Source organism: Gymnodraco acuticeps, unplaced genomic scaffold, assembly GCF_902827175.1.
Source record: "Gymnodraco acuticeps unplaced genomic scaffold, fGymAcu1.1, whole genome shotgun sequence".
NCBI classification, from domain to species: domain Eukaryota; kingdom Metazoa; phylum Chordata; class Actinopteri; order Perciformes; family Bathydraconidae; genus Gymnodraco; species Gymnodraco acuticeps.
In genome coordinates this window covers 309267-381355 of record NW_022991255.1, presented here as the reverse complement: position 1 = coordinate 381355, position 72089 = coordinate 309267, and the positions used below count along the sequence as shown (strand labels likewise).

Sequence of the window (72089 nt, the reverse complement as noted above, 5' to 3'; positions counted from 1 at the left end):
AACATCACTCGTAATCTCTTTCCTTCTCATAATTACAAAAATAGTCTGCTAAATGTTCTATTCTGTGGATGCTTTATGTGTAAATGCAAATGCTACTCTCGATTTTGTTTTTACATTAAACATTAAACCTCTCCCTTCTGTGGTGACAGATATGGCTCAATGTAGCTGGATTTCAAAATACCCTTGTGCTGAAGATGCATCACCTGGTGGTCTGGCCCTCTGAGCTTCCTCATTGTTGTGGTTGATACCAGGGTGTCAGTGGCATTTGGGTCATGTTTGGCAATGCTGTTCGTCTTTGACATCTCTGGGACCCCCTGCCTCCGTTGTCATCATGGAAACCTACCCGGGGTAACTGCATGGAGGGCCGTTGTTTGGTGCAATGTTCTGCGGACACTCTCTGGACCAATGTGTCAGCTGACCACATTTGTTCTTCGTCTTGATCGTGGCTCTCCTCTCCATTGTCCCTTTTGTTGATGCTGTATGGGAGTGTATGCCTTTGCTTGCGGCTGTACTTGGGTAGGAGGATATGCAGGTGTTTGCTGTTGCCGAAATGGAGTGGGAAGATATTCTGGTGCTTGCAGCATCCTGTGTTGCGGACAATAGCTGGCCCAATGTGAGAACTGACCACATATGGAGCATCCTTCACCTTGGAAACCTTGTCCTGTTGATCGATTACCTCCTTGGAAACGCCCTCCTTCTCTGCCACTTTGTCTTTCTCGGAAACCTCCTCCCCCTCTTTGTTGATTCTGCACCTGAATCTCTGGCACTTCCTGAGCTTGAATTGTTGGAGGTGTCTGACCTGCCTTCTCTGGTTCTATGGCCATCCCTGATGTAGCTGCCATTTGCCTTGCCGCTTTCTTGTTTTTATTAGCTTCGGTATCTTTCTCAGCTATTTGCATCTTCAAGAGTCTCAGTTGTAGTGCTTCCATTTCTGTCTTTTGTGTTTGTCTTTCTTCTGTGATTTCTTCTAATCGTATGTTCTCTTCCATCAGGTGTTTTGATTTACTGGTTAGCACTTTTACTTCATACTCCAATTCTTTGAGATGTTTGTCCGTGGAGACTCCATCCAACTGCAAGACTTCTCCTATAGAACCAACATTCGGGGAGGGAGGAGGGACTTCGGCCAGGCTTAGATACAGCTTCGGAGTTTGGATAACTGGAGCTATGTCTTCCCTCACTGCCAGATCTGCTACTTGGACCATATGTATGCTGTCTGCCAATAGGCTGGCATATTCCAGATGGAGTATCAGACTTGTAACTCTTATAAATCTTTCTTCAGCTTCTCTCCATATAGTTAGCTGTTGTAGGCATTGTTCGTGCTCATAGTCGAGTACTGCTCTTCTATGGGCTTTTGTTGGTCCAGGTTGATCATCTGCTGGAAACAGTCCTCTTGTTTGCCACTGTTCCCACAGTTTCTCAGCTTGGTTCCATGTCTTCTGTCTAAGTTTTGGAACTGTTGTAGCATCTGATCTGATTTGTACCCTTTCCTTGATATCTGCAGTTGTGCCTGGCTCTGCGTCTAACCTCAATTTAGTTTATTTTGGTGACATGTTCTCTAACTATTCGAATGAATATTATTAAGTTATCAAAGATTGAAATACTAACCCTCCGACTAGCACCTTCGTTCCTGATAAATAATATCCTATGTCATCCGAACTTAACTTTAAATCTGGGTAGGGTTTTTTTTATTTTTTTTTTAAGTTTGTTTTTGTTTAGAATATATATATTTTTTTATATTAATAAATTAAAAGATAACAAATTATGCAAATTTTAAAATCTGAAATGTTAAAATAAAAAATTGTACAGTGTATTGTTTTGACTTTGAGATATGAAAATCGAAGTCTTGTGAAAATCTAAATCTACTGTGTACAGTGCATACTGAAATGTATGGAACTATGTAAATGTCATAATTTGTGTTAGCTTTAATCAATTGGTGTTTGAATATTCTACAGTCTAGTTTGAAAGTCTATGATGTAAAGTTTCTCATATTTTAATTAGAAACCACTTTGTAATTCTGTCCTGGCGAATGTGTTCATTAATAACACTCAAAATTTAGCTTCAAAATGTTATAGTATCTTTGTAATAATTCTGTATTACCAGCAGAGTGCGCTGTTGTAATTTCCAGCTTAATCCACTAGGGATAGCTGTTGCAAAACTGACCTCTTTTTAACAAGAAGAAGCTTATTTCCTTAAAAATGGGAAGAAAATTTGAATATGGTTAAACAACACAGCACATAACCGCCAAAACACACTTGCAAACAAGAATATCTCAAATAAACCGCCAATACACACTTGCAAACAAGAATATCTCAAATAAACCGCCAATACGCACTTGCAAACAAGAATATCTGAAATAAACCGCCAATACGCATTGCAAACAAGAATATTTTCAAAACCAGACTCCTACAAATACCAAACTTCCCACGGTAAGCATTTCACGAAATGGCGACTGCCGTGTGGCTTCAGCATGAGGACAAGACAAGATGGCAACTGATTTTCCAACCTTTGACCTGAAGAACAAAGGGATTTGAAAACACCTCGTGTCTCTCACAGGGGAGTTTAAATAATGGCGGGGTGCAATCTTGTCAAGAAAATTGAACACAAAACAACACTGCAGTTTAAAATAACATTTCTATCTAGTTTACTATGAAAAAATGGGCTTTATCTTATTGATATCATCACTTAAAGTTAGGAACCCTTACGCATAAGCTATAAACCTATCTACGTATTATTTGACTTTATAGTCCACTATTGGTCAACTGCTGGCATTTCGACACGCTAGGTGGGAGTATTATGGAAACTTATCAGCGACCATTAAATGACCGTCGTCAATTTAACGTAATGCTGTTGTAACTCCAAATCTTGTATTCCACCCGTAATATCTTGGTTGAAAATAGAACAGTTATGACCACTGATAAAAGCTTACACCTTAATCAAGCCTTTCCTCAAAAAGGACTTTTTTAAAACAGTTTTCAACTGTTTTCGACTAGCACTGTCTTCAGTTACTCAACCCTAAGTTGATTCGCTATGCCTTGTTGGTTTTCAATTACTTGATCCTTAATCAATTCGCTATGTCCCACAGATCTTAACAATAATCGTTAAATGGACTTATATATCCTTACGTCATAGGCTAACTAACTACTAATGCAGTGGTTCTCAAAGTGGGGGGCGCAGAGGCATGACAGGGGGGGCGCGAGAGACCAGGAGGAAAAATGGTTATTAAAAAAATAAAAAAAAAACATATTTAAAAAAATTATTGATTCGAAAATAATATGATACAGTACTATTACGTCTGGGTCTCTGTGTTTCATTAAAGCTCGGCTCTGTGTGTGTGTGTGTGTGTGTGTGTGTGTGTGTGTGTGTGTGTGTGTGTGTGTGTGTGTGTGTGTGTGTGTGTGTGTGTGTGTGTGTGTGTGTGTGTGTGTGTGTGTGTGTGTGTGTGTGTGTGTGTGTGTGTGTGTGTGTGTGTGTGTGTGTGTGTGTGTGTGTGTGGAATGAGCCATTTTGTGTGCGTGCGTGAGCGAGAGAGAGAGATAGCGCACCGGTACCGGAGATCGTTGATGTTAGCTTCTGGTGCTAGCGAGCTATGCTAACGGATATAAGGAGTTTTTTTAACAACAAAGTGGAGGAGAGTCCTCTCCTGTCAGACTGAGAGTCTCAGTGAGCTAAAGGACTCTCAGTGTTATCTCAGTGGGTCTCAAACGTTTTGGTCACCATTAATGTAAACAATTATTTCCGAGGCACACGTTTATATGATCATTATAGTTATAAAAAAATAAGAGAATACATGAAAAACAGCTATGAAATACTATATGACAGTAAAACAAGAATAAAGTTTAAAAGAGTGATTTATAAAATATCCATAAAGAAATAGTAAATCTGTTTACAATTCTGTTTCATCTGGGTGTTGAGAGATGTATCCATAGATCTCTTCATTTTGCTCTCAAAGTGCACCAGATTGATGCTTTCAACTTCAATATTTAAAAATCTTCCCGGGGGAGCATGCCCCCGGACCCCCCTATGTGAGGTCCACACACCACCTATAAAAATAGCACTTTACCCCTGCTTACACCTATATGCCGAGACTTGATATCGAGCCTTCATTGTAACAGTCGCGGGTACATAGTGTATGTGCGTGGGGAGTGTTGCAGTAGAAAATTCCACTGTAGCGACCGGTACATTAATGGGAAACCCTAAATGTTTGAGCACGCTCTATGAAAGGTCAAGCTACCCCACAGCACCCCCAAAAGAAATCTCTGGCGCCGCCACTGAGCCTGACTATTTGTGTTGGGGGGGCCCGACTTTTTTTTTTCTCCAAAGGGGGGGCCTGACCGAAAAAGTTTGAGAACCACTGTACTAATGTAACAAGAGACACCTACATGAAAACACAACAAGACACCTATACAAAGTACAATGGCCACACACATTTATATTTTAAAATACTACACACACACAAATTAATAGCATGCAGGGTTAGATATAAGAAAAAATAAATTTGAACTCACCCTGCTTGTGAAAATGCAACGCCACCTGTTATGGAATTCTTATTGTTATAAATGTGGTTGTTTTAACATTAAATACACAGCTATTTTCAGGATCCGCTGGCCTCCGTCCAACACAAACCTATTTTGTACTGCATAAACTATGAAGAATTTGATTTAACAGGTTTCCTCTTACCAAGTATTCGAGCTCGTTGTGTCGAACGGAAGCCGCGTCTCCGGAAAACAGCTGGTTGTGTAGTCTCTCCCGGCCAACGAGAATCACGTCGAGGTCACCAATTGTTAACTGTGATGGTTATTCTCGCGTCCAGGAAAGAGAAGCTTAAAAAGGAGACTAAATGGAGTCTCTGAGATGTTTTCAAATTGGTACTTTAATTAATAAAAAGCGTGGTAAAGTCACAAACAGAATATTGTCCGACAGAAAAGCAGCTGCCTCTGGCCCTCGCTAGCAGAGAAAAGAGGCCGAACCGCTCAGGTGCTGCTGTTATATAGCTTCTGCAGGCTCCTCCCTGCGGGCCGGCCCTCCACATCTTAATGTCCGTTGTTACGTTTAAACAGAGGATTCAGGCATTGTACATTCAATATATACTTAAACACGCCTCTTCTCCTCATATTGTCTTTCATCACTTTTCCTTTAACACATTCTAAACGTTGTAGTTAATATTCTAAAAAATACAGAAAATACTTCACGGCTGGTTTGGTTTCTGGTCATTCCGGATGTTGTCACATCTTACCCACGTCTGTAAACAATAACTTTATTCAAATAAACTATACCTTCATTTAATATTCAGCAATAATAATACGTCTATAGTTACAGTGTTAAAATCAGTAGGTTTCGGTGTGCATCACTCCATGTCATTTCGCTACTAAATTAACCTCTATAAGAAATGGTAAACTAGCCACATGCTAACCGGAGATGAAGGATTTTCACAATAAAAGCTTAACTGGTTGTGCACAATAATTTTCTGGTTTTTCAGTATAAAACAGCATTTAAACTGAAGGTACATTTAAGGTACATTATGCCATCAAAACATTGATTTTAATTTCTAACACAACCGCTGTCACTACCCGATCTGCAGCTCTTCCCGATCTGCAGTGCGTTGCGAGATACATGCATACCAAGTTACTGCTAACCCTATATGTTCCCCTATATAAACGTTACATTCATAATCAAATGAGACAATCTGCAAGAGAATTAGCTATATTTTGTTATTCTTATTGCTTGTCATTCACACGTTGAGAAAAGACGGCCACCACCGCCCGGACCTAACGGAGCCGCAGTGGGCTAGCTCCGGGACGCGGGCTGGAGCTAGCCCCCTGCGGCTCGGTTAGCTCCGGCGGCCACCACTGGGATAATTGGGTCCCCTATTAACATTTGCTCCCGTTTAGCATTATGGGCGTCATAGCCTAGGGTCCTTCTCACTTCGGTTAAATGGATTCCTTGCGTCCCTCACTTGCGTAGTTTCCCTGCGTTTAGTCTCTCCCACCAGGGAAGCATGGAAAGACGCAAGGAAACCACGAGAAGCCGGGTTGCGTTCCGATAATCCAAATTCAGCTCCTAAATTCTAACCCTATCTCCTATTCCTTGACCTCTGAGTGAAACGTCACGGGGTTAAGGGATAGTGGATAGGAGAATTCAAAAGGACTTAGGAGAAGAGACTGCGGTGCTTTAGAGAATCGACTGCACTTTCACTATCCGAAGTGTTTATGATGCGCCAGCGGACGTCCTGAATGTGCGTCTGCTGCTGTGGGGAAACTATGGAAACTACAGTTCTCTATACAGCGGACTACAACATGGATGTTCAATAAGAACGAGGGACTACTGTAAACTCATCTAGAGACTCTGCATCGTGCTCTGATGCTGTTGTTTTATGCTTTATGAACGGGGACAACAGAGAAACATATTCTTCATGACCAAAGTTGGAATTGAAATAAAAAAGGAAAGTGAAACTTATGCTCGTCACCCTCTCCCTCCGGTCCACATTAATACAAATGATCCCAATACGTATGATTGTATGAAAAGATCTTAAAATCAATACAAATGTATTTATTATAAATGTTAGTCCTTAACATCTATCACTGTGTACATCACCATTCAAACATCTTTTAAAAGTTGAACAAACTCCACACAGCTCAGTAAAGACTGTGAAATGTTAACTTTATTTGATCATTTCAGTAAAAACTAACGTTCATATTTCTCTTTTTGATTATAATACTGATGAACGTTCAAAACAAAGCACTTTGGCAACTTACCACATAGGCTACGCTACGTTTTAAAATGCTTAATAAGCACCGTAACGTTCATGATATAATTTCTCGGTCATAATCGGTTGTTTCCGTGACTGTTGAGTGACGGCAAATGCTGCGGCTGCAATGCATTGTGGGGCAGCATTTTCTCCTCTCCTTTCGTCAAGGGAGGTCCAGTGGTTCCTAAGCTAAAGGAGGTTATAAAGGAAGTTTGAAACCTCCTTTCCTTTCATTTGGAGAATTGGAACGGCACTTAACCTCTTAAGCCCCAAGCCTGTTTTTCAGGTTTCAGGCTCGAAAATGACATGCCCAAAACAAACAAAGGACTATAACTTAACTTCTAAAAGGGTTTTATGAATAATTTATTTTATAAAAGCAAGGTCACATCTGTGAGTTGGATCTAGAAGTGTCAGAATCAATAAAGATGTTTCAGTGTCAGAGTAAATCCAGATGGAACATAGTCAAAAAGTGTACATTTCTGTCTCCGCCCAAATAAAACCCATTACTTATAGTGAAAACCACCCTTGAATGATAGGTTAGTAGCCTAAAAGCTTTAGGAATCCAAAGTATAACATATAATAAGTACCCTGTATCAAGATTGAGGTGAGTGAGAATTTACCTTTTTAGACAGATTTAGCAAAAAAAAGTCCAAGCGGACTAAGCTTTGGGCACATTTGGGTACATTTGGTTCCATTTAACCTTTTTCAGGTACCAGACTGTAAAAATCATTGTATAACATTTAATTATCACTATAGATTATTTTATTATATAAAATTGTAAAAAAAATAAAATAATTAAGTGGGTGTGTGTGTGTGGGAAGTTCCCTCTTTGCATGAGATGCATGTTACTTGCACAATAAAAATTAGGAAACTTAGGAAACATTTGACTCCAACTGGAGCAGATTTATTTAAAAAAATTAGCAACACACTATACAACAAGCATTTTTTGGGTAAAAAAAAAAAAACTTTATACAAACCCTGAATGTTACAGTATTACTCCAGTAAGTCATGCCATGCCCTGTAACAGTTATTTTTGGTAGTGAAGCACAGAGGGACCTGACACTTCCTTCAGTACACAGGTGTCTTCACCCTTCTGTTGCCAGCATCAGAGCACCTCCTGCAGTACCTCCTGACCTTGGTGGCATCTTCCCCATAATACTCGGGCATCCAGAAGCCATATCATCATCGCCTTCCTCACTGTGAAAACAAATGTGGAAAAAACAAATAGATTAATTCTCTGGCTTGTACTTTCAAAAATGTAACTCAAATCAGAAATAATTTCTCTACAACAACAGCAGAACATCAATTTTGAGTGTGTGAAATAACATTATATCACTCAAAATGTATACCGTGTAAATTATGTGAGACGGGGTTCATATAATCTTTTCAATATTTAATAATATTCCGTCTGTCATATATTTATATATGTATATACATATTATGTATGCATGTGTGTATATATATATATATATATATATATATATATATATATATATATATATATAATATAAGTAATAATTGTAAGTCGCTTTGGATAAAAGCGTCAGCTAAATGAAATGTAATACCGTGTTAAATTCAACATGTATATGTCTTGTTTATTTCAACAACAAGAATAAGAAACGGCATCCATCTTCTTTGTTTGTTGTGGAGTGTGTGAAAGAACATTATATCACAAGATGGATGCCGTCGTGTTATTGTCACATGTGTGAAATTACTAAAGATGAATACACTCTTACACCAAATAAATAACAAAAAGATAAAAACAGATGAATACTCTTACACCAAATAAATAAGTAATAGATACAAACAGAGAGATTACATACCTTTCGGGTGACGGAGGTTCATAATCAGAGTCATTACTGTCCCCTTTGTGCGTGACGAGATCATTATCTTCCGACGGAGAGTCCTGAAATACGATTGCCATGACTCCTCGACGGACAAAAAAGTCGTCTTTCTGGCTGCCATTGAAACAATGAAGACAAAGAAAACAAATCCTGCTGATCGATCTGCCGTTCTCTGCTCTCCTGTCGCCGCGGAACATGCTATGCTATGCTATGCTATGCCGCGTAAAAAGAGTGGGCTGTGCGTAAACCAGCTATACTGCCTTTACTTATACTTACGCAAGATCCTATCTCTTGAACCCATTGGTCGATTTGGGTGATCGACACCTTTTTTGAATCGTTAGAGCCAATCGAATCGAGTGGTAGTTTCAAAATACGTAAATACGTTACGACTGCGGAGGGGGAGCTATGCGTAAACTGCATCTCCCGCAGCTGAAGCCACGGACTGTTAATCGTTGGACCTACTCTTCTGCCGTGAATGAAAGGATTGATTCTCAGTAATCATTTTAAAGTGACAAGAGACATTGGATTAACCTTGAGCAGCGTTTTTATTCCTTTGAACACAACTTTTGATCACAAAACAGCCAAGGTAAGACCTAATTATTGTCATGGATTTGAAAACTGATATTGTTTACTGACTATGTTCTGGCTGCTAGCTCGGTTAATGTTGTGCCTGTAGTGATGGGGTGTATACCCATGGAATCTGTGGAATCTCAGCTTTCAGAAAATGTGTTGTTTGTGCAGAAAGTATGAATTATAAATGATCGTTTTTGTGAGTTATGAGCAGAAATAGCAATTGCCCGTTTTTGCTATGGGCTTCTTGTGAGACGTATTTTTCGAAAAACTTTTTTTTTTTCCTATCGTCAGTTAGCCAAGTTTCCTCCGGTCAGATGGGTATGGAATATTAATAGTTTCATGAATGACACTTCAGATATAGCACTGTTGCTACATATATAGCATTTTCGGACCCGAGCTCGGGTCCGTGGGGCTTAAGAGGTTTTAACATGGATGCCACTGACGTACTTCCGGGTCATTTCACTTGGTTAGGAAGGTTCCTAAGCTAAATGGACTATTGGAACGCAACCCGGTACTTAAGAGAATCCGAATGCACTTTCACTATCCGACGTGTTTATGATGCGCCAGCGGACGTCCTGAATGTGCGTCTGCTGCTGTGGGGAAACTATGGAAACTACAGTTTTCTATACAGCGGACTACAACATGGATGTTTAATAAGAACGAGGGACTACTGTAAACTCATCTAGAGACTCTGCACCGTGCTCTGATGCTGTTGCTTTATGCTTTATGAACGGGGACAACAGAGAAACATATTCTTCATGACCAAAGTTGGATTTGAAATAAAAAAGGAAAGTGAAACTTATGCTCGTCACCCTCTCCCTCCGGTCCACATTAATACAAATGATCCCAATACGTATGATTGTATGAACTAAATATCTTAAAATCAATACAAATGTATTTATTATAAACGTTAGTCCTTAACATCTATCACTGTGTATATCACCATTCAAACATCTTTTAAAAGTTGAACAAAACCCACACAGCTCAGTAAAGACTGTGAGATGTTGACTTTATTTGATCATTTCAGTAAAAACTAACGTTCATATTTCTCTTTTTGATTATAATACTGATGAACGTTCAGAACAAAGCACTTTGCCAACTTACCACATACGTTTTAAAATGCTTAATATGCACCGTAACTTTCATGATATCATTTCTCGGTCATAATCGGTTGTTTCCGTGAACGGCCGACTGTTGTGATGGCAAATGCTGCGGCTGCAATGCATTGTGGGGCAGCATTTTCTCCTCTCCTTTCGGTTAGGGAGGTCCAGTGGTTCCTAAGCTAAAGGAGGTTATAAAGGAAGTTTGAAACCTCCTTTCCTTTCATTTGGAGAATTGGAACGGCACTTATCATGGCTGCCAGTTAGGGACTTCCGGGTCATTTCACTCCGTTAGGAAGGTTCCTAAGCTAAATGGACTATTCGACTGCAACCCAGGAAATGAGTTTTAAGAGCAATGGGACGTCCTTTCCTCCGGAGCGTCACGTGAAGCGACGTCCGTTTGTGATGACGCTGCACAGCTGATCGTCTGACAGCAGCTCTGTCCCCGTTATTTCCACACACACCCGCCTCTGTTAGTACACATTTACTGACACAAACATTTGTATCATCTGTTATAGACCCAAATAAATAAAATCAAATAAGAACTCATTCTCAAAAAAAGATAAACGCCCTTCTTAAAATGTATAAACGAACATTAGTTTGATTAATATTGATTAGAGTGCACAATAGAAATAAAATAATTGAGAGAAGAAAAAGAGAGATGTTATCTATCAAAACCCAGTTAGATTAACATTCATTAGATTGCACACTTTGTGTGTTTGTGTGGATATGTAGCATATTAACATTTTAATAGCACTTAATGACTGACTGAATGGAAATGACAATAAATGAAAATGTAAAACGAAAAAAGCGATCATGAAAATGTTTCCAAAAAATGAATTAAATGATTTTTGACCACTTTGTTGTTCAGATATATCACATATTTGTAACTAAATGATACATGAATTGAAACAAAACACGGTATAAACTGAGGAGTGAGTCCCGTGAGGTTCATGTCTTTTCTTCACTCCGCTGGGAAACTGCTCTCATGTCAAGAAGCATCAGATCAGTGCATGCACTGCATCGTCCAATCAGTGAGCGATACACAGTAAGGGGGCGGGGCGAGAGAGGATTTCATCGAAGGATGGTCTGGTGGTTCCTCGGTTATAGCTCCTCCATTATCGCTCCTCGCTCCTCCTGCAGAAATAAGGCCATTGGGACGCTACTCAAGATGGCGCAGACAAATCAACTTCCGGTGAGACCGAGACGCGAGGAAATTAAAAATAAGAGAAGTGAGAAGGGCCCATAGACTATAAAAGTCTTACCCAAGGCTGAATCATAAACTAAAATGTATATGTATGCATAAAAGGTTACGTCCTTAGCTGGCTAATAAGTAGCAAGCTAAGCTACCAAGCACACAAACACCTGCGAACGGGGTTAACATGTATAATATTATAAGTTTAGACTTCTTGGAAGTTCTGTTACATTCAAGTGCACAGCACAACATTTTAATTGTCTGGTATTTGTAACAATATTCCCTAAAAGTCACAATCACCACGAACACGGCTAAAGGGTCAAGTACAGAACTATGGTTGTAGCCTAGCAGAGTGGACAAGTTGCTGTTAGCTGACAGTGAGGCATGTACGTGTCCATCAACGTGACCACGCCCTAATTTATGCAAAAGCTTTAAGGCTTAATATTAATTAAACAGATGAGTTGAGAAAAAATTCACCCCCCACACAGTAGTCATGAAGGGGGAATCTAACTATACAGAGAATATGGTTTTTTGAACAACGATGTAAACATGTTTATTTAGTGCGTACAGCACTTCCTACGCCGGTTTCCCTTTAGAAATCACAATCGACTCGAAATGTGGTGCAGCTTTTGCGGGCTTCACGTAACGCCCATATTTGCCTATAAATAGTTAAAGAAACGCCCATTCATTCATTAATTTTGACTGACTTTTTGAAGAAGATCGCAGGAAATGACGACAGAACAGTTAAAAAAGACATCTCACACCGTGTCAGATTTTGGTTCTTTTGGGGAGGTCGAGATAAATCATATTGTTTGGTGGATGCAGTTTGAACCAGAGTAGCAGCATGGAGGTCGGATCGTCACCAAAATAAATAAATAAGTGGTCCGAAAAAGGTTAATGACAAAATAAATACACATAGCCTTCCTCAGGCAGTGTGTTTGTACCGGGGACAGGAGACACCCCCTTGATGAGAAACTCTAATAAATGATCGGGGAATCCCCCCGGTGTGGAGTCATGACGACTGGATCTGAATTATGTTTTTGTATTTGGTGGTTTGTGTTCCAGCTATCGATCAGCTGTGCGCAGCGTCTCCACTGCAGCCTGAGCATCTCAACCAGGCCCGGACTGGCCATCGGGAGGACCGGGAGGTTTCCCGATGGCCTGGCCTGCTAAGTGGCCTGCTGGCCTGAGGATTCTTTTTTGTATGTATCTATTGTGAACGCAACGCTGCGCAAATGTGGGTCTAACTCTGCCTCACAGAGGGTGACTGGCTGTCTACATAATGTGGCCTGCCCACATGGCCACTTTCATACAGATCATACACTAATGCCCTCGATTGGTCTCTGTGTCATTCAAGCTCGGGAGGGTGTGTGTATGTGTGGCGCGAGTGAGCGAGAGAGAGAGAGAGCGCGCGCAACGGTTACGTGTATTGTTGCTGTTAGCATCTGGTGCTAGCTAGCTGCGCTAACGGATATGAGGAGCTGTTTCAACAACAAGGTGGAGGAGATTCCTCTGCTGTCAGACTGAGAGACTGATAACTACAGCTCAGGTGAGGTAAATTACTCTCTGAGTGTTTAGATAGTTAATTTAGTCTAAGTTATCTCAGTGGGTCTCAAACGGTTTGGTCACCATTTATGTAAACACATATTTCCATTTGAGGGGGGAGTGAGATTAGTAAAATATGCATGAATAATAAAAATGTTAACTAGGTGAAAAAAGGTAAGATAAACTTTATAAACTTGTTGAGAGCTAAAACTAGTCTTTGCTTTGCTTCTAAAACTAGTCTTTGCTTCTGCCTCAAAGAGGAGCAGGGGGAGAGGGGGGAGACAGGAGAGGCTGGTTCAGGAGCACAGACACACTCACAACTATAAATGAACCAAAAATAAATAAACAAGTTTCAATGTTTTTTCATATTGGATATGGTATTTTATTGGTTATGGCCATGTACTTATGATTTTATGATTATTTAAATGTATACAGTTCTGTTTCATATGGGTGTAGTCTCTTTATTTCCCCCTCAAAGTGCACCAGATTGATGCATTTAAGTCCAACATTTAACAAACAAATCTTACCGGGGTTGCATGCCTCCGGACCCCCCTTGAGGATTTGAGGTCCAGCCCCACTTAAAATATGTTCACATGAATAGGTTCCTAAATAGATTTTCACATTTTTTTAAATAGTGACCCATCTCCATATGTTTATTTTTGGGTAGTAGATTTCAACTTTAGGGCTATCACTACGGGCAGCAACGCTGTAAATATTGACAAATAAATCCAGCAAAATGGCACAAAAAAAAACTGGTAGTGGCCTGGCTGGGTGTATAATTCCCGGCCTGACTTATGGCGCATTTCCACTGCAGCGGGTAGCCCCGTTTAAGCGTCCTTAACCGTCCTCAAGCGGCCAGGCCAGTTTTTGGTGGCCTTTCCATATAGCCTAGTACCGGCTAGCGGGTACTTTTTCCCTCTTTTCCGGCCCCATAAAATCGTGGTTCTATCAGACCAGGGCCAGGGCTGAACTAGTGACGTCAACACTCTCGACTGCTGATTGGCCAGAGAGAATCGTCACAAGATTGCGCGCGAGATCATCCCTAGCGTCGCATATATATCTAGAAGCAAGCTTGCAGCATTTTTATACACAGCATTTTTGTAAACGGAGGAGCTACAAAAATGGCAACGTCAAAGAAAAGCACACCGTGGTCGACCGAGGAGGTGACGACGTTCCTACATCTCATTGGGGATGATAAAATCCAGCGGGAGCTCGACGGAACAATGCGAAATGTGAAGCCGATCGCCCCGCCTACACTGCGTTGCTACCCCAGGTCCTAAACTGTAATGGAAATGCGCCACGGCCTCGGACGGCCAGCGAGGCAGCCCGAGGCCTGAGCGAGGACGCTTAGTGACGCTTAAACGGGGCTACCCCGTTCCAGTGGAAATGCGCCATTATTGTCCCAGTCCGGCCCTGATCTCAACCCCCCCCCTGCAGCAACTCTATATCCACCAGTTAAAGGAAATACAACTAATGTGTTGTGTTATATCAGCTGTACAATTGACCATATATGGTGTTCTTAGCTTCCATACCTCCTGTGTTTTACGAGCGACTTATCAAGTCTTGGCAAACGGCATAAAACACGATTAAACGTGATAGTATATAAAACCATGCTCGTATCTACAACCTATAGAAATGCAACACGGCGTCAGTTTAGGCGTAATTCTGTCCTCCTGCTTACCGCATCATTTATGAGAAAACATTTCATAACATTAACACAACATATTCGAGGTGGTTTCAAATAACATATCCGTATTTATTTATTTCTCCAAGTTATGTTCTTGTGTGCACTGAGGAGTCTCAAACAGGCGTTTGTTTAATCATTTTAAGATTGGCTTTAATCAATGTTTGAAAATGAATTCTTCATATATGATGAATGAGAGGTAACATTTTATTTATGGTATTATTTCCACATATTTCTCTCCACTCTTCCTTCTGCCAACGGTGTCGCAGTTTCTCGTCTCTCCCGTGTTTGTGCTTAGTGCGTACGCATGGGTTAGAGTTTGCGTGGAGGACCGCACGTTTTCCCATCAAGTTAGTATTTTATAAATCGCAAACATTGCGTAGAAACTGGCGTACGCCATCTTTTGAGCGTATATCCCTTTATAAATGAGGCCCCAGAGCCGGACTGGGACAATAAGTCAGGCTGGGAATTATACACCCAGACACTACCAGTTTTTGGCGTTTTGCTGGATGTATCTTTAATATTTACAGCGTTGCTGCGTATAGTGATGGCACTATAGTTTAAATCTACTACCCAAATAGATACATATGAACATACAGTAGGTTACTATTTTATAAAGTGTGCACATTTATTTGGGAAACTATCCATGTGAACATGTTTTAAGTGGGGGTGGGCCTCATATCCTCTCGGGCGGTCCGGGGGCAACGATTGTTGTTGAAACAGCTCCTCCCCACAGAGATCAATCGAGAGCATGGATGTATGATCGGTACAATACATCAATAAAAATCCTCTCCACTTAACAGGCCAGGCCTGTCTTTAATATGTGTACTTGTGCCACTTTCTGCAATATGTAAAATATTGTCTTGGATGGGAAGGATAAATCCAAAGAGAATGTTCATCAAATCTGCAGACACCTCTCTGCTGTGTGTCTGCGATTGTTAACTGCTAATGTTAGCATTAGCATCAGCCTGCCAGTGACCTGCTTAGCATTAGCATTGAGCTCAAGTACAGCACCAGTACTGTACTTTCATGCTGGTTTATTTGTGTATCTCAAGACAAAATAATAGAGCACCTTTTTAAGGCTTGAATGTTAGAATGCACATATTCAAAGTGCTGATATAAATGAACCTGTGTAGTGACTGAGGTGGGTGAACATTGCCTGTAAAAACAGTGTGATGGGTTTAAACAGAGGGTGAGTCATGTTGAGTTTTTAATAGGTTTGATGTGTACATTTGTAACAGCAATGTGTGAAAACAAAACTGCAGTTAGCCCCAAGTTAGCCAACTCAAAGGATAGTTTTCTTGGTATACATACATGACATAATTCACAATCTAGACTTAAAGTACATGGAAATTACAGTACAGTTTTCTAATCTGAGACGCAGTCTCAGATTAAGCCACTAAATGATGTGTTTCTGCCCAGTGACATTGTAATAGACGCTAGTGTTCACAAGGACATGAACTGCATCTCCAAAGTTTCTTTACCAAATGTTCATGTTCTCCACACAACAGAAGAGCTCCACACAGAGAGAACAACAGTGCAGCCACAATATGGGCTCAGAGCTAACCTCACAAGGCAAGAGGTGGGGCGGGGGGCCAGCAGTCCTCCCCTCCCCTTCTGTCACTGCAGACCGCTCACAATCATCATAGTTCCCTCATCAGAAAGGGACCATCTTAACCTCACTGTCAAAGTAAGTCGCAACATTTAAAAGAAAAAAATTGACAAACTTTCAAGCGTTAAAAATATCATTTATAACTTCCCTCTGTCCAGGCATGTTAGCTTTCCTTCCTTGTTTTGTGATTGGGGCAGATGTCTTGGAGACATATCTCTAGAGGAAGTGAGAAGATGTATCATTTGGATGAACAGACCCTTAGAATGCCATCACATGTAAAGTAGACTTCTTTTATTTTGTATCATTTCCTTTAGGACCATGCTGTGTGATTCCAGCCATCTACTACAAATAATTAGCCAGTGTGTGAGTCTAAATCATGCCACAGCTGTTTCTGTAAAGCATCACTGCATATCAACATCCTGCGCACCAAGTGATGTCATGTAGAGTATGTAGTGTGCTCCAGATGCTTTAGCATGTGGCTATGTTTTTGTGACAAATGCCTGAATGTGTATACCAATATCAGAACATGAGAAGAGAGCTTCCACAACATAATCAACTGCCCCACAATGCATTGCGGCTCTTCAGACTGCAGGCAGATGGTTTAATTATTGCACTGTTGGATAAAATAATCAGGCATGATGGTTGATGGTACAATTAAGAGCTACAGTATTAAACAATAATTGTTTCAATTTTCATTCCATGGTGGCACGGACCAGTGTCATTACAATCGATGGTCATGTAAGCTAAAGCGATGTCAGGGGTTTTAAACAGTCATGTTAGCCATGCAGTCTGTTATGCAGAGAAAACATATTGCTTGATACTTCAGTGTAAACTATCAATGTAGCAGACAGCTGGTGATAGCATACTGGTTAACTCAGTATATACAGAGCAGTATGTAGTGTGCAGTACGGTGCTGACTTCCAACATAGTTACTGTTTCGAGAAACTCCAAAAGCAATTCATCTTATCAGACTCTGCTGAAGTGAGAGGAGAGGGAGTTTTCAGACTGAAAATGTCAATGTATGAAATAATGTACGATTGTTTAACTACTATTTCTCTTATTTTGAAAAATATGTTTGGCGATATTAAAATATGTTTCCAGGAGCAGAACGTTCTGCAGTGAAATGATGTCCGTGTATTAAATAGGCTGCGTGAAGCACTAGTATGATCATAAAGGAACAGATGCACATCATGTTTTAGCCATGAATAAAACAAAAGCATGAACACCAGGCACGTCAGGGCCGCAGCGGTCTGACAAGCTGGAAACCTTTTTAACAAATCACTTTTTTCAACAGCTGACTCTAACCCAGCCTTTCTTTTTTTGGTGATTCAAAAATGGACCAGACTGAAAGGAAAGGGTCTGAGCAGCCAACTTAGCCACAGCTAGGAAGGAGCGGATGTGAATATAAAAAGTGTCTATGGATTTATAGCTCCTGCCCATGTGGCAATGGAGAGGAGCCAATTGATAACCCAAAACATGCAACATTACATTTGGTTTCTTTCGTAGGTTATGGTCATTAAACTTGAGATGTGAGGACTGTTATGAGTCCATCATTGTATTCCGATATCCTATTTAATTGTGCAGGTTTCCAAAATAATATCTCTTGGTAGATTTTATTTCAGAAACTACATTAATATACAATGTGAACCAAAAATACCAACCATCTGAGTTCCTGTTAAGTCATGCCACATTTTTGCAAACATATAGGCCTCTTATAAAAGCTTTTACATTAAAAAGCTATACAGTCATTTTAATGTAACCTTCAATAAATAGTCTAAGCTGCGAAGGCCACCTGCCTATTAGTGGGGGGGTAAAGCGAAGAGCGATACTCCCAACTCCTCTCACAGACAGAACAGGTCATGTGTTGTGGGGGGGGGGGGGGGTGACGCGAGGGATTGGGGAGAGGTGTGATCAGTCAGTGTTATTTCTTGCTGCGCAGCCGTTTGGACTGTCGGGGGCGCTCTGAGCTCTTTCTGCTGCGTTTGAGTGATGCCCCCCCCTCGCCCTCATGCCCTGTGGATAGAGAGGACCCACTGCTACTTGCCGACCCCCCAGCAGACGTGGCGGCCGCAGCAGAGGACACGCCGGCGCTGCTGGAGGTGGAGGGGGCCGCCCCCCCCATGGCAGCAGCACTGCTGTCCATCAGCTCGCGGAGCTTGTGCTCCAGCTCGGCCAGCCGGGCGCTCTGCTCCCCGATCACCTGCGTCTGCTCCTGCAGCTTCTGCTCCTGGTCCTGCAGCTGCTTCTGCTGCTCCAGCTGCTTCACCCGGATCTCCGTCATCTCCCGCCGCAGCACCGTCATGGATGTCCCGTTCACTTTCACCTGCTGCTGCACCTTGGTCATCTCAGAGCGCGACGGCGTGTTCTTGGCCAGCAGGGACATGGTGGTCAGAGAGGTGGAGGGTCCGGCCACTGGGGGAACAGGACAGAGGGTCAGGGGTCTTCACTACAAACTGCTACACACGCAATAAGAGACGCTGCAGGGCAGAAGGAAAATGCAGAACATTTTGTCTTGAAGAATGTGCCAAAACTAAAAAACTGTTTTTGTATAGATTAATCACTCAGGTATTTAAAAATAAATACAATCTATGTGTGAATTATCAAATGTCTACTTTTGTATAGCCAGAAAGCATCACACTGGGGAAGCAGAAAACACAACCCATTCTTGAACAAAATAATCCAATAATTGTGATTGAATATACGTCTGATAAATTAACAGTTGGAGCTAATGCAAAAAAAGCCACCTCAAGCAACAGTCGGACACAAGGTTGAACAAACAGAACTCTGATGTTTCAATGAGTCACATGACAGCAGACATTAATAGTCTTTTAGATGGGAAATTAAAGTGGAAACCCTTCCACAAACAGAGACTCACTGTTTTTTGCCCGTAACTTTTTTGCCACAAAAGACTATTTATTTTTTATGTGAAAATAAGCCTCCGTGCTGAAAGGACAGATATTATGTGAATATTTAGCACCTCACAGTGAAGCTTGGGCCCCCATGAGAGCTGCTTTTGGTGACTTTTCTTTTGAACTCTCGTTCTTAGCGCCCACAGAAACACGTGTCAACTACCTGGTGTGGAGCCAATGAGGCGCCCGGACAGGTCGGCCCCCGGCAGCTTCTTCTTCAGGATTGGAACGATCTTCTCATCAAAGTACTCCATGGCCATGGAGGAGATATCCCTCAACTCCTGCAGGACCTCATGAGCCCGCTGGGGGGCTCGAGTGGAGTTCACGTAGCGCAGCACGCGGTAAATCTCATCTATTACCTAAAAAAACAAAGACACACGACACAGCAGATAAGATAGTACACCAGGAGAGGACTGAATGCTGTGAAGACCTCAGAGCCTCCCCTGTGGACAGCTCGAGAAACTAAGAAATCACATCGTGGCACAAATCAAAACAGATGAGTGTGAGTTTCCTGCTCTCCTCTGTGAGGAAGACTCCGGCTGCTGCAGTGGGGAGCAGCAGAGCTCACCTTTCCAGGGATGAAGCAGCAGAGGTTGGAGTCCACGTATTTCATGAAAGTCATGTTGAGCAGAGACAGGCGCGTCTCCACGGCAGCCAGGATGTCTGCGTGACGGGCCAGAGAATGATTCCTCCTCTCAGACTCTCGCCTGGAGAACATTCAGATTAACACACTGGTGAGGGTCGTTTTTTAACAGAGAACTATTTCATTTAAATGGTGCATGACAACTACATCTTGTCCCTGAGCTACACAGTGCAATGGAATAAGTCAATGTTCTACCACTAAGGAGAAACAGGTTTAATAAGGCGTGGTCAATTCTTTGATGAATTGTGATTCTCTCTTTTATGATTCAAACAACACGTCTGCATCAAAAGCGTTCCTAAATTGTTTTCAGCTGGGTCGGCAGTTCATCTTTCGACTGTCTGGCTGTTCACATTCCCATGTTAAGAAATCGTTTTTAAAAGCATTTCAGTACAGTTTTCTGAGGGATATGAATTGGAACATGTTTGCTCAGAATAAGAAAGACTCAGAAGACAGAAGGTTTCGCCTGAGGAGATGTTGGTTAGAGCATCAGACGGAGGTTCTGAACCTGCTTTGAGTTTTGGACTCCTTGAGATGAGCCCTAACACACACATTCAAGTCAAACAGCAGCCAGCACATCGTGGCTCTTTACCTCTGCTGTGAGCGAGCACATGTACAGTATTCAGCTTCAATCTACATGTCTGTGTACACTGGCAGCACAACAGCCTTTTAACAAAAAACACTTTGACACCTTTTTTTTTTTTTAAACTGGTGGGGACACTTTTTTCAGATTAAAAAAACACTAGTGCATTGAGCCCCCGCAAACACATACATCATATGCTTACAATACTTTTTTTGGACAAAAAGTGCAGTAACTATGGTATTCTGCTGCAAAGCTATTCTCAATTCAATTATTACTATAATATCCAACGTGGTCTCAGGTCCAAACTGCACCACCAGAAATACAGCCAGAAAGTGTGAACAGTCCTCCAGATTGAACATGTTCTATTGTGCAAATAAACCTTCTCATAGTGTACAATTCTTTGTGCACACTATTTTTTACAAATATCCTAATGCAAGGTGGTGGGGACATGTCCCCAGTATAAATGACCTGTGACCTCACTGTCTTTTTAGTCTCTGTCCTACTACTGAACTAAGAGCACATGTAGAGAGGCTGTAGCTGCCGTCACTCTGCTATGAGAAAGTCATCTTAGCCACAGATTGAGGTACTTTAGGTATTTGATAATGATCATTTTAATATGAAGCAATACAATAGTTAACAAAAACATATAAAAGCTACATCTGCATCAGTGTCAGAATCAGAGGCAAAAGTAACCTATAATTGCCCTGTTCAAAATCAATGTTGTTTTCTTCCCTAATCACCATACTTAGGCCCCGTCCACACGGAGACGATTTCAGTTGTACCCGCTAAAGTTCTTTATCGTATTATAGACGGTTCGTCCACACGAAGTGGAAAGTGGGTAGGCCTGGAGAGTAAACGCTTGCGGCTCCGTGTGTACGCTCTATACGATCATTTCCTGAAACGATGACGCCATAGCCCCACCTTTCCTGCTCACCCCCGCGTCATTGCTGATGCGTTTCACCAACAACAACAACAACAACGGCGGATCACAGGGTCGTCAGTCCACACAAATGCCTCCCTTCTTGCACAAATATCCGCCATCCTCTACCTTGTTTGTTTATCCCCTATGCCCTTGCTCGGGGGGTCTTATTCGCTGCTTTTGGTGTATTTTGTGGCGGAAGTACAGCGCCACTTACAGGCCCGACATATGTACTACAGCGTCTCGAGCGGTTTCGTTTGGATGGACACGTTTCTTGAGCCGATTCCGTGTGGACGGAAGACTTTTTTGAAATCCACTTCGGTTCGAAATCCGTTTCGTCTCCGTGTGTACGGGGCCTTATTTACTTCAAGAAAATTCCACTGACAGGCTGCAATACTAACTGTGACCACCAGTGACCCAAAGACACCGCTGAAAAGTTAATCCAGTTTTCGAAATGTCCTCAGAACCTCAGAACCTTTTTTGGTATGTCCTTGTGCTCATGTTGTTCCAAAGTGTGTGGGACCAGATGTGTTGTGGACACTGACCTGGGCAGCTGGGCCTTCACCTGCCTCTGGCACAGGCTGTGGTAGCGCTCCACCTTCAGGAAGCCCTGGTTCAGGATCCGCTGGCAGATCGTGTCCATGCGCTTACACACCTGCAGGAGACACAACAGAAGACAGCTCAGCAACAGGGACTCTGTCTCAGGAGTACACACACAGGCCAAACACCTTTGAGAGGGAGCAGGACAACATGTCCACGTTCCAGCTGCAGTCTGGATCAGGAAGACATTTCCACGTTCCAGCTGCAGTCTGGATCAGGAAGACATTTCCACGTTCCAGCTGCAGTCTGGATCAGGAGGACATGTCCACGTTCCAGCTGCAGTCTGGATCAGGAGGACATGTCCACGTTCCAGCTGCAGTCTGGATCAGGAGGACATGTCCACGTTCCAGCTGCAGTCTGGATCAGGGGTTGCCTCACACCTTGACGTGATCACAAGTCTCCAGGTGACTCTGAACACGGGGTATCTTAATTATTTTTTCCCTAACACTGATTCATTGGACTGGAATGTTTTGTATCATATTCTATATAAATGTTGGGATATCTGTAAAGAGGATATTCAAAGATTAAAGTTCAAAGGCTTCATCTGCACAGTAGCTACAGCGTAGTTCTGGCATGGAATTCTGGCACCCCAGGTTCCTCCAACAATGCAACATACATACACACATGTACTTAAGACATAACAATGGATAGTGCACAAATACATAGAAATCAAATGAAAATTCAATCTAAATAAAAGTACAAATAAAATATTGTAATATAAATGTGCAAGTGACACAATGTGCAAATAAATGCAAAAAGTAAACTAGTAAAAACATATACATGTAAAAAAAAACTGTTAACATGTATGCGAAGACACCTAATAGAGCTCAGAAGTTTAGGGTCTCAGTCTGTGGGAGTGCAAATGAGGATCTGCTGTGGCAGCCCATCTCCCAAAAACCACCAACTTAGTTTATTAGTTTATTTGTCAGGGACAATAGCCGCTTTCACACCAAGTACTTTGCCGTACTTACTTCCCAGTACTTAGTGCCGCCGAACGCTTTAGACCCGGAACTGTCCTATTAAATTGCGTTCACACCGGAATAAGTCCCTGAGGGAGGATTACGCAAATGAAGCCGCTGACGTCACTTCTTCTTCTGCTTTGGGTTTACTGGCAGGCCACAAACAACTTCACGGCGTATACTGCCACCCGAAGTCCGGGGGAAATCGCCAGAAGCGCCGACACCTCCTCATCACTCCACCGCTCCCACGTTTTATTTTGTGCCATAAGATAGTCTCTCTCTGTTGGTGCACTGGGCTAATGCTAATAATGCTAATGCGAGCAAATAAAATGGCGGCTTCACAAAACCTTTTTTTGTTTTACGGAGTGTGGTTTGCAATTCGCCCAGCCAATCAGAAATTGTAACCTTTTCCTCCCCAGGAAAGTACCACCCGAAAAAAGTTCTAGTTCCAGATCTTTTTGGTGTGAACGCAAAATCTCAGGAACTATCGGAACTATTCCTGGGAAAAGTACTCCGGTGTGAAAACGCCTCATGTTCAAGAAGAACATACATTTCAAAGAGATAAGATGCTTTGTACCAGATTATAGCAGCTCATTTCCACCTGCAGTCCCTGGGCAGGTCAACACAGGATAAAGCACATACAATTCAATAACAACATTAACCAGTGGCGAGCCGTCAGGGCCCTCTAGGCCCTCTGTGAGGGCCTAAGATATTCTAAAAAATAATATTTGAAAACATTACAAAAAAAAGATTTTTTTTAATATTTTTTTGTTGTTACATTTTTCATTAATTTTACCAAAATAACTTGATTTAATTGTATTTAAAATAATATTTCCAGAGAAATAAATCCTTCGAATCTGCCTGTTCAGTTTCTGTTGGAATGTGAAGGGTTAAACGCCGTCTCTGCGAGTTATGTGAAGACGGGAGAGCTTGTTGGTCCCTCTGTAGATTCACAGAGGGCCAGCTATAGTAACTCAACCAGAGAGTAATGTCAAATGACAGTACAATTGACCAATCATATCTTCCCTCTAAATGGGCGGGCTTTATTTTCGCGGACTTTATGACAAGTTCCGCCCGCTGTGAGGTCTATGCAAGTGGTGCAGTGACGCGTCCTAAAACCCGGAAGTAAGCTTCACTCGGATTCCCTCGACAGAAAGCAGTGAGATTTCTCCAGAGGATTTTGGAAAATAGCTCGAAATAAGGTCTGTGGAAAACGAACCTGTTAGATAAATGCACGTTTTGTTCAGCCGGATAATATCCACATGTCTATCCTACTTTTATTATTTTTGATAGATTTATGATTAGCATAAGTTCGTTCATGATGGCTCACTTCAGTGATAAAGATGACATCGTTGCGAAATTATTAACCGAGTCATTTTCAAGATTGAGTTACAATGATAAACTGGAGTGGCAAAGGATCAGCTGAATGACCCGCCATCAAGTGCTTCATCCAAAAGGACAGGAGGATGGACTTTGTGTTTAAGTGATTTGATCATCAAAGGTAGGCCATTTTCAATGTGGGCCGCCGTGCCGACTTAATTCATTTGTAATTGCTACTTGGCTGTGGGTGCCCTGTCATGATAGGTGTTTATATAAATGATGTTGTTTTGTGTGGTAGAGGGTCGCTGTCATTGATGCGTTTTGCACCCCGGACCACTGTTTTGATATTCCGCTGAAGTCTACGTTGAGACGTAATATCTCTTCTTTTTTTTCCAAGGGAAGGGGGGGTCAGAGGGCCTAGGTATAAAAGTCACGGCTCGCCACTGACATTAACACATATGATATCACAACATATGTCATACACGCACACACTAATACACTTCACATTAAATGTACATTTCTATCTTCAAAATTAAAAGATATGACTCATTTAAATAAAATAAGAAAAAAATATACGAATCGCAGAAAGCTAAACTAATGTGTGAACATACTTGGCTGAATTTTTTTTTCAAAGGGGGTACATTATTGAAAAAAGTTTGAGAATCACTGGTTTAAAGCATGCATATGTTGGTGTGGGTTGGTGTACAGCAGTGACCACCAACTGGCGGCCCGCGGGCCACATCTGGCCCGCACGACGGGGGTGACTGTGGTGTTGGCGGAGTGGTTAGTGCGGTTTTTTTTTTACAACGTCTTGTGAGTAAGGTGCAGTACCGGAGTCCAACAGAGAGGCAGCAGCTGCGGGTCAGTAGACTGCATACTGCGAAACCTTCCCTGCCTTGAAGAAGAAGTGATCCTTCGTTGTGAAGAGTCTGCTTTGTGCGCTCCGCACCACCGCAACAGCCCTGCTGCGACAGAGTCCAACAGAGAGGCAGGAGCTGCGGGACAGTAGCCTAGAAGCAGGGTTGGGTTGTAACGGAATACATGTAACAGCGTTACGTAATCAGAATACAAACATCAAGTAGGCTAACTGTATTCAGCTGGCGTTACATTTGAAAAACGAGTAATCTGATTACAGTTACTTTCGTAAACCTGAAGTGAATACATTTTGGAATACTTATTGGAATTATTGGTGGAAAAGTTTCCGCACAAAATGTAATATTCATTACCGGCAGAACTGTGTGCACACTGCACAGCGCTGCAGCATGTCTGTGAGCGAGAGAGAGATGCAGAGTGTCTGTGAGGCCCCGCCCCCGCACGCAGATGAGAGAGAGATCTCTTTTAAACTATATTGAAAGTTAGAAACGGAGATGGTTAGATAAAATGTGCAAGATAACATTTATGTAGCGTTTCTTTATTGTCGAAATGATGACATTTATAACGGGATGAAATCAAAGTGAATGGCCTGCTGCTGCTGAATGCATGGGGCAAGTGACTGGAAACAGTTTTAAAAGTTATTACATCGTTTCAGATAATAATAATAATAATGATAATTCATTCTATTTAGGGGCGCCTTTCAAAGCACCCAAGGACACCTTACAATTCATAACATATTCTAAGGAAAGGTTTTAAGACAGTACAAAGAATGTTGATGTCGCCAGGGAAAAGAAAGTTTGGGGCTCTCTGCTGGAACTGCTACCCCCGCGACCCGACCACGGATAAGCGGGAGAAGATGGATGGATGGATGGATGGATGGACAAAGAATGCAGTCCGGGTGATGTTTTTTATGTGTGGTGCAGATGAGAGAGCTGTCCAGAATGACACCAAGATGTTGTGTTTGAGTTCTTGATAAGCCATTAAAACAGTAAAATACGTGTCTCCTGTTCACCAAAACATACCCATCTGTTATGGAAAAAGAAAGTATTCCAAAAGTAATCTGAATACTTTTTTAAGACACGTAACTGTATTCTGATTACTTTCAGAGCATGTATTCAGTATTCAGTAACTGACGACATTTACGACAACCCTGCCTAGAAGTGATCCTTCGTTAGCGTGAAGAGTCTGCTAAGCTTTATTATGCGGTCCGCAGTGCCTGAGCGTGCTCCACTAGCACCCCTCCCCCCCCCCGTCAACAACTTCAAAATTCTGGGCTATATAAAAATCGCTGACCCTCGATAGTGTCTATTGGATACATTTTGGCCCTTGGACAAATGTAGTTGGTGATCCCTGGTGTACAGCATGCATATAGCAGTGTGTTGGTGTGTGGGGTCCAGTGATGGAACCGTTCCTCTCAGCTAACACACTGAGATCTGCGGCCGTGGCGCTACGTACACAGCTGCACACACGTTTGACACCACACGCTTTATAACAGTCTCCACAGTCATTTATATTCCGACTTCATATCACTAGTGTCCAGAGAGCAGACGTGTTGGCTAGCTTTAGCTCCGTTCACCTTCGGGCTGCTTGTTTTTGTTCTTACCGCGCGCAGCAGGCTGATCTCGTCGTAAGACAGGAAGTGGAGGATGTTCTCTATGGCCACGATGGGCAGCCCGAGCAGCGGGTTGTTCTGGTGCGGCTGCTCCGGGGGAGGGCTGCACTGTCTCGGGGATCCCGAGTCTGAGTCCAAGGACCCAACACATCCATCAACTCTCTCTACGACGGCCGCCATCTTGCTCTGAGAAGGAGGAGACGGAAGTGACGCATCAATGAGAAGCCAGTGTGATGAGCATGGATGTATGGTGATGAGAGTGAATGAAATGTTACAAATGCATTAGAAACTTCATCCAGAGTGTAACCCTGGCCTCAGGGACATTCGAAAAGAATGTATCCGTTTTAAATAAAGTTAGAGGTTTCATTAAAAAAGTGTACATAGCCTATAATTTATCCTGTAAAAAATACACTAGATTTAAAATTGATATTGACTACTTTTGTCATTTCTGCAATTTAGGCTACATGACGAAACTCGAAACTACATTTTTACTTAGAATTACAACAATACCACTATTACAAATTGTAAAAAGAATAAGAAGGCAATCAAAACCAAATGTATATTTTTATTAATACTTTTGCTTCAAATGTTACCTTTTGTTTTATCACTATTTTCTTTATATGTATTTATGTCTTAATATGTATATTTATAAAGGCGGAAAAGCTTTGACCCTAACCCATGGAAAACTGAAGAGAACTAAATACAAGAGACAGTTCCATATAAAAAATTTGACGCAGTTTTTTCACTTGGGGTTGTTAAGTTATCCTTTATCCTTATCCAAAGCCAGTTTGGAGGTCATTCTAAATTATTTAGGCTGATTTTGAAAATCACTGCAAAACACAGATAACACAAACTTAAAGATGCACAGAATAATGTTGAAACGATCCAGTCTTGACAAATCAATGTGATGATCGCTTTCTTATAACTTATCAAGTATTAATAGTATTCATCTTTTAAGTATGCTTAATAAAATTCGTCATAGGCTTCTTGTGAGAAAATCTTTGAGGTTTCCATGTTGAAAAATCTTCCTCCAGCCTCATGCTTACTTTGCCTTTTAAGCTGATATCATTGACCTTCTGGCTGAGTTGCATGCAGTCTATGGTTGCATGTCATCTGGCCCATAATCCACTTGCTTATCACAAGCTGTCTAGCAACACTATCAAGTTAAATTAGCTCCACTTTTAACAAACAAATCACTAACTATTGTTTAGTATTTTAAGAAATGGGGAATCATAAATAATGAATATTTTTTACTTCTGGTACATTTTGATGCTTTTACTTCCGTCATTTTACTAACGTAAGATTTTGAATCAGAATTTATAGCTGAGAGTATTTTTTTACTGTATTATTGCTACTTGCTACTTTTTTGTTTATTTTTCACGAGATGTACGTGTATTACCAAACATGCAATGCATCACTGTGGATATCTTGCTTATTTTGCTTTTTTATTTCATTATATGCGCATCTGAATCTGACCAGTTCAATCCCTTCAGAATCCGTTGTAGTGTATTATTGTGTGAAAAACAGTCTTCACCGTCATGTTTGTATCTTTATTTGAAGCTGAAGAGGGTGACCATATTCATCAGTTCTCCCCCGACCCCAGGACCACTCTTTCCATTCCTCTGAATGCCAAGTTCTTCATCTGGAGCCTCCACTCCGGAAGCCTCCATTCGCCAAATGCTCCAGCTGCTGTTCCATGGTTGACTCTCCCATTTGGTCCTTACTCTCCCTGCCCGATGGGGGAGGTTCTCCCTCCAGCATTGAGTGTATGAGGTTGGCAGGACACGTGTCTTCAAAGCTGACATGTTCTTTAATATGAATGACTTTGTGTTAGTACAAAGCATGGGAGCAAACATTTTTCTCTCTGTTTTTATCCAAAAAGCCACACTAAAACACAAGTGATGTTTCCTACTTTAAAGGGATAGTGGAAATCCGCGAATTTTAGGTTTAACTTATGTATTTTTATTAAAAATAAGCATAATAAAAAAATTTTTTAATTTCATGCGCCTAGTTTCATTTTATTTTCAATTTTACTGCGCCCTCTCAATGAAACGAAATACTTCGGGAATCGTCGGGAATCTTCGGGTGATGACGAGAGCAAAGGAAGACGGGCACAAACAATGGCGGACATTCAATAGCATTTGCATGTGAATAGCCGACCTTTATTATGGTGAATAGATGTGTTTTGTATGGCTGTAGTGCGACAGCAAATGCAGAGAATGGCGTATCGACGCATGCGTTTCCAAGAAAACCAGCCATTCGTCGTCAGTGGGTGAAATTTGTTCAGATAACACGGGCAAACTTCACGGAGCCGAAGCTGACGAGTAATTCGGCAGTCGTGTGCTCCCGTCATTTTACTGACGATTGTTTCGAGATTCCTCGGTCTCTAGCTCAAATTGAAAGTGGAATACATAAGAAGTGAGTATTTTATTATGTTTTCTTGTTGATTTAATGCATCATTAGCCTGTACCATTTTGTACAACGCCATTTATCCGGTACACAGTGTCGAATGTGTACACTACAGTCATCATATAGACATGATAGACTAATGGCGCGTTTCCACTGCAGCGGGTAGCCCCGTTTAAGCGTCCTTAACCGTCCTCAAGCGGCCAGGCCGGTTTTTGGTAGCGTTTCCATATAGCCTAGTACCGGCCAGCGGGTACTTTTTCCCTCTTTTTCCGGCCTCATAAAATCGTGGTTCCCTCAGACCAGGGCCAGGGCTGAACTAGTGACGTCAACACTCTCGACTGCTGATTGGTCAGAGAGAATCGTCACAAGATTGCGCGCGAGTTCATCCCTAGCGTCGCATATATATCTAGAAGCAAGCTTGCAGCATTTTTATAAACAGCATTTTGTAAACGGATGAGCTACAAAAATGGCTACGTCTAATAAGAAAAGCACACCGTGGTCGACCGAGGAGGTGACGACGTTCCTACATCTCATTGGGGATGATCAACTCCAGCGGGAGCTCGACGGAACAACGAGAAATGTGAACAAAAACAAAGCTGATCGCCCCGCCTACACTGCGTTGCTAGCCCAGGTCCTAAACTGTAATGGAAATGCGCCACGGCCTGGGCCGGCCAGCGAGGCAGCCCGAGGCCAGAGCGAGGACGCTTAAACGGGGCTACCCCGCTGCAGTGGAAACGCGCCATAACAGTACTGTGAGTACAGCCTACACTTGACAGGCAGCCTGGCTATCCTAGGATGTTGTTTACTTTCTCTTTTCTGGCTGATAGCTCCAGGAATTCGAGGTCTTACAGTGATGACATTACATGTGTGGAATCTGTGGAGTCTCAGCTTTAAATCGTATATCTTGTTTGTGCAGTTAAGATAAGGGCATTTCTACCGTGTGTTGTGTGTAAAAAAGCGTTAGCATTGTTTCGCTCAATGCTAATTCAAAGGCTTGGTATTACTCTTGTGTTTTTTCTAGCTAACAATTGTTCTTATTGTCAGTTAGCGGAGTTTCTTACCTTTAAAAGGGTATGAAACATTAATAGTTTCATAAATGTTAAGAAGCCCTGAGACATGTGAGAGAAAAAAAACTGTGGGAGGGGTCCACTGGGGGGACCTTCGGGCTTAACTGGTTAACAATGATTAATATTTGTAAAGGCTACAGGTGATCTTAAGATGCGTGAGCTATGCTTAGGGACCTACCAGTCAAGATTATTTGTGCGTAGGGGTGCATCATCTGGCGCCTGGTCCTGGTCATCCTCGCCATTGCCCATGCCGTGAACCATCACCTCGGGCTCGGGCTCGAACAAATAAGGACGTAATGGTCCATCGTCTGGCTCAATATTGTCACCATCGTCGCTTACTGAACCGGATTCAGATTCAGTTCCTAAAACGACATTTTCGTAGGAAAGCCGAGAGGATGTTTCTGACTCGCTATCATCACTGGATACCTCGTACAATCCTTCTTCTTTGTCTGGTATATTTGCCCTTCCACGTTCATTCTGCATAGACGCCATGGTTTGTTATCGTATCGTCTTCCTGAGTTTTCGTCACTTCCGGTTTGGCTGAGTCGAACATTTCGTTTCTAAAAAACTTCGGGGAAGCTGCAATAAAGTGCTTCTAACATGCGTAAGGCAATTATTATATTTTTTTAATCAGGTGTGATTGTTTTGGTACGTAATTATGCTTGTATATAAGTTAAAACGAAACTATTTGAGGTTCCATTTCCACTATCCCTTTAAGTATCTAAAACCTTTTCATTTAGACTCTGGCTCTCTTTGGACTTGTATACCTGAGAATATGCTGGTGCTGCTACGCCTCCTAACATCCACTACCACCAGCCCCAAAGATGGCTCTCGTATCTGGTTTGCACAAGAAGGCTTTGAAACTAAATATAATTACTTTACATTTTCATTACTCAAAACAACCCTTTACAGTCTTAGGTTGGATTATTTCGAGGGTGGGGGGGCCTTGAGCTCATGACCTCTGTGTTAAATCCCATCATTTGCCTATATTACACAAATTAAAGAGTGACAAAGAATGAAATCACGGAAGGAAGAAGAAATACTGAGATCTTGTACTTAAGTACAAGAGGGCATGAATACTCTGTTACAGTAAAAGTCCTGCATTCAAAATGTTACTCAGTGAAAGTAGAAAAGTGTTATCATCAAAATATAGTGAAAGTAGCGACAGTAAAAGTATTCGTTGTGCAGATTGGCCCATTTCAGAATAATATATATGATGTTTTATAATGATTGATCATGAAAGTGTTCTCAAAGCTGGTAAAGGTGCAGCTAGGTTGAATGACTTTGTATACTGCAGGGTAGCTGGTGGATTTACTCCAGGTGGAACTAAAGTCTGATTCAACACTTGGTTAGATTTCACATTCATCCATATCTGTGAAGTAACTAAAGGTATTAAATACATGTAGTGGAGGAAAAGTACACCATTTACCTCTGAATTGTAGTGGAGTAGAAGTACAACGTATCAAGATATTGAAATACTCAAGTAAAGTACAAGTATCTCAAAATTGTACTTAAGTGCAGCAGTTGAGTCAATCTACTTAGTTACTTTACACCACTGTGACATTGTGACAGTGTTCCATAATTCCTCAGACATATTTGTGTGCAGCGGTTTCTTGGTACTGGCAGACGTTTGATAAATCTGTAATGTACTAATTGCCGGCCGGCTGATACACCCAATGGGCTTTAACGCAGTAAAAAAAGTGTAATGTGCATTTACTCGGCATGTTCATATACATGCTGTGCTTCCATAAATAAGATATGACATAAGAGGATAACTAACAGGGTATCAGAGGAGCTTTATGTATGAACATCTGACACATGCTGTCGAGTGCTGATATCAGACTCATTATTCAGGTCTATATAAACATAAAATAATGAGGTAGGGTCTACTGATGTAATATTTCCAAACATGTTCAGGAGGTACAGGGTCCGGGCATTTAATAAGGTCACACTAAAGCACTCTAAATCCTCTTTAATCGCAGATCAAATGTACATTAGAGGGTCTTGAGCTAGTTTCTCTTCAGTGATTTTGATGTTCTGTTAAAGGTGGGGTAGGTAAGAATAGAGAAACCAGCTGGAGTGCGCTAGAATTTGAAAATACACAGCCGGAACAAATCTGCCACTTCCTCACAGAGCCCCTCCTCCAACACACACAAACGCGCACATGACCAATGAGGGCATGAGATAAGTTTGTGCACAGATGGAAGGCTGACAGGCAGGGAGGCCATCCAGTTATTTTAGCCGGGCCGGCTAAAATGATTGGTCGTGCTTTTTACAGCGCCACGGCTTCCACTGATGACATTTTGTTAATTATGGATTTATTGTCAAAGCATTTAATGTATTCATTGCTATCAGGATGTTAAGAGCATTCCATGGAAAATAACAAAAAGTGTTTCTGAAATAAATCACATACCCCACCTTTAAATGTTTGTTTTCCTTCAATCTTGTCTTAAATATTTATCCTTGTTTGATGTTGCTTATGAAGCTGCTGTGATGCAAGAAAAATGTCAGGCTCGATCTGACAATAAATTATGGTATCGTATCGCTTAAAAAAAAGATGTAATACTCTGTTTTTCTTATTGAACAACACAGAGTGAGCAAAGACTCAAACAGAAAATGCTACTGCATGTATGAATATGTGGATATTATCGGAGATGTCATGTTTAATATGCAAAATCAAGAGCGTGTTCAACAGTCTAGAGACAGTGGTATATACATACTTACAAGCAAGTCTAACCACCGTAACAACATCTGCTTTCTATAAGTTCAGTTTGGGTTTTATCAATACAGCCACATTCCCACAGAGCCATTGAGGGGCGGCAGTCCAGACAGCCGGGGGGGGGGGGGGGTTTCCTCCTTGGTGGTTCTGAGCATGCTCAGTCAGGACTTCATTCCACACTCGGAGAGTCCAGCTCACTGAGGAACCTCTGACACTTGGTCATGAGGACTTTGATGGCCTCTGTGACCAGCACGTCGGGGGGCAGGATGCCGGTGGACTCCACTGTGACTGTGAGAGGAGAGCGCCATCAACTGGTGTACAAGAAGACTACAGGAATACCATCTGCCCTCAAGACATTTACTGTATATTTCACCACTATATATTCTTAACTAATATTACGTATTTACAACACAGACGTTAAAGCTGTTTAATCTTCACACTTGTGTGATGCTGTGTACATGAGCGGAAGGACTTACAGATGAAATGATCTCTCAGTCTGGCCAGCTTCACCACATTCTTCAGGTCATCATGACGGATCACTTCCCTGCTGCATGTGTCCAAGCGACTGTTCACTACCTTTGCAACATTTGTCCCTGAGGAGAACAACACAGAGCACAGACAACAGGACGATAAAGAACTCAACTCCACGGGCATCCTCTCACCTTTACCTTCATGCTTATGCTCCATTTAAAAAGTCAAAATTGACATTACATTTATGAAAGTGGTGAGACGGGATGGGTACTGAAACCCGGTCTACAGGGCTACATTTTAAAGACCATGGTATCGACAGGCTTCAACATTATCGGTTTTGTTATCGGTCCGGGGGACATTTTTAAAATACAAATAAATTAGATTTAATATTTATTATTTCTACATAAACATTGTCTCTAATAAATTCTGTTTCTAATTTGCAATACCATTACAAAATGTGTCTTTGTTGCTTTTTCACTCATTCCAATCCATAAGAGCGATCTCTCTCGCTTTGCAGTAAATAATATTTTATTTTATTTAGTTTATATATTTTATACATTTTCCTTAAATAAAGCAATGTTATTTCTGTTTTTAAATTTGTTTAGTTTTTCCCTTTAAAAAATAGCAAAAATAACCTATAAGAATACCGTTAAAATACAGTAAGCAGTTAAAAAGATACCCATCCCTAATGGTGAGAATGTATCTATTAACTTCAAGTCACTCAAGTCTTTTTTAATATGCTGGGTGTTTCTCAATGTCGAGGACGCTTCCTTGGTAGGACAAGTCCCTCTAAGTCAGGTCCTTCAGAAGCGATGCAAGAATCCTTCCTAGCCTCGGAAAACAAAGAATGGTGGAACAGGCTAACAGGTGTGCAGGTGTGCGTCATATGCGAGGCCCCGCCTTAAATGGAGCGCGATTTCCGCCAAAGATTTGGAAATTGGTCCGTGCAGCCTCCAAATTTCCCGCAACGAAGGACGCCAGCCTCGGTAGAATTCCAAGCATCCTGGATATTGGAACAGTCCTTCGGCGGGACTCGATGACGTAGCATCCTTGAAATAGTGGCTCTGGAGCAGCCTTCCTCAACATTGAGAAACACCCGCTGTATACCTGGGCATATAAGCTCTCCCTAGATTAAAGAAAACATTTGGAAATGTGCTGAATGCTCAATTCTCAAGTTTTAAGCTATTTCATCATGCCCTCTGAAAAGTCTATCTCTATTTGGTTTTGGATGGACAAGGTTTGTTTGACGTACCGTTCACATCTTCTATGTCTATGACTCCTCGTGAGAAGCAGCGTTTGAGGCGCTCGGCCTTCTCCCCCTCCACCGGCTCCAGCAGGGTGATCTCTGGCAGCAGCCGGTAACTGGCTGTGGCCACCGGAGAGAACTTAGCATGGTCCTGACCTGACAGAACACACACTTCAGTATCACTGCAGTAGCATCTGGACTCATAACATGATTAAAGTACATGTAATATGTGAGCTTTGTCCAAACCAGCGGACAATGTCCAGACAAAGAATACTTTGTCAATGACAAACTCCACCAAAATAACATCTTTGCTTGTACAAAACTCTAGAATCAACGTTTAGTTAAGATTTAACTGTCAAAAATGTCAGGGGGAAATAAAAACGGAAAGACATAAAAGGCCAGGAAATTAAAGTGCTTACTTATTCAAACTGAACGTAAACAGAAACGCCCCTGGTCCTTCCCCCTGGGGACCATGCTCTTACCGATGCCCTTAACGCAGTGCATGATGATGTCCAGCTCCTGGCCGGGCCGCAGCTGAGCGATCAGGATGTCGTCGTGCACCGGTCTGATGACAGAGTCTGCAAACACGTCCGCCTGGTTCCCAATGGGGACCCACGTGATGTCGCTGGAGTAAACTGAAACAAGACAGCAGAGGGGAGAAACATCATCAGCTTGTTGACGTCAAATGGAGAAATGCTTTCTGTGAGAATGTATCTGCAAACACCTGAACCTACCCATGTGGTTCAGATACAGCTCTCGGGGGTCAGAGGAGTCTTTGGTGGCTCGGGGGTTCCTACTGCATTTGATCTTTAGCTGCAGCTGAATTGTGTCTATTTCTGAACCTTGTTCCTCTGCAGACTCTTCACCTGGGAGAAACAAAGCAGAACTGAAACATGTTCAACTCTTTATGTTCAGATGTGTAGAACTGATGTACAAGATATTAGATATATTTCCATCTTGTATTTATTCTGCAGCACTATTTATTTAAAGGACACCTATCATGCTATATTTGAACAATATATTGTAGGGCCATACCTATATAAAGTATATAAATATAGTTTTTTTTTCAAAATACCAAAAAGATCCTGCATTTTAGCGATGCCTCATTTCGCTCTATTTGCTCTTTCCAGCGCTGTTTTTGCAGGGGGCTGATTCTGTGAGCTGCAGCTGACCACGCCCCCCTGCAGGAGAGGGGAGCATGCTTTGAGATCAGCTGCTGGGCTGCAGCGGGGAGAAGAGGGGGAGAAAAAGAGATCTCCGTCCTCCGTGTTTTATTCTTATAGAAGTAAGAAGAGTGGCGGGGGAAGCCTTTGGATAGACCTGGTAAGACCTGGTAAGACCTGGTAAGCCCAAACGTGTAGTTTGGGTGAACTGGGAACGTCTGGAGGAGGCCCAAGTTCAGGAGGCCTTCAACTCACACCTCCGGCGGAGCATTTCGGGCATTCCTGTGGAGGTTGGGGACATTGAACCAGAGTGGTCGGTGTTCAAAGCCTCTATTGCCGAAGCGGGGAGCTGTGGTCTCAAGGTCCTAGGTGCCTCAAGGGGCGGTAACCCTCGAACCTCCTGGTGGACACCGGTGGTCAGGGAAGCCGTCCGACTGAAGAAGGAGGCCTTCAGGGATTTGTTATCCCGGGGGACTCCCGAGGCAGTTGCAAGGTACCGACAGGCCCGAAGGGCAGCAGCCTCATCCGTGGCCGAGGCAAAGCAGCGGGTGTGGGAGAAGTTCGGAGAAGACATGGAGAAGGACTTTCGGGCGGCACCAAAGTTGTTCTGGAAAACTGTCCGACACCTCAGGAGGGGGAAGCAGGGAACCATCCAAGCTGTGTACAGTAAGGATGGGACGTTGTTGACCTCAACTGATGGAAGTGTTAGGGCGTTGGAAGGAACACTTTGAGGACCTCCTGAACCCGACAACTCCGCCCTCTATGTTAGAGGCAGAGCTGGAGTATGACGGGGATCAACACCAATCTCCCGGGGGGAGGTCACTGAGGTCGTCAAACAACTCCACAGTGGCAAAGCCCCGGGGGTGGATGAGATCCGCCCGGAAATGCTGAAGGCTCTGGGTGTTGAGGGACTGTCATGGTTGACAGGTCTCATCAACGTTGCGTGGAAGTCGGAAACAGTACCGAAGGAGTGGCAGACCGGGGTGGTGGTCCCCCTTTTTAAAAAGGGGGATCAGAGGGTGTGTGCCAATTACAGAAGCATCACACTACTCAGCCTCCCCGGGAAAGTTTACTCTAAGGTACTCGAAAGGAGGGTCAGGCCGATTGTCGAACCTCAGATTGAGGAGGAACAATGCAGATTCCGTCCTGGTCGTGGAACGACGGATCAGCTTTTTACTCTCGCAAGGATCCTGGAGGGGGCCTGGGAGTACGCTTATCCGGTCTACATGTGTTTTGTAGACTTGGAGAAGGCGTATGACCGAGTTCCCAGGGAGTTACTGTGGGAGGTGCTGCGGGAGTATGGGGTGAGGGGGTCTCTACTCAGGGCCATCCAATCTCTGTACTCCCAAAGCGAGAGCTGTGTCCGGGTCCTCGGCAGTAAGTCGGACACATTTCCGGTGAGGGTTGGCCTCCGCCAGGGCTGCGCTTTGTCACCAATCCTGTTTGTAATATACATGGATCGGATTTCGAGGCGTAGTCGTGGGGGAGGGGGTCTGCAGTTCGGTGGACTAAGGATTGCACAACTGCTTTTTGCAGATGATGTGGTTCTAATGGCTTCATCGGTCTGCAACCTTCAGCACTCACTGGATCGGTTCGCAACCGAGTGTGAAGCGGCTGGGATGAGGATCAGCACCTCCAAATCTGAGGCCATGGTTCTCAGCAGGAAACCGATGGACTGTCCACTTCAAGTAGGGAATGAGTCCTTACCCCAAGTGAAGGAGTTCAAGTATCTCGGGGTCTTGTTCTCGAGTGAGGGAACAATGGAGCGTGAGATGGGCCGGAGAATCGGAGGCAGCGGGAGCGGTACTGCAGTCGCTTTACCGCACCGTTGTGACGAAAAGGGAGCTGAGCCAGAAGGCAAAGCTCTCTGTCTACCGGGCCATTTTCGTTCCTACCCTCACCTATGGTCATGAAGGATGGGTCATGACCGAAAGAACGAGATTGCGGATACAAGCGGCCGAGATGGGTTTTCTCCGCAGGGTGGCTGGTGTCTCCCTTAGGGATAAGGTGAGAAGTTCGGTCATCAGGGAGGGACTCGGAGTTGAGCCGCTCCTCCTTCGCGTCGAAAGGAGCCAGTTGAGGTGGTTCGGGCACCTAGTTAGGATGCCACCTGGGCGCCTCCCTAGGGAGGTGTTCCAGGCACGTCCAGCTGGGAAGAGACCAAGGGGTAGACCTAGGACCAGGTGGAGGGATTATATCTCTTCGCTGGCCTGGGAGCGCCTTGGGATCCCCCAGTCAGAGCTGGTTGATGTCGCCAGGGAAAGAAAGTTTGGGGCTCTCTGCTGGAAACTGCTACCCCCGCGACCCGACCACGGATAAGCGGGAGAAGATGGATGGATGGATGGAAGTAAGAAGAGAAGTAACGGGGCAGAAACCCTCCTTTTTACCCAGCGGTCCAGACATAGACATCAAACGGCGACACATATTCAGTTGCCAGTTACTTTGGCATTAGGGCATGGATATCTAGATACTTTCCATGGTTTGACATAATAGGCGCATTCACACCGCAGTACTTTTCCCACAAAGGTTCATGAGAACTTAGTTCATGAGAACTCTTTAGTTCTCATGAACTAAGTACAGATCGCATTCACACCGGAATAAGTCCCTGGGGGTGGATTAGGCAAATGAAGCCGCTGACGTCTCTTCTTCTTCTTCTGCTTTGGGTTTACTGGCAGGCCGCAAACCAGTTCACGGCGTATACTGCCGCCCAAAGTCCCCGGCCGGAAGTCCCCGGAGTTGGGGACTGGCTTCAGTAGAAGCTGCTGGGACTCCCAGCAGCTTCTACTGAAGCCTTCCGAGTAAATCGCCAGAACGCCGACACCTCCTCATCTCCACCGCTCCCATGTTTTATTTTGTGTTGCCATAAGTTAGTCTCTCTGCGTTTCTGCGCTGGGCTAATGCTAATAATGCTAATGTGAGGATAATAAAATGGCGGCTTCACAAAACTTTTTGGGAGTTTTACGGGGCGTGGTTTGCAATCCACCCAGCCAATCAGAAATATAGCTCTTTTCTCACAAAAGAGCTGCTCGAAAGTCCCTGCTCTCTAGCAGGGACTTTCGAGGGGCTAAAAAGGTTCTCATGAACTAATTTTAGTACCGGCTCTTTTTGGTGTGAACGCGATAAAAGAGTTCTCATGAACTAAGTTCGCATGAACCTTTGTGGGAAAAGTACCGCGGTGTGAATGCGCCTATAATGAATTGTGCTACTTTTAAAGCAAGCAACGATGTTTTCAAATCTGTAATCAAAAAGCTCCTCAAAAACACTATCGAAGCAGTTCCTGCCGTTGCTACGTTAGTTCAAACGGTAACAACGGACTATTTTTCTTAGCGGATGCATGTCAATTTAAAATCAATACATACAACTATTTTTTAAATCAATAAAATCATTTTCTAAATCCATAAAAGCATTTCAATTAATATTGGGAGTCATGTCATTACTTTGTTAAGAATGTGGCCATGTAATAAGTGGGATAATGTGCACATTGCATAATGTGCCTTCATGCCGATCTAGATCCTTCCGCTTCGTGTCGGGCTCCTGATCAGCCTGTCGGTGTTCTTTTCCCCATAATGACCGCGTCGCTGCACATTATTCCTTACATATGATTATATAGAGTCATTATTCATTTGTTTTAAAGCAGGAGCAAACGCTTGCCTCGGGGAGGGAGAAAAAGAGCCACAGCGGAGAATAAACAGAAGGGCAACCATGGCAACCATGCAAGGGAAGTCTTCTTTGCTACTTTTGTGGCAGACTACAGCGCCACCTACAGGCCTGGCATATGTACTACAGCGTCTCCAGCGCTTTCGAGCAGCAATGGCCGGCAGTGGCCCAACCTCTCATTCCCCTGATACGTGGAGAATTGACCAATAGCCATAGCGCCACTTTACTGACGTCAGGACAGTGTTCAAATCTGGATCAGTCTGTATCAGATCCGTTGCAGCCCCTTTTTTAGAGATTTGGGTATGGAGGAAAATGGGAGGGTTGTGTTTTCTGACACTTGGTGAGTTCCCTGGAACACCGGGGACACATATTCATGTATAAAAGATGTACAAAAGTGCATTTTGCATGATAGGTCCCCTTTAACTTGTCCTAAAAACATTGCACACTACATTAAGTTGTTTTTAAAGATATTTCTTAGGCCAGAGAGGCCTTTATTGAGAGATACAGTGGTGAAGGTGGGAGACCTGAAATGTTGTCCAGCCGGCTATTTTAATTGTTTGTATATATATATATATATATATATCAGTGCATGACATTAATGATTTTGGGAGATGACCCTGTGGGCCATCTAAGCTAATTTACAGATGGCCCCGAGCCCAATAGAGATTGCCCTGAAAAATGCGCACGGACGAAATGACGCACGAAGGGTTTGGGGGGCCTCCCCCTAGAACATGTAGATGTTTGCAGGTCTTAGATGCTGTCTGGTGCATTCTCTAGACTGAATTATAAGATGAACCACCACAATATTATATTGTACAATTTCAATTTTATTCTTCATTTCACTTGTTTGTTCTTGTTTGTGTTTGCTCGCTTGCATGCCCTGCATAGCTATAAGAAATACTTAAGTTGTTGGTCAAGACACTTTCCATCTGATGAAGGCAAATGCCTTCCCAGATGTAAAAAAGTAGAAAATATTACATTCAGTTATAACTGCCAAAACAAACATTATTTACACTATGATGGCCCCTGTTAAAAATGTTTGTAATAGAGAACCGCAGTGACGCGCCCTAAAACCCGGAAGTAAGTTAGCATTTTTACCACTTCCGGTTCCTTCGATAAAAAGCAATGCAATTTCTTGCGAGTGAAGTCTAATCTGACGGGAGAGAGATCAGCTGCTGCTGACGAGTCGACAGGCAGCTCTGCATAATCACATGCAGCGGTGAGCGGAACAAAACACACTTCAGGTTAGAATATCACACGTAGCTATTTTAATTACTTCTCAAACTACCTAAACTAGTTATAGATATGTTTAGTTTTACTGTCGGGTCACTCATTACTGGATCCGCGAGCTGCATGATACTGGCATAATAGATTGCCCGATCGGGCAACCAGCAGGTGAGGCTTCATTGCCCGAGCTAAATACTAGATGGCAGTCCTTAATGTCGAGCCCTGTATATATATATATATATATATATATATATATACACACACTGAACAAAAATATAAACGCAACACTTTTATTTCTGCTCCCATTTTTCATGAGATGAACTCAAAGATCTAAAACATTTTCTATATACACAAAATAACCATTTCTCTCAAATATTGTTCACAAATCTGAAAAAATCTGTGATAGTGAGCACTTCTCCTTTGCCTTAGGCTGGCCACAATAAAAGGCCACTCTGAAACGTGCATTTTTGCTTTATTGAGGGGGTCTGGGGGGGTCCGAAAACCAGTCAGTATCTGGTGTGAGGGTTAGGGTAATGTTGTGAATCGAGTGGCCCATGGTGGTGGTGGGGTTATGGTATGGGCAGGCGTATGTTATGGACGACGAACACAGGCCACTCGATTCACAAAATTACCCTAACCCTACCCCTCACACCAGATACTGGATAAATGGTTATTTTGTGTATATAGAAAATGTTTTAGATCTTTGAGTTCATCTCATGAAAAATGGGAGCAAAAACAAAAGTGTTGCGTTTATATTTTTGTTCAGTGTACATATAACCAGAGTCCCATTGAGAATTACAATCTCTCTTTCAAAGGAGACCCAGACAAGACAGACAGCAGCATGAACAAATACGCAGAGTTACAGAGAAAACACAAGGTTTCTTTATTTGTTACTACTTTAGAAAAGCCATTTAGGCGGCACAAAGAGTTGTTTTTTAGCATGTTGTGTGTCATCACATTGGCCTTTATAGAGACCAAGCTTTGGAGAAGGAATATCGGTGAACAGCCATTGGTGGTTGATTAATGTTGTTGTGGCTTTCAAACATTAACATCAGACCAGAAAGTGTCGGCTGTAAATGATGTGTTCTTTTTAAAAGACCAAAATTAATGGGTTGTCTTGTGAACATGCTCTCTGTACCAACAGAACTTCCTGAATGATGTGCTGCTCTGTACCCCACAGCTCCTCCAGTAGTGTGCTCACAGTCTTACCAGCGTCCCTGTACTCAAACAGGCGGGGATCCGCTTTGATGGGGACGAGGCCTAATCTGTGGGCCAGGACTTCATCCTGGACGATGGATGTGTTGTTATAGATAAACACCTTCTCTATGGCCATGGTAGGCACCTGCAACCAAGAACAATGCAGAGCATTACCAATATACACTACCAGTCAAAAATGTGGACACACCTTCTCATTCAATGGTTTTAGTTTATTTTAAAAAAAAATTGTTTTACTTTGTAGATTAATACTGAAGACTAGAGACTATCTAGTTAACAAAAAAGTGTAAAAAAAAAAATCCAGAATATGATTTAGATTATAGATTCTTCAAAGAAGCCCATTTTTGCCTTGATGACAGCTTTGCACACTCTTGGCTTCTCTCAGTCAGCTTCATGAGGTCGTCACCAGTGCTGGAATTGGGCCGGTACTCACCGGTACGCAGTACCGGCACTTCTGGTTCTGACCCATGGAGTACCGGCACTTCTTGCTCAGTACCGGCATGCTGGCAGTACTCCGGTACTCATGCACCGTGCCAGTACTCAACACTCTCCCGCCGTTCTTATTATACATCCATATATATATATACAGCCGCCCGGTACTCAGTAGATGCGTCATGAGGTGCCGAACGGACATTCTCATCGCTCTAACCGCTGGAGTTTCACAGCGGCTGTCAGCGGTTTACTCCTGTCATTCAAACAGAACGTGCTGGAGAGGGGGCGGGGCTTATCTTCTCCATGTAAATACTGTGGTGGAAACGACTATGTCAAAATTAACCTATTTGACCGTGATTTAATAGTAATACACGTTTCAAAATAATAATAATAATAATAATAATGCCGAAGTAACAACATACTGAAAACTGTTAGTAAAACCATGTTTTAATGCTTTACAATTTACATACCTAGATGCACGTGTGTTGTGTTTATGCAGTGCAACTCCCACCCAGTGGGTGGCTATGTAGAGTGATAGAACAGAGCAGGCACGCCCCAGAGAGAAGGAAAGCAAGTCACGTCACAAATTAGCATTTCTAAAATGTTAGCGTGGATTAATAAAAGTGCAAAAAGACAGCGGTTGTCGCCGGAAGAAACTTCAAATACAGAGAATGCTGTGCCTGTGTTGGAAATTGTGTCTGATGGGGAGCTTTCTTTGGTTGATCCTCCTGCTCCAAGTTCTAGTGCATTAGCATTAGCACTAGCTCCGCCGCCTCCTCCAGAGCCTCTAACGTTAGCTGCTGCTGGCGCAACTGCCACCACCAACACCGGGCAAAGCGATGCACCTGACTGCTGGACAACGGACCAGGTGCAATATTTTTGCAAGACCAATGCATGGCTCCTTCTTAAAGATAAGAAGCTAGGATGTCGGATATGCAGAGATGTCAAATCTTCGGGAATACACACTGGACAAGGACTGCAACTGTCAACTGAATGGGGTGAGTGTGCAGTGTCTCATTTCGGTGTTGACAAGGGCAAACAACAAGCTAGCCTGAGAAAAAAAATCAAAGAACATAAAGAATCACAAGCCCATGTAAAAGCTGCTGACATCCTTACATCTGCTTCACGTGAAACTATTCAACATCAAGTGCAGTCTATGCATACATCTGAATTAGACACCACTATCAGAGTTTTTTCGAACGGCATATAAAATTGGCAAACATAGCCGGCCATTCACAGACATGCCAATTGATTTGAATGTACAGAAACTGAATGGGCTGAACGTGGGCAGGGTTTTACACTCCAATAAAACCTGTGGCGAAATCATCGACCACATAGCTCATGAGCTGAAGAAAAAAATGGCAAAAGACATTACAGAAAACCAAAGAAAACTCTGTGTTTTGGTCGATGAATCTACCACTATTAATGGTAAAACGGTGCTTGTTGTGTGTCTACGCTCAGCATTAGCTGATGCTGAGCCCGAAACGTTTTTTTGGGAGCTGATCGAGTTGGATGGAACAACGGCTGATGACATCACAAAGGCGTTAATGGAGTGTCTTGGAAGAGATTTTAACGAGGACTTTTTAGGTCAGTGTTTCGTTTCTTTTGCATGTGATGGGGCTTCAGTCATGCTAGGGAAGAGAACAGGCGTTGCTACCCAGTTGTGTAGTAAATTCCCAAGCCTGTTTGTGTGGCACTGCTCCAATCATCGTCTAGAGCTGGCAGTTGGGGATGTGGTCAAGGAGGTCTCAGGGCTCAATCATTTCCAGATCTTTTTTGACAAACTCTATTCCTTGTTCCATGCCTCCCCCAAAAATCAGAGGCAGTTAGCGCAGTGTGCGCAAGCAGTCGGACAGCGTCTCCTGGTGATAGGGCGTGTTTTGTCCATCCGCTGGGTGGCTTCAAGTGAAAGGAGCGTCAGAGCAGTCTGGGAAAACTACCGAGTGCTTCATGATCACTTCACAAATGCTGCAAACGACACGAGCAGGGACACCTGCTGCCATGGAGCCTCTACTGAAAGCAGTCCGAACCATCGCTGTCTCTACTAGTGAGTGTGAGCGGGCATTCAGCTGCATGAACGATATCCTTACTGCAAAAAGGAATGCTCTCTCTGTCAGCCGACTGTCCAGCCTGGTTTTCATTAAATGTAATGGACCATCACTAGGACAGTTCAATCCGGAACAGTATGTGAGGTCCTGGCTGGCAAAGGGAAGGAGAAGTGCTGATGAAAGAGCCTGTCCAGCTCCAGCCCCTGATACTGATGTCCCCAAGGCCTTCTGGAGCCTTTTCTAACAATGTGAAGTATATTGCAAAGCAGCTCACCCAGTGAGAAGACTTTTGGCATAATGTGCCGATTTGTACAGATCCTGGAGATAGAAGGACTTCAGACCAACCAGGGAGTTATCTGATCAGCTTGGTGTTCAATGTAACTCTTTACCATGGCTCAGACTTTGTTACTTGCAGTTACAGTTTCTCATTTTAGATTGTGCAAATTTTGCATTTGTTTTTACATGTTCTTTGTTCATGCTCTTTATCATTTTTCTGAGTTGGAAAGTTAGATTGCATCATAGTTTACTTTATACATATTGGTATTCTTCAGTGGTGAAGTATATTGCAAAGCAGCTCAGCCATGTGAGAAGACTTTTGGCACTTTTTCGTTTTTCGTTTTCTGAGTTGGAAAGTTAGATTGCATTCAAAATATACAGAAATACTTAATTTTGTTAAAGCTTTTTATAAAAAATGCTTCTGACCAGAGCTTTGTTTCCTTGTCATTAATGTTGAACACCACCAGAGGGGCTCTCACCTGAAAGGTCTCTGCTTCATGTGTCTTCAGCAGAAGATCTAGACTTTGATTGCTATATTTTCAGTTAATATTGACCTTACTGAGCTTTAGCCATATCCGCTGCCCATCATAAAAAATGTTACGTACAGTGAACCTTTCTAAAATATACAGTAGTAAAGAGACAAACCCACCAGCATTATAGTAGCCAAATTCTTGTTTGTGGGCTGTATATATAAAATTGACTTGAAAAAGTTGCTGATTTTAGAGTACTGGCACCTTTTTCATTCCAATTCAAGCACTGGTCGTCACCTGGAATGGTTTTTCAATGAACACGTGTGCCTTTTCAAGAGTCCATTTGTGGAATGACTTGCCTTCTTAACCTGTTAAGCCCCAAGCCTGTTTTTCAGGTCTCAGGCTCGAAAATGACATTCCCAGAACAAATGACTTTTTCTTCACTTCTAAAAAGGGGTAAATTAATAATCTTTTATCTCAAAGCAATGATAAACCTGTGAGTTGGATGTAGAAAAGTCAGAATCAATATAGAATCTTTTTTATTTTAAAGTAAATTCAGATTGAACAAAAATGTAAATTATAGTGTCCGTCCCAAAAATAAAAAATGTATGATACTTATTAGGGGTGCAACAACTAATCGACTTAATCGATTAAAATCGACTACCAAATGAGTTGCCAACTAATGCAGTCGTCGATTCGTTGGTGACGTCATCACGTGTGTTTTACACGCCGTTAAGCTCCAACGTTATCGGTCTTTTTATCGGTACAGGAGACATTTAAAAAATATATGTCATGTATTATTGCTACAAAAACATTATATCGCAGTCTTAGTGTCGCCAACTCGTTTCTAATATGCAAAAAGACAAAAATATGCGTCTATGGTGTATTTTCTATCTTTCCAATCGAGACGAGATCTCTCTCTCCCCCGTCTGTGTGCAAGGGGGCGGGCAGTTTACACACATGCAGCTGCTACTACATGCGTGCAGCAACACACGGCGGGGATGGCGGAGAGAAGCGCTCCCAAGGTGTGGTTAAACTTTACCCGTCTCGATGTGGACAATGCTCGTTGCCAATAGTGCAATAATAGTTTAGCATGTAAGGGCGGTAACACGAGCAATTTGTCTAAACATTTAGCAAAAGTGCACCACATCCAGACGGAGGAATGCACCGGTCTCGACTGTCTTTCTAGTAGCTCTGTAGCTCCATCCACGAATAACGTTTCCACGTCAGCAACACACGGAGATAACAAAATGATACAAACATGGGTTAATGATTAGAGGTAATTGAGTTATTTATTTTGTTAAAGTTTCAGCTATTCTGTTTACAGTTCTGTCATCACATTATTTAATACGATTTGTTAAAACATTGTTATTTCTTTTGATGTGAAATATTATTTATTTAATTTAAATTAAAAGCAATGTTAGTTTTGTTCACAATTTGTTAATTTAATTTAATAATGTATGTATTTTTGAATCAAGTATTCATCTTTATTGTCTTCATTGTTAGTTTCCACATGCCTAAAACAACCTCAAGCTAAATCTAAAAGTTGATGGCTAAATAAGAGCGTTTGAGAAATTGTGCAAGGCATAATAGTCCGAATAGTCGATTAATCGTTTCATTAATCGATAGATTAATCGATTATCAAATTAGTCATTTGTTGCAGCCCTAATACTTATACCTCTAGAATCTGTGGAATCTCAGATTTAAATCTGATATATTGTTTGTGCAGATCCGATACGTAATAAGATATTTCTACCGTGAGTTCTGTGCTAAGTGCGTTAGCATTTTTTCGCTCAGTGCTAATTCAGAGCAGTGTTAAAGGTCCCACGTCATGGCCATTTCCACTGATCATAATTCCATCGTTGAGGTCTACTAGAATAGATTTATATTGTGCAATTTTCCAAACTCACATTGGTTTCTCAAACAGCATCTCTGTAAACTACGTGTATTCACTGAATTTCACTCTCTGCCTTTAACGGCTCGTTGTAGCTCCAATAGCTCCAGCCCCCACCCTCCCTGTGAGCACAGTGTGCTCCGATTGGTCGGGACGTTGTGAATTGCGTTGAGCTCCGTGGAGGTGTGGCTGGTTTCCTTGTTTAGCGACAGCCAAACACAGCCAAACTCATCCTGAGCACACACAAAGTCACAGCCGAAGTAAAAACAATACGTGTGGCTTGATATTGAGTAAGAAAAAGGTTGATAAACGCTGTGAGAATGGGTCTGCAGAGAGAACGGGTCTGCAGAAAGAATGGGTCTGCAGAGAGAATTTCTCCGCGATCCCAACTGTCTGTTATCAGCCTGCAGCCAGGGAGGAGAAATCAGCAGAGCTGCCTGCACTGTGTGTGTGTGTGGAAGTCTGTGGATTGGTCAATTTGGACCAATCAGAGGGGGCTTAGCGTAACGGCTCCACAGACGTAACGTAACGGCTCCACGGATTGGTCCATTTGGTTCCGGATAACACATGACTGTACATAGTACATAGCTCTGGCCATTCCTACGTCACAATACCCAGGAAGTAAACAATGGACAATGACGTATCTCCAACGAGGCGTTTTGGGGAGGTATTTTCTGTGTTATAGTTTTACTCGCTACAGGGTGTACTTTGAGGGTTTTGACTCTGCACACCGTTTACATGCAGAAAAACCTTTATAATACACAAGGGGACGGGTAATAACCGGAAAAGCATGACATGGGACCTTTAATTTTGGCAGCTGTTTTTGATTTAGTCTTAGTCTTTAGACGAAAATGGTTATTAGTTTTAGTCACATTTTAGTAATTTCTATGCTTCATAGTTTTAGTCTTTTAGTCGACGAAAAATTACATTTTAGTCAACTTTTAGTCAAAATATTTTCTCTTTAAACCAATTCAGTTAGGCAAATACAGGTTTCTGTCATTGGAATCAAGGTGACAGCATCAAGTGTTGAAATTCGTAAAGCAACATTTCACTCTCTTAACACTTTAATTGTGTAATATCTAGGGATGGGTATCGTTAAGGTTTTCTACGGTACTACTAGTCTTATCGATACTGCTTATCGATCCGGTACTTTAACGGTATTCTTGTATTAACTTTTTGTTATTTTTTATAGGGAAAAACTAACAAATTGTTAACCGGATTAATTGCTTTATTTAAATGTGAAATAAATGAAATATATATAATTATGTTAAAATATTGTACTGTACTTGAGTAAAATGTTGAGGTACTTGTACTTTACTGGAGCAATTAAATGTTTTGCTACTGTGTACTTCTACTCCACTACAGTTAATAGGTAAATGGTGTACTTCTATGATCGATATATCGTGTCATGGCGATAACCGCGATATGCGCATGCGCGATATTCACATCGCAGGGACGTGCGATTATATTAATAATTTTTTTTTTGGGACGTGCGATATTAAGTACATTAACTCAAACATGTCATGTTACAATTATTTTGCTACTTGCTACAAAAGGAAAAATTGCACGGCTCTCATGTCAGGAGTACAAGTACCCCTGACATGAGAGCCTGCACAGCAAACCACCAATCACAATCATTCTTGATCAGATCACAGCAGGCCCTGCCCCGTTAGTTTGCAGACCATCAAAACACCGGTAAAAAATGAGCGAGGCACAGGAGGACAATACCGGCGAGAATGAAGATTTACTTCCAAAAAGAAAAGCAACATCTGCGATCTGGAACTATTTTGGATCCAAAAAGGTTCTTCTCTTCTTCATTCACAGATGAACCCCCTTATTTGAGGGTAAGCAACATGCATTATCATGACATGTTAGATCATGACTTAAGGTATGATCAGTCAACCAGTTAAGATCCAGACGTCCGTGACTAAAATCCTTTATCCGGTTAAATATAGTTAAAAAAAACGCAATATATATCGCAGGGGGAAAAAAAATATATCGCAATGTCAGTTTTTTTCAATATCGTGCAGCCCTAATGTGAAATATAATCAAGTGTTGAATCAGACTTTAGTTCCACCTGGAGTAAATCCACCAGCTACCCTGCAGTATACAAAGTCATTCAAACTAGCTGCACCTTTATCAGCTTTGAGAACACTTTCATGATCAATCATTATAAAACATATCATATATATTATTCTGAAATGGACCAATCAAACAATCACTACTTTTACTGTCGCTACTTTAACTATATACTGATGATCATACTTTTACTTGAGGAACTCTTCCTACACTATGGCATTGTTTTACTTAACTACAAGATCTGAGTACTTCTCACACCTCTGCACACCTGATGTGATAACGTTACTCGTAATTGGGGCAACAGAGCTACGAGTTAAGGAAGTCGAAAATTGTGCATTTCTCCGACTGAATATGGCGCCTTTTGGCCGGCTGTTTGGACAGACTACTCTACTCGTGTCAACGCTAGGGGTGTTGAAATTAATCGTTTCTACGATGCATCGCGATGCGGACGATTCTGCATCGATGCAGTGACAGAACATAATCGATTATAGCGTAGTAACGTTGCTTCCTGATTTTACGGCCGCGGCTTTACAATAACGTTTTTTTTTCCTGTCACTTTAATATCAAATCGGTCGGTGACGCAGAGATCAGGGAACAGACGTGACAGCGGCACAGCGACACCAAACACGGAGCAGTCTGCTTTATCCACCAACACAAGAACACCAGTCCAGAACCAACAGCAGAAGAACCCGCTCTGAATCAGTCCGTGTCGCTGCGGCTCAGAGACACAGGGATTTATGTTTTAAAGAAATACTGGCGTTACAATCATGTCAGGTTTTTGGTGGATTTAGTTAAGTCTTGTATTGCAGAGTATGAATGTCCTCTTGCTATTTTCAGACGATACGTGTGTAAAGTTTGTGAAGGCAGGAGGAAAAAGCTTCCGCGATCACCATCTTCTCTCTGCTACTCCAAACCCCGCCCTGAAAATAATGAGTGACAGGCTGATAGTGACCTGAAACTTTATTATTCACTTAATCACTGATTGAGATATAATGAAGCTAACTTAATCTCCTACAATCATGGGATTTATGTAACAGTAAAACAGAGAATGTCAGTGTGCACCCACATGCACTATTTTTGTTTTATATGCTGTTGTAAATACTCCTGTTGTCTGCTGTGTTCAGACTCAAGTCCTGTGTGTGATAGGGCTGTGCGATTATGGCAAAAATCATAATCACGATTATTTGGGTCAATAATTGATATCACGATTATTTTGACGATTATTCATTGACCATTTATTGAACTTTAAAACAAATAATATTTTACCAATAAACAAGATCAACAAATATGTTGGAGCGCACTTCCAAAACCATACTAAACATATATTATTAATATGATAAATAAAAATAAATTAGACCAAAATAAATGAAATCAAACATGTTGCAGTGCACGGTCACAACCTACTGAAAACTCCTTAACATATAGCCAACATTTTGGTAAAACATATTCAACATATTCCACTCAGTTAAACGTTGAAGGCTGGCCAACCGTCATGGTCCAGAAGTAACAGGAAATAAATGTTGAACTACAATTTAAGACCAAATAAAAATGTTTAGGCCACCATGGCAAATGCTGGTAGGGCTGCTCATGTCATCTCTTAAAGATGTTTTGCAAGAAACACCAGCCTGTTGACATGGTCTGGTTTCAGAGATGAGCGCAGGCAGGGGACGATATTGCCACCTGTACTGAAGACCCTCAGCCACGCCCCGACACATGGGGTGACGCCGGCCAATCACAAAGCTTTGATGCGTTCAAGTGCATTATTCTGGTACAGGAAGATTATGTTACAGGACATTAACGATAAAACAGAATGTTGTTGTTCTATTTTTAGACACATCTCGCGATCGACTGGTTGGGCACCCCTGGGCTAGACCATAGGTCTGTTGTGGTAGCAAAGTAATCAGCTGAAGCCACATCTCTCTCAACTTCCCCACGGCATTTGTCATATAGTGCAGGCAGCGCAGACCTGCTGAAATAATACCGAGACGGCATCGCGTAACGCTTGTCCAACGTGTTGACAAGTTGCTTAAAGCCCTGGTTGCTAACAGTGCTAACTGGGCACATATCTTTAGCGATGTGAAATGTAATGACAAAGTACTTGCAAATAGTGGAAATAATTTTACCCTTCTTTTTAACGAGTTGCTGCTCTTGTTCTGACATCTTCACTTGCGCTGAACACTCACAACACCTGTCACTCCCACGTGGCCGAGTGGGCTTTTAGGGAGGGGCGAAAGCGCACCCAGCAAAATAATCGTATTTTGTCAATTATGCTGTTTTCATAATCGTCGCAAGCCATAATCGTAATCGCGATTAAAATACGATTAATTGCACAGCCCTAGTGTGTGATGCCACATTCAGGACATCCAGTGTCCTTTTTTAACAGAAGACCGTAGCTAGAAGCTGCATCTAGACTGCAGAAGTATAGTTTTTTGTTTTTGAGGATGGAACAATTTCACACACAGATACTGTATAGGGATGCTAGAGCTATGCAATTGATTTATTTTGGTTTATAAATTAATGTCAAGACATTTATGTTATTGATTTCTGAAGCACTTTCTAAATAATAAAAAGGGAGTTCATATGTATTTACTGCATGTATTCATTGATGAAAAAGAAGCCATGTGCAGTAATATAGAAAATTGAGGATGCAACGCATTGGTATGAATCGTGATGCATCGTGATATCGAATCGAAGACAGGATAATCGAGACCAGTTAAGATGCACAGCCTGACTAGGGCTGTGCATCTTCACTGGTCTCACGATTCGATTACGCACAAAATCGAAAACACTAATGGCAAACAAGCTTTGTCCACATCGTGCCTTGTAGAGTGTCTCTATACTTCTGAACGCTCCGTCCACGGCAGATCTCTGTGTACCGCTGCAGCGTGTCTGTTAGGCCCCGCTCCCCCGCACACAGAGAGACACAGGGAGATCGCTCTTCTGGAGTGAAGAGAGCGGAAATAATGATATTGCAAGTTAGAAACGTAAGATGCATTTTGACAGAAAAGACGGACAATTGGGGGGAAATTTCCTGCATTTTGAATGTCCGATAGTCCACCATTAACACCTTAGTCCCGCCTCGTCAACGAAAACTAAATATACATACATTTCGTCAAAGTATTCGTTATCAAGAATCTATTTTTAGCTCGTCATCATCTCGTCTTAGTCATGTAAAAAAGGTTGTTGACGAACAATTTTCGTCATAGTTTTCGTTGACGAAATTAACACTGATTCAGAGGCTTGGTATTACCCTTGAGTTTCATTTTGGTAAAAATGGTTCATATCGTCAGTTAGCTGAGTTTCTTCCCGTTAAGTGGGTATGACACATTAATAGGTTAAGTGTTAAGAAGCCCTGAGACACAGTTTTGTGAAAAAATTAAAAAAGCACGTAGCCCCCGCGGGCGAGGGCTATGGGGCTTAACAGGTTAATGTGTTTGAGGCCATCAGTTGTGTTGTGCAGAGGTAGGGTTAGTGCACAGTGGAAAGCCCTATTTGACTACTGTTGTAATCCATATTATGGCAAGAACCACTCAACTCAGTAAAGAGAAACGACCTTCCATCCAGGGTTTCTGCTAGGATTTTTTCTTGCCGGTCAAGTGTCCAGAAATAATTTATTTTACCGAATACATTTGGAACTTACAGGTCATGTTTCAATAATAATAATAAGAATTGTGTAGCAGAGTTTCTGTCAGCAGGTGATCACCTGATGTTTAAAACTAAGTTAATGGGGCTGATTTTTAAATTGCTTCAGTTTATAATCGTAACAGATTGAAAAGTTCAGATTCATTTTTCAATAAATGATGCGCTTCCACAAACAACATCATTATTACATTCAAACAAACTACTTATAGTAGGTACATTATTAAAAAGTTTACATTAACTTTGGATAATAACACGGGAGAAATAAACGGAGCCTCTCTTTTCCTCTCTCCCTCTCCCTCTCTCTCTCTCTCTCTCTCTCTCCTGACAGCCCGTCTGTATCTCATGCATCTCGCTGATCCAGTAATGAGTGACCAGACAGTGAAGAATAAACTACTACTTTTACTTGAGGAACATTTTTGATTGATTCTTGTAACAGAGTATTCCTACACTCTGGTACTTCTACTTTTACTCAAGTACAAGATCTGAGTACTTATTCCACCTCTGGTAGCGTATTAGCCTGAAATGTAGCCACAAAATCACACAGAAACCAAGTCTCACGGCATTTCGTGTTATAGTCATGAAATAAATGTAATCTATTGAATCGTGTTCATCAACACGATTTTCCCATTTTTTTCGTGTCACACAGCGATTTTAAAAGCAATGTATTTCTATTGGTAGTATGTTTCGTGCCTGCAGCACGTCTTTTTGTCCGGTCGGGTCTTGGAAGACCGGAAGCTGTGTGGTTCATAAAAACATGTTCTTACTAGGGCCGGGACTTTAACGCATTAATTAAGATGAATTAATAACACAAAAATTAACGCGTTAAAAAAATTAACGCATTTTAATCGCACTTATTTTTGCACCGCGGAACGTTTCTCACTGGATGAGTTTCAGGCGTACCGATTATACTGGAGCACCAACTAACGTTCATGACTTCAGACAACAACAAACCACAGTGAACAACAGTGGGAAATGTTGTTTTAAAAAAACGGACGGATGGAAGAGCACGGTTGTGTGCAAATTATGCAAAAAGGAATTCGCATATCACCGCAGCACATCAAGCCTCAAGTATCACCTCAATGCAAAACATATAGCAGCTAGCGTGGAAGCTAGCGTGGACGTTAGCCTCTTTTATCGCGTTCACACCAAAAAGAGCCGGTACTAAAATTAGTTCATGAGAACCTTTTTACCCCCACGAAAGTCCCTGCTAGAGAGCAGAGAGCTGCTAGAGAGCAGGGACTTTCGTGCGGCTCTCTTGTGAGAAAAGAGCTATATTTCTGATTGGCTGGGAGGATTGCAAACCACGCCCCGTAAAACTCCCAAAAAGTGTTGTGAAGCCGCCATTTTATTATCCTCGCATTAGCATTATTAGCATTAGCCCAGCGCAGAAACGCAGAGAGACTAACTTATGGCAACACAAAATAAAACATGGGAGCGGTGGAGATGAGGAGGTGTCGGCGTTCTGGCGATTTACTCGGAAGGCTTCAGTAGAAGCTGCTGGGACTCCCAGCAGCTTCTACTGAAGCCAGTCCCCAACTCCGGGGACTTCCGGCCGGGGACTTTGGGCGGCAGTATACGCCGTGAAGTGGTTTGCGGCCTGCCAGTAAACCCAAAGCAGAAGAAGAAGAAGTGACGTCAGCGGCTTCATTTGCCTAATGCACCCCCAGGTTCAAAGAGTTCTCATGAACTCAATTCTCATGAACCTTTGTGGGAAAAGTACTGCGGTGTGAATGCGCCTAATGGTATACTAAAATCCATGTGAAAAAAATTGCTTCTCACTGTTCTTAGGTCAAATATTTATATGTGATTAAAAATGCGATTAATTTCGATTAATTAATTACAAAGCCTCTAATTAATTAGATTAATTTTTTTAATCGGGTCCTGGCCCTAGTTCTTACCTTTATATATACAGTCTATGGTTCTTACTCAATATCAAGTCAAGATTATTGTTTTTATTTTAAATCGTATAATGTCTGGCTTTTTTTTGCCGTCTGTGAGGAAAAGAAATGGGGCTCAGTGCCTCAGAATACTGAAATCTGTATATATTGTTTTCCTTCTAAATTTGTTATTATTTGTGACCCACTCTATCAAAGTCAGTCAAAAGTCGCAACGGCTCATTTAAAAAATAAATAAACGTGGATTTGTGTAAAAAAACTAGTTTTTCAGAGTTCGGGTGTTTTGTTTGATTTTAAATAAACAAAGTCTTGGCTTTCAGAACATGAAACTGTTATTGCCAAAATCTCACGATAAATACATTTTTGAAGCTTGTAAAGGGAAGGAGAGGCACCTCTCAATTCACACCCTGCTCTTCCGCAGCGCCGCTCCCCCTCCCTCCGGCTGAAATTATGAAGTAAAGGCGTATAGTAATCATAGATAACACAACAGGGTCCGGGACAGTTTGGTTTCAAATAAACAAAGTATTGGCTTTCAGAATATTAAACTTGTTTCGTCAAATTCAGATGAGAAATACAACTTTGAAGCTTGTACGGCATAATTACAAGCGGAGAACGGAGTAACTTAACGTCACTGTAGGCATAACAACAGCCGGTGTTTCTTGTGAGTGTTTCCCCGGGAAACAAACACACACACCCTCTCGAGCTTCCCCCAGACCAGTAATACAAACGAAAATGTGTCTTCGGGTCAATGTGACTGATTTCGATAGAGCAAGTCACATTTGGTTTAGGCACGAAACATTAGTGCTGTAGCGACGCGTCGACGACTTCAAAATATCGTCGACGACATATTTCCGCGTCGACGCGTCGCTACACACACGTGGGTCACCCAAAGCAACAAGCAGTTCGCAATCGCACTTCAAACACAATAGAGACTGAAACGGCTACCACCTCCTCCTCACAGGATTGCGCACGAAGCCCCCAAACGAAAACATCTCGCCCTAGGTTTTCAAAAGCATGGGAATATTTTAAAGTTAGTCCAAAACGCAAAGATATTTATATCTCACTGAGACTGCTGCATAGCCTAGCAGAAGCAGCAGCTAGCTGTGGTCGCTACCATTAGCAGCTAGCATTTGCTCTCCGATTTTTTACATAAAATGGAATTATGGATTATAAATTCAATCATTTTTTTATACATAGACGTTAAAAACCTATGGATTAACCGATTCAGCCGCGTTTTTTCTCATTTTAATGCCATTGAACACGTATTTTGATCAGATTGACAGCTACGGTGGTGAGACGATCTCCCTAGAAGCTCTGTGAAGGTACGTGTTGTGATGACTGTATTTGCTTCCCCTGTCGCGAGTCCGGATCACTCAGTGATGATACTATATACCTACATAATCTGTGGAGTCTCAGCTTTAATCGGATATATTGTATGTGCAGCTACGATAAGTAATAAGGGTACTTTTATCTTGAGTTCTGTGCCAATGTCCGTTAGCATTTTTCGCTCAGGGGTCATTTAGATGCTTCTTATGAGACTTGTGTTTTGTTTTGGTAAACATGGTTTGTATCGTCAGTTAGCTGAGATTATTTCCGTTAATCTGGTATAACACATTAATAGGTTCTTAAATATTAAGATCCCCTGAGACACAGTATCGTGAAAAAAATTTTTTTTACATTACGTTTTTTATGAATTGAACAACAGAAAAATAATCGTTAGATTAGTCGACTAATCGATCAAATAATCGCCCGATTAATCGTTTTCAAAATAATCGTTTCCCCCCAGCACTACGAAACATACTACCAGTAGAAATACATTGCTTTTAAAATCGTTCTGTGTCGAATCAATAGATTATATTTCGTGACTATAACACGAAATACCGTGAGACTGGGTTGAATTACAACAGTGAGTGCTTCATCCTCTGAACACCACAGGATGGCGACTGTAACGCATATATTAACATAGGTACGCTCCTCTGAAATGATTGTCCCCTGCAATTATTATTATCCCTCATCGAGTTCGCTATTCAGCTCGCTAACGTTAGGTTAAACAAATGTAACATGCAACGTTAGCCTAATCTAAAATGCTCTACTACGGCGTACCTTTCATGTGGCTCGTCAGCGCAGACTCTCCCATCGTGAACAACTGAAATTATTTGTTGCAAACTTTGCAGGATTGACTCGTGGGCTTGACCCTCGTCTTAGCCATGGCTTGTATTTGTCTTCTGCTAGCCAACACTTGTTGAAACTGCAACCTCCTGGCACACTGTCATATATCACTCTCATCAGAATGCCCAGGTCACACGTAACACAAATCACTTGCAGGTCACGCGCATAGCGCAGGAAGGCCGCAGCAGAGCTGTTTTATGTAAAAGTGAAGCAATTAAGTGCGCTCAGACTTCTTCATTTTCTTTTAATCTAAAAAGCGAAGTAAAGCATTTACAATTCCAAGCACTTTATCCCAAATTCAAGCACCATTCCCAAAATTCAAGCACTTTTCAAACCTTGAAAGAACCTCATAAAACTTCAAGCATTCTCAAGGATTTCCAGCACCCGTACGAACCCTGAAAAAGGGTCACCACTTATTATTATTTTAATAACAAAACAAACCTTTTTGGTACCTGTATATAGGGGAAACACTGAACTGTGTAAAACGTCTAAAAAACCCTTGTTTGTCATAAGTATGTAGTTGTATGGAAATGAGATGACTGAATGAAATCCTACCTCTGCCAACAAGATCCTTCTGAAGGCGTTGGCGATGGCTGCATCTATCCCCACCATATCAAACTCCATGCTGTTCTCCTCCAGATTCACTATGTCAATCCTGAAGTTCTGCAACAGGACAGGAGAACACATCTCAGCATCAAACATTAGTCCCAGGGAACACTTTTCAAATCCAGCATAAACGATACAAATAAAATGGAATTGCTCCTGCGAGGGTAAATGTTGTCTTTTTCTTTATTTTTAGAGAGTACAATAATGCGTAGTTTTTATGTTAAAACATAAAAAGGGAATCTTCTGGGGATGGAACCCCCTCAGACCCCCCTGCAGGGGTCCGGTGTGCAAACATGTGAATGTGCGTTCAAGACTTTAAAAAAAAAGATGCCCAACACACACACATATTATGGTTTCTACGAAAATAGTGTGTAGCCTGACAGTGACATTGTGAATCCTGTCTATACAGGTATTAGTAAGGAAATTAGTGTGTACAAAAAAAATTCAAACAAAGTGACACCCAAGTTAGATATACAAATTGTAAAGCTTTTCCATAAAGTTAACCATGCACGTAAAATAAAAAGTGCTTATTACCCACAACTGCTTCACACCAAATAAAAGTATTGTGTGTGTGTGTGTGTGTCAGTCCTGCTCATTCTCTAAGAGGATAAATAAGTTCACCAGTAAAATCGTGGTTCTAGGGCCAGGAACAACCAGGCTGAGTATGCTAAACTAGAGAGAGAATCGCTGGCAAGGGGGCTACAACTACAACAAGATGAACATATTTGACCGTGATTTAATTGTAATACATGTTTCAAAATGATGCAGAAGTAACAACATACTGATACTGATTAGTAAAAACCATGAATTAATGCTTTGACAAGTCTGCAGACAGACGGCAGGCGAAAAACCTTTTTAAAATGTGTGTTTTCTAAATGTAGCTTGGCTAAGCTAACGTTATATATGCTCCGACCGTCCACACTCACAACAACGGCCTATACAGACATAAATAAAGCAGCGACTGTATTCGCCATGACACAGGCAGTCTGTGGTTTGTACTTGTTTAACTTTTGTCTAGTTTCTGAACAGATATGAAGAGCTGTGAGCTCTGAGTGCTAAGAGCTAACGGCTGTGTTGTTTTTCTGGGGCTCTCATTGAAGATGACGTCACGGCTCCACCTACACTGCGTTACTATAGTAACTGCCCCAGTTCCTAAACTGTAATGGAAACGCAGCATTAAAGTGAGCCGGGCCTAATAAGGCCTAACCAAACCGAGCGAGGCCTGCAGTGGAAACGCGCCAATAGATCCAAACTGACAGACATACCTTTTGAAATGTCTGCATATTCCAAGTGTCATCATAGCCAGGGTAGTTGCCAGGGAAATCTGACGAATGGACCTAAAGCAGAAACAATCAATAAGAGATAGAAAGAAGCAACCATTCAGATCTTATTAAAGTTACTTCAACTACAAGATATTTACGCTCTGCTTTAATATTCACAAGCCAGAGGCCACAGCAGGTCCTGCGGCTCACCAAGGGCCCGTAGAGGAACCCTTAAATGACAGTGTAGTTTGTTCATGGATGATGTTTTTTACACTTTTAAAAACTAACCAACTGTCTAGTAATTTCTTCCTCTAATTAAATGTTTCACTGACAGTTTTGGACATCAATCATTAAGTTGTAATGTAGAGTTAACTGAATCATTCAATGCTTTAAATCGTTGAACAGGAGCAGTTCGAGGAACAGCTTGGGAAGTTAGAATCAGATAGAATGTGTTTGCGAGCATGCGAGTGGAGGATATGGGCTGATCTGCTCATATCAGCTGAGGGATTCATTCAGAAAATCCAACTACTTTATTTATTGTTGGATTGTTGAGGATGTTTTTAAAGCCAGTTTAACAGATTTAAAGTATTTGCATGTTTGTGGAGGTTCTGAAGTGTGCCTGACAGACTTCTGTGCGGATGGCAGCCCTCTCAGGTGTGAGCATGCTCTCTGCCTAAGACTGGGCCATATACATGGAACCAGAGCTGGAAGAAGAACTCAGATTATTGACTTATTACTTATTATTATTAACTCAATTTGGTGTGTCCCGCACCGTCGGCCGTGACACGCCTTATTTGGCCATGCAGTCGGACAAAGAAATCCCTGATTGGCTGTTCAGCTAGCGAATCAGTGCATGAGAAGCGAAACGGTTGCTTGAGAATGTCTTCCACAAGCAACACTCCAATGGCTGATAGCTCCAGTACCGCACAAAACATGTTTTCGATGGACGAGAGTGAAAATGGAACGCATTTGTTGTTTGTTTAGATCACGCAGTCTGTTCTTCTTCTCTGTCTTCCGGTTGTTGCCTCTTTTGAATGACGAATACACACTACCGCCGCCTGCTGGTAAGGAGAGTTATTGCCACTCACGCATGCGCAGTTTGTACGTGCTCGGCTGAAGTCTTTGCGGTGTGTTCCAGTGCGACACATGGCCAAGACGCAGGAGAACACGGCGGCGTCGGCGAGTTCTCTGGTGACTGCTTGGTGTGTGAGGGCCTTTACTCACACACACAAAGCAGGGTCAACATCACAACTTCCCCACCCTCTGCTCCCCCAACCACAGGCCCGCACCCCGACCAGCATCACTGTGCAGCTCTGTGATTGGCAGAGAGGCGGGGATGCTTGAGTGACACACTCAGCACCCTATACAGGGTCGCTACACTATAGTTTAAGTACGAAAGGTAAAAGCACGTCTTACTTATTAAAAAAAACAAGACATTTTTTGATTATTATTATTATAAATAATTGTTTTCATTATTGGTGCATATTCATCACTGTGTTCAATGCACTTTTCAAGGCAGGGTTTATTTTAATTACGTTATACACTACTGTTTAGCTTAACCTATAATAATACTTATTTCATAATTACTTAATAATTATACGGTCCAAATACAAACTCCTAATTTAAAAAAAATGTTGTTCTGCTTTCAAGAGTTCGAGGCCATCAAACATTCTTCAGCTGAGCTTTCAAACCTGCCCTGACTTTCACTCTTTCCCTCATGGTGCAAATAAATGGATATTAAGCAACCAGTCATTATACTATCATCTGAGTTTTTCCATTTTAATATTATATTTGAACTGTACTATTTTATTGACCTGTACTTTAATCTTGTTGTATTATTGTTCGTGCGATAGAGATGATGCAATGTTTTAGTGTTTGTTGATTGTTATGTACCTGCAGATTGAAATGAGCTCAAATCTGGCATAAATCATCTCTTCTCTTTCCTGAGCATTACCATGCATAATGCATAATGCATATGCATCGTCCTTGTTCAAATAAATACATAAATATTAATATAACATGGGTTAGGGTACATTTTGCAAAGTAACTAGTAACTAAATATGTAAAATAGATGTAGTGGAGTAAAAGTACAAAGTAGCACAATGTTAAAATCCTCAAGTAAAGTACAGGTACCACTAGTGCGTGTGTCTCTGTGTGTGTGTAATCTGTGTGTACATATATACCGGTGTGTACAGGTGAATGAGGGAGGCTGTGTGGTATATCAGACCGGCTCTCTCTCAGACTCTCACCCTGCACACACCAAGCTCTGCTGCCATAACAACTTTGTTCAAACCGAACTTACATTTTTCACACCGAATTCCCCCAGTACAGCTCGAGTCCGTATTTCTTCCACGTTGCTCATGGTCGCCGCCATCTTGCCTGTAGCCAACTCTGCTCCGCCCCCTTGCTCAGTGACGCGTCACTATAGGGACGGAGGCAGGACCAAACTAAACATCGGCCCCAATCCCAAACCACACCCTACCCCTACACACTCCTCCTGTCAGATGGAGGGAGTAAATACAGCGGCAAGCTTTGGGACAAACTCCCCTCTCTCCGGCAGAAACAGGAAATGCCGTAACTGTATGTAACAACGGTTTCAGATCAGCATCTCTAAGACAAAAAATGTAAATTAATAACTAAAATAAAACTCCACACATCTTTAATGTTGACCTATGGTCACGAAGGATGACTTTGTATTTGAGATATAAATTATATTTTTGAAGGAATAAGGGCAAGGGGTTAGTTAATTAGGAGTTGAAGGCAAGAGTGAAAAGGTGAGTTTTGAGGGATTGTTTGAATGATGTGAGAGAGGCCCTGTCTCAGGTCGACTATTTTCATTTCCTCGCTCCTCGGTCCTCGGTCTCACCGGAAGTTGATTTGTCTGCGCCATCTTGAGTACCGTCCCATGGCTCTTATTTCTGCAGGAGGACCGAGGATCGAGGAGCGAGGAGCGATAATGGAGGAGCAATAACCGAGGAACCACCAGACCATCCTCCGATGAAATCCTCAGATACTCGCCCCGCCCCCTTACTGTGTATCGCTCACTGATTGGACGATGCAGTGCATGCACTGATCTCATGCTTCTTGACATGAGAGCAGAGTGAAGAAAATACATGAACCTCACGGGAGTCACTCCTCAGTTTATACTGTGTTTTGTTTCAATTCATGTATCATTTAGTTACAAATATGTGATATATCTAAACAACAAAGTGGTCAAAAATCATTTTATTCATTTGTTGGAAACATTTTCATGATCGCTTTTTTCGTTTAACATTTTTATTTATTGTCATTTCCATTCAGTCAGTCATTAAGTGCTATTAAAATGTTAATGTGCTGCATATCCAAACAAACAAACAAAGTGTGCAATCCAATGAATGTTAATCTAACTGGGTTTTGATAGATAACATATCTCTTTTTCTTCTCTCAATTATTTTATTTCTATTGTGCACTCTAATCAATATTAATCCAACTATTGTTCGTTTATACATTTTAAGAATGGCGTTTATCTTTTTTGAGAATTTGATCTTATTTTATTTTATTTATTTGGGTCTGCAACAGATGATACAAATGTTTGTGTCAGTAAATGTGTACTAACAGAGGCGGGGGTGTGTGAAATAACGGGGACAGAGCTGCTGTCAGACGATCAGCTGTGCAGCGTCATCACAAACGGACGTCGCTTCACGTGACGCTCTAATTTCCCTGTTTCTCGTGGTTTCCTTGCGTCCCTCCATGCTTCCCTTGTGGGAGGGACTAGAGGCAGGGAAACGACGCAAGTGAGGGAAGCAAGGATTTAATTTAACCGACTTGAGACGGGGCCAGAGTGTTGGCGGATGTGGTTGGGGAGGGTGTTCCAGAGCCTCCCCCACACTAAATATAGAAGCACAATGTTAAAATCCTAAAATTGAAAAACTCATGCGGATCTGTCATTAGCCCGCATGGTTTTTCATACCACTGCTACGCTGACGACACCCAATTAATTCCGTCCTTTCCCCGCTCAGAGACCCAGGTCGTCGCACGCATCTCTGCTTACAGGCCCGGACCATGGATGTATAATAATAACTGGATACAGCGTGGGAGGCGGGGCCTCATTCATTCCTATGAGAGTTGCTCAATGGCGCATGATGACAAAATGGCCCAATTTTTGAGAGAGCGAAACGTCACAGATTACCCGGCATGCCTGAGAAGTACCCGTATGTGCGCTCATAGAGCATGCGCAACTTTAACCATGCCGCCCAAAAGGCTCGTTCACATTAAGCACGTGAATTTGCGTACACGTAACAGCACCGCGCGTTCATGACAGCATGGTACTGGATTTATATTAACGAGGCGGCAGTTAGCAGCTAGCGGCTAGCTAGTCAATTATGCTAAGTTACACATCAATCATTATGTACTTTTATATTACGCTAACATCAGGATCTAGTGATATCCAAGCAACAGAGCTTCATTTAGCATGATACTTGTGTGGGTTGTACATGAAACCACTTGGTAATATATACAAATGTATATGTTGAAGCCTGTTATGATCAATTGTGAGTTAAAACTTTATCTAAAAAGTAAAGCTGATGATGGATTACTGTGGTGGAGTTAAAATAACAATAGCCTATTTCTTTTTGAAATGTGATGGAGTAAAAGGATAGTAACTGTGATTATTCATGTTAAGTAGCCCACAAGTAACTAAAACAATTGCAAGTGTAATAAGAAGCTACAGGAACGTTAATCTACGTTGGTAATATTAACTTTATTTAATACAACATTTACGGTACAAGATTTACATCATACAGCCCATGTAGTATAATATTTTACAAATGATGAATTACAGCAAACGTGCAATATATCCATTATTACAGCTCCGTGGGCTGGCAGTAAGGCGATATGGTCCGTTGTTATTGTGCATCCATGGGTAAAGAGAAACTCATGTAGTACTGAACACGTAACATGAACGTGCCGGGCGGCGCGGTCCCGTGGGTTAGATGCGCGTTATTAATACCGAGGGAAATAACTCTCAAAATAACGTTATTAGCATATTTTTACAACTTGAGGAACGAATGTTTTTAATAAGGGCTATACAAACGTTCATACTGGGTAGTTTATTTAGTTAAAAAAAAATTATCCAACGAGTTACAGACCACTCTTTCCCCATGTAAGTCAATGGGAAAAAGTGTTTCCGGGCCCAGCAACCTAAAGGAAGTGTAGTACCGCCGTTTGACCAGCACGAATATTCTCATCAGACTCCGGCGCACTTCCTGGGGGCTTGGCCCGGACGCGTCTATCGTTTTTCCAACCCAGTTTAGATCCCACTTCCGCATTACGCAAGCATCGACGTGGCGTTACGTCACAGCATCAACCTGGCGTTACATCCCTATGGTTACATCACTGCCTCACGCGGCACACCCGCGAAATCTGAATCTGACAAGCGAAATACCGTCCTTTTAAACGCCGCATAATATACAATATAATAGTGCTTCTTTGTCAATATGACTGACGACCACACTTATGCAGTGCTGAAGAATGTTAATTCATCATTTAATATTAATTCCTGATGGATATAAGTGAGCAATTAGCAAACATCTGTATTCAATATTCTGCACTTACACCAGCTGATAAGATATTTAAAACGTTTTAAACGACATTTGAGGATACACACAGGCTATTCTGATAATATATTTAAAACGTCTTTTGTTTGTCCTGAAAACGACATTTGAGGATACACACAGGCTATTTATAGATGATAAAACACCAGTAATACAATCTCAGGACTCTTCGATATGGCTTTGATTACAGGATCGTTTACTTTCAGTCAACAAATCCTTTGGAAAGACAAAAACCAATTATTCAATATCCTGCTTTACCGCAACCGCTAAACTGCCGAAGATGAAGTCTATGACGCTATCGCGTAAAGCTACGTCGATCCTTGCGTAATGCGGAAGTGGGCGTGGTTAAATCTAAACTGGGTTGGAAAAACGATAGACGCGGCCCGGACTGGCCATCGGGAGGACCGGGAGGTTTCCCGATGGCCTGGCCTGTTAAGTGGCCTGCTGGCCTGAGGATTCTTTTTTTTATGTATGTATTGTGAACGCAACGCTGCGCAAATGTGGGTCTAACTCTGCCTCACAGAGGGTGACTGGCTGTATACATGATGTGGCCTGCCGAGATGGCCACTTTCATACAGATCATACACTAATGCCCTCGATTGGTCTCTGTGTCATTCAAGCTCGGGAGGGTGTGTGTATGTGTGGCGCGAGCGAGCGAGAGAGAGAGTGCGCGCACCGGTTACGTGTATTGTTGCTGTTAGCATCTGGTGCTAGCTAGCTGCGCTAACGGATATAAGGAGCTGTTTCAACAACAAGGTGGAGGAGAGTCCTCTGCTGTCAGACTGAGAGACTGATAACTACAGCTCAGGTGAGGTAAATTACTCTGAGTGTTTAGATAGTTAACTTAGTCTAAGTTATCTCAGTGGGTCTCAAACGGTTTGGTCACCATTTATGTAAACACATATTTCCATTTGAAGGGGGAGAGATTAGTGAAATATGCATGAATAATAAAAATAAAATGTTAACTAGGTGAAAAAAGGTAAGATAAACTTTATAAACTTGTTGAGAGCTAAAACTAGTCTTTGCTTCTGCCTCAAAGAGGAGCAGGGGGAGAGGAGGGAGACAGGAGAGGCTGGTTCAGGAGCACAGACACACTCACAACTATAAATGAACCAAAAATAAATAAATAAACAAGTTTCAATGTTTTTTCATATTGGATATGGTATTTTATTGGTTATGGCCATGTACTTATGATTTTATGATTATTTAAATGTATACAGTTCTGTTTCATATGGGTGTAGTCTCTTTATTTCCCCCTCAAAGTGCACCAGATTGATGCATTTAAGTCCAACATTTAACAAACAAATCTTACCGGGGGTGCATGCCCCCGGACCCCCCTAGAGGATTTGAAGTCCACCCCCCACTTAAAATATGTTCACATGAATAGGTTCCTAAATAGATTTTCACATTTTTTTAAATAGTGACCCATCTCCATATGTTTATTTTTGGGTAGTAGATTTAAACTATAGGCCTATCACTACGGGCAGCAACGCTGTAAATATTGACAAATAAATCCAGCAAAATGGCACAAAAAAAAACTGGTAGTGGCCTGGCTGGGTGTATAATTCCCGGCCTGACTTATTGTCCCAGTCCGGCCCTGTCTGCTTGTCTAGCTGACATCTCTCAGTGGATGTCTGCTCATCAAGACTGAACTGCTTTTCCTTCCGGGAAAAGATTGTCCCACTCTTGACCTAACAATCAACATCGGCACCTCTGTTGTTTCCCCGACTCAGACTGCAAGGAATCTGGGTGTGACCCTAGATAACAACCTGTCCTTCACTGCAAACATAGCTGCTACAACCCGTTGCTGCAGATACACGCTTTACAACATCAGGAAGATACGTCCCCAGCTGACCCAGAAAGCCACGCAGGTTCTGGTCCAGGCTCTCGTCATCTCACGCCTAGACTACTGCAACTCCCTCCTGGCTGGTCTACCTGCATGTGCCATCCGACCTCTGCAGCTCATCCAGAATGCAGCGGCTCGTCTGGTCTTCAACCTTCCTAAATTCTCCCACACCACGCCGCTCCTCCGCTCCCTTCACTGGCTTCCGGTAACTGCTAGAATCCACTTCAAGACACTGGTACTTGCATACCATGCTGCGAATGGATCTGGCCCTTCCTACATCCAGGACATGGTTAAACCGTACACCCCAGCATGTGCACTCCGCTCTGCAGCAGCCAAACAGCTCGCTGCACCCGCACTACGAGGGGGACCCAAGTTCCCATCAGCAAAAACACGTGGGTTTGCTATCCTGGCTCCAAAATGGTGGAATGAGCTCCCCATGGAGAGGCGAAGTCACGCCCATCTACTTCCGGACCATGGGACCCCGGAAGCGAAACATTTACATTGAATTCAATGGAGAGAGAACACGTATCTTTTGATCCCGTTTGAATTGTGCCACGAACTACACATATGATGTTTGTCAATCTTAAACAATCATTTCCATGTCAAAAAAGTCACATTTTGTCGTAAAACTGCTGAAATATAAGACTATGAAAAATACGCTACTACAAAGACTACAAATCCCAAATCCCATTCTGGGTCGCGTAAGTGATGTCACAGGCATGCTCGGTGATTTATAATAAGACTCGTAATTAAAGCGAAGAAGAAAAAGATCTCATAACTGATTTATTCCCTCCAATAAATTATAGATCGCTAAAAATAAATTCACTTTTACAAGATGCCTGTGTGCTTTGTACCAGGTTGTAGTCATAAAAGTGATCATACCACTTGCTCCTTCTATCGATTCCCGTCTGATGAAAGGACCAGGAGTCGCTGGATCAGACATATCAGGTAATATCATAGGTAAATAATATACATGTTGTGCATGTTCATGTGCATAGTCAAGTTAGCTACCTAGCTAGTAGCGACGAGTAGCGATCACGTTAGTTAGCATTACATTACTTAGCCTTGTCATTTTTAGTAGCCTTACCTTGAAGTTATTATTTTATTACATGAAGTAAACCAAAATGTTAAACAGTAACCAAACATGATGGTAAGTATTTCGTGAAACATTTGAAGAGTAGCCTACTGCGCCCTCCACCGGGTGCTAAGGAAGCAGTTCAGGGAGAGTCGAAGGCAGGCAGGGAGCTTTGCATGACATTCTTCTGGACGTGTTTCATTGTGATGACAATCTGTTTGTTGGAAAGACAGTCGTTGTGTGCTTATTGAGAGAAAATTGTTAGAAGAGATAATTATTCAAAGTGTTGTTACTTTAAAGTGTTGTTACTGACCTTTTTCTCTTTTATTGTCTTTACCTCACCTGTAACTGCTGAGACGTTGAGGAACATGCACACTGACCTGCTCTGGCAACCTGATTTCCACTGTACGTAATAGTATTTGGTTATGGTATATTATTTATATACATCAAAGGCACAATGCATCCCCCAGAGACACACATGTATTGAGTGTGATATTTTGCATAGGTCATGTGAAATCATCTTTACATACTAGAAAACTGTAGGAGCGGCAACTTGTTTTGAAATTGAATTTTTAATATCCGATAATAAAGTTGATCTGTTTTCTTTATTCTTCTCTCTTCCCAGCTCCATCACCATTCTCTGTTCCTGCAGGTCCTGCTTGCTAATCAATGCTCATATTTTTTTACACAATTACAAATAAAGTCATTGTATTGTATGACATGAAGTTGTGCTTCATTCGGAGTCAATAATAAATTAATTCTGCCTTCAACTGCGCAATGATTGTGGACTGCACCGACATCCATGTAGCTGCCCCCCAGTAAGATGAACCAAGCAAAGAGGGTCACCATCATACCCAAGGACATCCAGCTGGCCCGCCGCATCCGCGGAGAGAGGGCTTAGACTGACCTGAGACCAGCACACCCAAACACAACGGCTCTTTTAAGAGCCACCTACAGTTTCAAAGAGTTGCCATCCTACGTTATTATAATGATTAAACTGGTTCATGTATCACTTAGTTTACTGAACCGTGATGAATGAAAGAAATGAGTGAGGTAGTGGTTTACTGAAGTTACAAAGACATTAATATATGAGTAACAGGTATTGTATTGTAAGTATTCGGTATATTCCTTGATAGCTTTTGGAGAAGGTTGTTTTTAAGTTTACTAAAATCTATCGTTTCAACTGTTTCACTTTATAAAAAAGGAACAGGTGAGTAGAGCATCATTGAGTTTCTTATTCTGTCAGTAAATTATCCAAATTAAATGTTTTTCATTATTTTAGTCAAACCTAAACAAATTGATTGTACCTTTTAATGATGACCTTACATGGTCGGCAAAGTTAAATTAACTTCAGAAAATCAAATCTGTTCTGAGAAAAAACTAATAAATGTTTAAAGATAGGAACTTGCCATCCCACTGAAAAACAGTCCGTAGAGATTTAAAGGCGTAGTTGTAGTTCAGTCCAACGTTTCATTTGGATTCATTTGACAACAGTCAACTATTTTCATAAAGAATATATATATTTTTCAAAGTCAACTTTATTGTCAATTTTACTCAGTTTGAGAGATCAAAAAGATGTTTAAATAAAATTATACAATTTACAGATATGTATACAAATATATATATCCTATATACACCATCATGTATAATGATGTAGAAGGAAGTGTGGTAGATAACAAGTAAATATAGAGTTACATACAGATCCATGTTACAGCAAAAGATGGAATAACTAAGAAGCACGCAGAATAATAATAATTACATGCAACAATTAAATAACTGCTCAGCATCTCCACCACAATCCCAATCTGCTGTGTCCTGTTTTCCTCTCCCTCTGCATAACACCCCATCACACATACCAAACACAACGCAGAGTCCGAGGGTGTTAAGAGTATGTTTATTGAAATGTCCTCCTCTCTACTGGCCAACACAGGGAGCATATGCTGGGTGTAGAATTGTTCCAGGAGGAGGAGATTTCCATGCCATGCAGGGTCTTTGGGGATGGGGATGATGATCACCTCCTTCGTGGTCCACACAACAAAGTAGCAGAGACTCCGGTCTGTGATATGCAGCTGCACCAGTCCAAGGACTGGTGCCAGTATGGGTGATTCTCCTTGAGAATATATGACCCACCCTCCTCACGAAGACAGAAGGATGGTAACTGGACTGCCTCCGCGATGGTCATGTTCCTCTGGCTGTGTGGACACTTCACCTCCAGCAGGGCAGATGGCTGCACAAGTCCATCGGGTGATGCTCCCAAAACACCCGACTCACTCACAAAGAGACCAGACTCGATTCTAAGCCTTCACCCCTTCGGCCTCGTTTACAACCCCCCAGTTGACAGTTGGCGATGTCTCTGGCCAGTGGGTTGTATGTCTCCTCTCGCTGTTGGTAAAGTTGAGACACCGACTGGACTACTTTTTAAGTGCCAGGCTTCCTTCACTGGCACTCACATCTGTGGAGCTGATCTGCCACATGGCAAATATTGCCAATGCTGCAGCGTGGCTGCATTTGTACATCCCCCGTGCACAATCACAGACAGCGCTCTGCATCGCGCCATCGTCTCCCATGCAGATCTGTAAAAATAAAGTAAGTACCATTTGTTAGCATGCTATAATAGATTGAATGAGCAATAATACAAGTATGGTCCGGATCTGGGGGTGGGAGGGTTTATTTTCCCATAGTTTTGTCCTCTTGTCTGATTGTTGTTATTGTTTGTTTTTTCTGTATTTTTTGTAATTTGTGTTGTATTGGTTGTGATTGTACATTGTATTTTTCTAAATGTGTATGAATACATTTTTGAAAAACATTTGATCAACAATAAAAAAGGATTTGGTCAGGATCTAGACTCAGTGTGTAGTTTATTAATTAATCAATGCTCTCTACATTAGGAAAACACATACCAGTGTACCAGAGGGAGTCACACACAGCTGTGCCTAGATAACCAAAATCCTTGAATCTACACACAGCAAATAAACTCAAATGACACAACGAGAAAAAGGAGATCACACATACAGTATAGTCAATATAAAACTGGCCGCTTCAATCTGAAGAGCAACTAAAACAAAACACGGGAGTGTACCTTGTTCTTGTGAACACTAATGTTATCCACAACATACACAGAGACCACGAATTTCTTAAGGAGAAAACTAGTTACTAAAACAAAACACGTTAGTGTACCTTGTTAGCTAATGTTAGCTAGCTGACATTAACGTTACACATTGCACTCATATTACTCACCGAAACCTTGTAAAGCCGGTCCCCGCTGCTCTTACAGAACCGACTAACTCCCCTTTCATATAGGTACAGCTCTCAACGTGCCCAGACTTGTAGTGATTTTCACCTCGTAAAATACTTTTATTCTCATTCTGAAAGAATGTGGTGAAATGTGCTAACGTGACGGCCATCTTTATGTTGGTGACGCGTATTGTGCGAGACGAGAGACCTGTAGTTCACTGAGCGGTTTCACACGAAAAAATGTGTAACTTCACAGTTTTACGACACATTTTTATTTTTTTGACTTGCAAAATGTTCTTTTAAATTGACAAACATCATATGTGTCATTCGTGGCACAATTCAAACGGGATCAAAAGATAACCTTTCTCTCTCCATTGACTTCAATGTATAATTTTCCGCTTCCGGGGTCCCATGGAGGCTTTCGGAAGGGGAGGGACTTCGCCTCTCTATTGACATCAGGACAGCAGAAAGCTTACACATCTTCCGGCGCAGACTGAAAACGGGCTCAGAACAGTCTCATAATACACACATGCACACAGAAGGATTCACACACTTGTATTTCCGGATCCACACTTGTGTTTTTCAATGCACACACAAATGTGTTCCGTTTCATATACATGTAAATAAAATCCAAATACAGAAAAAAGCTTTACATATGTATTTTTGATCCTCACATATTTGTTTTCCGTTTAAAACCTCTGAACCTGCAAACACAAACCGCTTTCTGTGCACGGATCGCTGTGCATTCGTGTGTGGGTTTTTTGAGACTCCCCTGACGGTCAGCCGATTCGTACTTGTAATTTGTTCTATCTATAGCCAATCAGATGTCTCCTCAATTGTAAACCAATCACATGAGCGCGCCCCCACGAGGGCAGATTTCTTGCGCTTCATGACGTAGCGCTTCATGTACGCATTTTGCGCAGTCCGGAGCTGACAGCTCCATGGAGCCTGCCTGCAGGCGCTAATGTCAGGACACCTCCACTCTCAGTACAGTGCCACTTTCCGAACAGGAAATGCACGCAAATACAAGCCTTTATATTATTAAGGTACAGCGCCACTTTCCGAACCATTGATGAATGCTTGTGTAAACAAAAACGGCAGGCAAAACCGTTTTAAATGTGTGTTTCCTGTGTGGCGAATACAGCTGCTTTATTTATGTCTGTATGAAGTTGTTGTGAGTGTGGAGGGAGCAGCTACAGGTTAGCTTAGCCTAATTGATCAGTGCACTACGAAGCCAGTGCTAGACAGTGAACTGTCAAGGGGGGGGGGGGGGGGGGGGGGGGGGGGGGGGGGGGGGGGGGGGGGGGGGGGGGGGGGGGGGGGGGGGGGGGGGGGGGGGGGGGGGGGGGGGGGGGGGGGGGGGGGGGGGGGGGGGGGGGGGGGGGGGGGGGGGGGGACGCCCGCCTGTCATTATCGGGCCGATATTCACTCTTAATAGTTTGAATCGGTGCTCTCTATAAAGGCTGATCAGGAGAGCTGGATCTGATCGATATGGACATAAACGCGAGTGAAGTTTTAGCGAGCTGCATGAGAAACTGACGGGCTGTCAGGAGCAGGGGCGCCGTAAGGGGGTACGAAGTTAGGACGATTCTAAGGGCCCGTTACTAACAGGGGCCCAAACTATTTTATAACATTAAGAAAAAAATGTTTAAGTAACCAATGTGATATCTTTTCATGGGGCCC

At 42.2% G+C, this 72089-nt stretch overlaps 3 protein-coding genes across 5 annotated transcripts; all 3 read right to left on the bottom strand.

Moving 5' to 3' along the window:
• Positions 1–63: 63 nt before the first annotated feature.
• On the bottom strand, positions 64–1705 carry LOC117561981. Its single transcript, XM_034239729.1, has 2 exons — positions 626–1705; positions 64–419 (listed from the first exon to the last, which is right to left on the bottom strand). The coding sequence occupies exons 1-2, from the start codon at positions 1200–1202 to the stop codon at positions 340–342; spliced, it is 657 nt and encodes a 218-aa protein (XP_034095620.1). The 5' UTR covers positions 1203–1705; the 3' UTR covers positions 64–339.
• A 14173-nt stretch (positions 1706–15878) lies between these two features.
• Positions 15879–27206, bottom strand: fbxo28 (F-box protein 28). Its single transcript, XM_034239722.1, has 5 exons — positions 26705–27206; positions 21895–22004; positions 19776–19914; positions 19371–19566; positions 15879–18710 (listed from the first exon to the last, which is right to left on the bottom strand). The coding sequence occupies exons 1-5, from the start codon at positions 26891–26893 to the stop codon at positions 18220–18222; spliced, it is 1125 nt and encodes a 374-aa protein (XP_034095613.1). The 5' UTR covers positions 26894–27206; the 3' UTR covers positions 15879–18219.
• Positions 27207–32820: 5614 nt separating this feature from the next.
• polr1c (RNA polymerase I and III subunit C) lies at positions 32821–61131 on the bottom strand. Of its 3 annotated transcripts, XM_034239724.1 has the most exons (9): positions 60963–61131; positions 58664–58735; positions 57348–57455; positions 41882–42014; positions 35360–35491; positions 35108–35260; positions 34632–34781; positions 33385–33501; positions 32821–33196 (listed from the first exon to the last, which is right to left on the bottom strand). In XM_034239724.1, the coding sequence occupies exons 1-9, from the start codon at positions 61032–61034 to the stop codon at positions 33078–33080; spliced, it is 1056 nt and encodes a 351-aa protein (XP_034095615.1). In that variant the 5' UTR covers positions 61035–61131; the 3' UTR covers positions 32821–33077. The 3 variants fall into 3 exon arrangements, with proteins under 3 accessions (XP_034095615.1, XP_034095617.1, XP_034095616.1); XM_034239726.1 differs by lacking the exon at positions 57348–57455 and having other exon boundaries at positions 60963–61110; XM_034239725.1 differs by lacking the exon at positions 58664–58735 and having other exon boundaries at positions 60963–61109.
• Positions 61132–72089: the final 10958 nt, after the last annotated feature.

What these genes read in the sequence shown, in the direction of transcription:
- LOC117561981 (XM_034239729.1), bottom strand. Translation starts at nt 1,202, where the DNA reads ATGGTCCAAGTAGCAGATCTGGCAGTGAGGGAAGACATAGCTCCAGTT. An exon ending in TGAAGGATGCTCCATATGTG is followed by an intron (nt 420 to 625) that starts GTCAGTTCTCAC and finishes AGAACAAATGTG; the next exon opens with GTCAGCTGACACATTGGTCC.
- fbxo28 (XM_034239722.1), bottom strand. Translation starts at nt 26,893, where the DNA reads ATGGCGGCCGTCGTAGAGAGAGTTGATGGATGTGTTGGGTCCTTGGAC. An exon ending in GTGAAGGCCCAGCTGCCCAG is followed by an intron (nt 19,915 to 21,894) that starts GTCAGTGTCCAC and finishes AATGTTCTCCAG; the next exon opens with GCGAGAGTCTGAGAGGAGGA. An exon ending in GCTGCTTCATCCCTGGAAAG is followed by an intron (nt 19,567 to 19,775) that starts GTGAGCTCTGCT and finishes TTGTTTTTTTAG; the next exon opens with GTAATAGATGAGATTTACCG.
- polr1c (XM_034239724.1), bottom strand. Translation starts at nt 61,034, where the DNA reads ATGGCGGCGACCATGAGCAACGTGGAAGAAATACGGACTCGAGCTGTA. An exon ending in ATATGCAGACATTTCAAAAG is followed by an intron (nt 57,456 to 58,663) that starts GTATGTCTGTCA and finishes GTCCTGTTGCAG; the next exon opens with AACTTCAGGATTGACATAGT. An exon ending in ACTGAGAGATCATTTCATCT is followed by an intron (nt 33,197 to 33,384) that starts GTAAGTCCTTCC and finishes CTCCTCTCACAG; the next exon opens with TCACAGTGGAGTCCACCGGC.